Genomic DNA, 72,089 nt, shown 5'->3' on the forward strand with positions numbered 1-72,089 from the left:
ATCTTCAGTGAACGAAGGTTTCCATGTTACTATCATCTGATCTATAATGTTCTTGTTTATTGGAGCACATACAGGTCTTCCTGAGACCCATGTTGCTCCTGACCTGCCCTCCCTCATTTATGCCTCTGTGTTTCTTTATCTTCCCCTACCCTTTCCCCACACATATTTGCTACTCCACCAGTGATGCCAGCCTTGACATGTAATTTGTCCACGTCTTCAGCAAAGACCTTTGTGCCTTCTTCCTGACTGTCCTATGTATGGTGAGCTGGTTAGCAAAGACACTACATTCCCCTAACTCAAATCTCCTTTGAAGACTGAACTCTGTGAGGCCCATAAGAAACTAGAGTGGTGTGGCTGTAGGGTAATTTGGGATTGTGTATACATCATGTATATAAAGTGTGTGTTATCATTAAAACTTTGCGTGAAATGGACATGCCCAATGATCACCTGGTCACCTGATTTGTTGTTCCTGTTTTCCCTATCCTCTCTGCAGTCATTGGGCCCAATGCACAAACCTTATTGCCATGAGAAGTCTTAACTCAGAGGTTGAGTAGAGGTTGCAAGATCAGACCTAACAGAAATTATACCTGAATAACTGAAGGTAGAATATGGGGTCCAGTTTCCTTAGATCTGATTCTGATTTTTTTTGTTTGTTGCCAAAGTTCCTGACTTAAACTGGGGAGACTCACTTTTTTTCAATTTCTTTTCTTTAAGGATTTTGGTTGTTTAATCTAATTGATATTCCTGTGTCTTTAGAATCGGACAAAATAACTGTGCAAGTGCAATTCAGCCCTTGTGTTTGATTGTGCTTTACCAACACTGGTATTTCTGAGTGTATTGGAAATCATTTTCAGAACCCTCAGGATTGATGGGAAACAAATGAGCCAATGCGAGAGACAAAGGATTTAGCAAGTTCAATACAAATTATTACAGAAAGTTTAAAGTTTCATTGCAGTACAATGTCAGTGGTTTTTGCTTACTTTGGATAAATAAATTATTAGGATCAATTTGAAAGCAAAAGTTTACCTTTCTGGAATAACCTTCCTCAAAGGGCAAAATGCAACTCATACATAACGTGTGCTTTGGTTTATAGTAATTTCTCAGCTGGTGTTTAATTATTCTCTTAACAATGCTCTACTGTGTGATCTCTAAGGAATGGGAACAATGGGTGGGAATAATTTTTTTTTATTGACTTGTGTACCTGCTGGTTCTGTTCAGAAATAGCAGCACTCTAGTGTAGTGTACATTAAATCAGTACTGGTTGCATAAACTTATGAACCATTAATCTTGTAAAGAAGGAAACATTTTATATGCATACCACATATCTCGAGTACCTTCCCTGTAGTGGTCAGAGCATGAGTCTGCACATTTCACCCACACTTCTTTAAGTATTGTGGATGTGCTTTACCTCATTCCTTGGCTTTGTATTCAATAGGAAGAAAGGTATGTTTTGAAACACGTGGTAGCTAATGAATATTAAAATGAGCGAATGATCTTTCACATGTGTTAAGTTTGCCCTATGTTTATCTCAACAGCTATCATCTATTAAAATTACAACTTCCCTCGTCTATGCGATGACTTTAATATGTTGGCCAACACACATTAAAATAAACCTTTTTTTCTAGTGTAGACATTGTCTTGGAAGAGGAAGTACAGCCAAGACAATCTGAGTGTAATTGTAAATCCACAGTGTTCAACCAGCCTCACCAGTTTTATCGAGTCATTAAGCTTGGAAATCAAATTGAGCAGAAACTAATAGTCCTTAATTCTTCTCCTCACTATTGTAAATGAACAGAAACATGACAACTCTTGTAATGTTGTCTAAAGCTAATAAAAGTCAAAACTCCTTTCTAAACTTAGTTGAGGAATATCAGTAGTCTATTTTAAATATCAATTCTAAGTGCCCGCCTATGACAGAGAGATTTTAATAGTAGAGCTGGATGACAGACATAAATGCAAACAATGTACAATAGTAGTAATTGTATTTAGAAAGCTCTACATTTTCAGGTGCCCGGGACACTGTACAACATTCAACAATAAATAAATCATAGCAATGTTTTAAACACACAGAAATAATGATTGTGACAGGTACCAAGGAAGAATAATTTGTCCACCCTTATACGCTCCCATAGCATGATCGCTAGCTAACCTATATAATGGTGTACTCGGTAAAGGTGGGTGAAGGCAAAGCTAAAATATCTATTAGGAGGAGACTTACATAGAGTCCGGAATATCTTAAAGCTAAACTGTCTCTGTAGAGGAAGCTAGCTTGGTCTAGAAAGAATGTCCTCCCTGGCATCTGAGAGAAGAAAGAGAGAGAGAAAGCAGGAAAAGTTAAATTCTTCAGCTGTATGGCAGCAATTGAGGGTGGGGCATATCATGGGCTTCTTTAGAGCTAGGATGTATGTGTGGGGGGAATCAAGCAATCCAATGCTCCGGATTAATGTGTAGAGGGGATAAGGCAAATGCTGGTGATAACCACCCTGCGATAGGCAGTAGGTAGAGGTCTAGAGAGACAGCTGGGACAAGTATTCCTCTCCCTACACAAGTGCCTCTGTTGCTACAGGAAGGGGCAGGGGAAAAGATTGGAAAAAGAGGAAGGAGAGAGCACTGGGGTCAGTTTTATTGCCACTGGAAACTGGCCACCCAGGCTCAGACCTTCTGATGCTCTCTCTGCAGGTAAGGACCTCTGGGCACTTTTCTTCCTGTGACATAGGCACCTTGAAGTGCCATTGGGAAAAGAGTGGAAGCAGTAGCTGAGTCTGTCCAATATGCCCCTTCATCCCACTAGCATGAAACAAGATTAAAGGTTGTGTGATTTTAGGAAATCGTGGCTTGAACTGCATGGACAACAGACCCTAAGGCTTGGTCTAAACTACAGAGTTAGGCTGACATAGGGCAGCTTACGTCAATCTAATTATGCCAGTGTCCATCTGCAGCCTTGCTCCCGTTGATGTAAATGCCCTACTACACCGACATAATAACTCCACCTCCAAGGGAGGCGTTGGGCTTATGTTGGTGTAGCCATGGAGCCGTGAAATTGACAAGAAAGCACTTGCAGTTCAGGCTGCCACCCAGGGGTGGGTGGGAGTCTCCAGCTGGAGCCCAGCTGCCCCTGGACTCCCAGCTCCTTGCTTAGAGCTGGGCTGCCCCTGGGGTCCTGGCTTCCTGCTAAGCTGCTGCCCAGAGTCCTTGCTGGGAGCTGGGCTGCCCCTTCCCCCGGGCTCCCAGCCAACTGCCCTCTTGGCTCTCCTCTCCCTTCTGGGAGCTCCACTGCACTTAGGCTCAATATCTCAGTGGGAAGCAGGGAGCTGGAAGCCACGGAGGGACAGCCAGGCTCCTGGTGGGGAGCTACAAGCAGAGCTGAGAGCCTGGGCTCTTAGCCCCCCACGCCACCCCCGTAAGTCAGTGGAAGCACTCCTGATTAGCACATGCACCACTGACAGAAGGAGGGTAGTGTCGACCTGAACCACCGCAATAATTACTGCAGCGGCTAGGAGTCGGTCTAACATAGGTTGACTTAAGTTTGTAGTGTAGACATGCCCTTAGTCTGAAAAATACACGAACAGGTGGTCACTCAGACTTTATCACATAGCTTTTATTTTAGCAAATGTCAAATTACAATGTAATAATTTAGCTCCTAAGTGTTGTAGTGTGCTATCTTTGCAACAGAAATATTCTAAGGCCATGGCTAAATCCCTAGAGTTCATTTTGAGCTGACGCTAGACGATGTGGTGAACAGTCTCCCTACCCCCACCTACAAAATCCATTTGGGTAGTTTACCATAGGAAACACAAATAAGCTTTTGCAAATATTATTTTTTTCTTGTATTCGTATACCCGAGTAATAGCTTTAAATATGAAACATACTGATTAGTTTTTAATTGTATCTAAACATACCTGACTTCTATTACATTTAATGACTGATCTTCATAAAGTTGATGGAGTACATCTTCACCTTGGTTTCACAGCAGATAAAGAACGAGCACGTTAAACATTAAAAATGTTATTAGAAATGAGCTGCACTGAGAGCAGAATGCCTTTTATATTTTTGAGAAGGGGCTTCTCATACGGAAACTATTTAAAGAGAACACTGTTAGAGTTGGGGGAGCTATATTTCTGCTAGTTCCCCCACATTCCACCAGGAAGGTCTCTGTAACAGTGGCTACCAGAATGCATTTGTATACGAGACACTTAGCAGTTTGAAATCTATTTGCTGCCAATACCATTTCTTTCCTCCTTATGGTTTTGATTTCTAAGTTAGGAAGACTCATTTCAGTCAAACTATAGACTATTGGAAAGGCTTAGCAGCACATCACGTTACAGAGAATCCCTTGATAAATGAGGGACTGCAATCCTGATGGTTTATTTTGCCGACAAAGGCTGTGAACAGCAAGTGGCACAACATGATTCTATTCTTGTGTCAATTACTGTAGTGAAAATGGAAACCAGTGCTTCTGTAGCTTATGAGTACCCTTGAAATGGTCAAGAACTCCAAACTTATTAGACATTCTGCTCAGCACAGCTGGTTTAAGTACCCATACCATCTCTGAAAAACTGTTCTTTGGAGGCTAGTAATTTTCTTCCCACAGTGAAGGGGATGTTATACAGGGTTGTTTATTGTAAACTTTAATAGAATTGAAAGCCAAGGTATAGGCACCTTGTATCAGAGATGGCCTTCTGATGAAAGTCCACAGTATGTCTTATTATTGGAAGATCTGAATATAGTTTCCTGTGCTCAGTAAAGAATGTAACAAAGCAGAACCCTGCCAAAACACTGTCATATATTTCCTATTATTCACTAAAGAGATATCTCAGCTCTCCACTTAGAAAAGAATACACAAAATACAGAAAAAGACAGGCTATTCAACCCATCATTCTGATTGCCAAAACTAGTTCTATTCCCTTCCATTCAGACACAGTATGAACAATAAACGGAATTAATCCCCCAACATAGAGCTTTCTGCAGTCCATGCCAATAGGTGACACTTCTTATCAATACTCGGAAAGGCAGATAAACCGGTGTCTCAATTGTCTGAATAGTGGTCAGCCAGGGACCCTGTGTTATTGTGTTGTACAGACACATGAGTGACAATGGCTGGAGTGCCACTTTTTGGTTCTCTAGGTTGGCAAAGGCATGATAGAAGAACCACCTCATCTTACTCTGATACAACCCCTCTCCTCTAAGGAGTCCTTTGAGGTGAAGGAAGGTTGCCACAGGAGGAAGGTGGCCATAATAATGGAAAAGAAAAGTGGGTCATCTTTCTTAATTTTGCAGGAGGTGATAGTGCATACAAGACAGCATTAGCAGTTGTTGAGATCGCAAGGGGAAGCATGTTGTAGTTGTATCAAGGGGAGGGTTTTAGCTCTGGCTGAATGAACCCTTCAGGATCCAACATATCAGAATTTCTACTAAGCATTTATAGCATGCTTTTCATGCTATAAAGTTCTGGACAGATATTAACAAATTAACTTCTATTAGGTGAGTGTGGTATCATTTTCAGTGGGGAAAATGAAGCAGAAAAGCTGAGTTGCTCATGGCTGCAGAGGGAGACATTTTCAGATCTAGGACTGGAGCAGTTCTGGATTCAGAACTGAGTGACCTGGCTTGTGCCTATTTCTTTATGAAATGCAACATTGAATCCAAACACCAGCAGACTTTTTGGAGCAGAGTCAAACTTTGTGTCTTGGGGCCCATCAATAATGACAGCACAAAGTCAGGTCAGGGAATTCTTTTTGTGGGTCTCTAAAACTCCATTGGATGGTGAAATGCCCTTCTACCCTTTTATGGTTGAGGACTACTGCAATAACAAACCATTAGTGAACTTCATGGATTAGACACCTGAGTCAACTAATGTAGCCAGTGGCAAATGGAGAACTTCAAATAGTAATAATATAATTTTAGACTTAATCTTTGAGTCTATTGGAAGCCAGTGAAGATGTATTCCATTAGTGAGTTTTTGATGTTTAGCCCCACTGATATCTGTAACTTTATATGATAATTTCCCTTTCCTGATTCTGCAGTTTTCTATAATTGTACAGTTTTATCCTATTGTAAATGTTCTTTTTTATAGAGTGTCAAGCTATCAGGGAACAAGCTTAAAGAGTGGCAGGAGAGAAGGGAGGGAAATATGCATGAGTGAATATACCAGCTTTATATGATGATTGTATTTTAAGTAATTGCAATAGCTGTCAACACAAGTTTTATACAACTGTAAAGCTACCGTTTATTCCTGAGTGCTGGCAATTCAGGGAGTACTGCCTTGTATCTACTATATTGTGAGGTCATGTTTGGTTCTTCATGCACTTAGCAAGGTTCATAATTACAGTAAGGTTCTCTGTTTTGACTTCAGAGAGAGAGGAGGGCAGATGTAACTTGCATTAGAGTTAGTATGTGCTACTAGGAAAACCAGGCTCTTACACTGAAAAGCTTTACAGTTTCATACATGTCTCTCAGTTAAGATCTTATGTTTTCCCCACAAACAAAGAGCAACCATATACTTTCAGTCAGAATTATCTTGATTTTATATAAGAGACCAACAAAACAAAAAAGAATGAAAGTAAGGCCTTCAGGAGAGGCCACACAGTGCATCCTCTAAAGCAGGGATCTGCAACCTTTGGCACGTGGCCCGCCAGGGCCTGCGGTTCGCCACTCCAGGCCAATGGGGGCTGCGGGAAGCAGTGCGGGCCGAGGGATATGCTGGCCACCACTTCCCGCAGTCCCCATTGGCCTGGAGCGGCGAACCGTGGCCAGTGGGAGCTGCGAGCGACTGAACCTGCGGACACAGCATGTAAACAAATTGGCGCGGCCCACCAGGGGGCTTACCCTGACGGGCTGCATGCCAAAGGTTGCAGATCCCTGCTCTAGAGCCAGATTGCATCTGAACACAAAATGGCAGCTGCTTGTGCAGCAGGCAGATTCTGCTCCATTTAGAGATGAAGGCCTCAGAAAATAAATGACAAGAAATGAGTTACATGTACCACAGGGATGGACAAACTGATTTGGATAAAATATAAATGACCGTTGCCCAAAACTCTAATAATTTTAGATTTAGGTTTGGTTCACATTTAAAGAAAATAATTTCCTTTCTTGAGTTTCATTGGATTTGGGTTCAGATAAACTTCTGAGCTCTGGAGTTCTTAAATGTAGCATAAGGGGTGAAATCCTAACCCTACTGAAGACAATGGGATTTTTGCCATTGGGGCAAGATGGTATTCAGTTTTCTAAATCTTTCAAAGCTTAGCCATCACTGAGCTCAATTTTGCCCTTGTCCCAAAACTTTTCATACCTATTATATGAGATGGAGCTATAAGAAATTAATGTAGAAAGAAGGATGAACTCCAGATAAAGCTCATGGAATCCTAGTTTACAGGGTAGAAAAGTTTCAGAGTAGCAGCCGTGTTAGTCTGTATTCGCAAAAAGAAAAGGAGTACTTGTGGCACCTTAGAGACTAACAAATTTATTTGAGCATAAGCTTTTGTGAGCTACAGCTCACTTCATCGGATGCATGCACTGAATGCACTGAATGCACTGAAAAGGACATCCTGGGTTATTTAGTCCATCTACTTGCAGTACCGTGCAAGATTGTCCGCTATACTAATCTCAAAATTGTTTTAGCTGATACTGACTCTCAGCGTGCATTGGTACAAACAGTGCTAATATTCCGGCTAAACTGATTCTGCTGGTACTGACTGTGTTGGCAGGCCAGTTCTCTTACTATATATGTTAGACAGTGGCTCAAAAAGTATTTGCCTTATCCTGACAAAAAAGAACTACACATTTTTTTTTATTTTGTACTTAATTCTAATCCTCTTTTTTTTAAAAGATAATATTTTGCTCCTTCCCAATGTGGGTCACACATAGCTCTAAATCTTACAATCTCTAAGTGATTTTTGCTGGTTAACTTAACCCCCACACAACACCAGGCAATTCATTTCTACAGTCCCATATTTGGGAGCATTTAAAACATTTCATAACACCACAACCTTTTCTTTATTTTCTCCTTGTGTTTGACATTGCGGCATCTATTCCGCCTCTGTCTTTAATCTGTGTTTGGAAACATAGGGTATCAAAGAGCTCTTCATGCTGTAGATATTTATGAGATGAAACTCAGTGTCTGTCAAACATGCTAATGGGAAAAAAAACGTTAAAACAAGTTTAATGCATAAACATATTTCTGGAGGAAAAAACATATTTGGCTAACAGACAAACAACGTGTACATAGAATTTAATGCAGTAAGCATGACACGGCTTCAGTACAAATTAATTGGCTTGGAGAAGTGAAGTGGTCTGAGTAAAGAGCCATAAAAGGAATTGCAGTACATGAACCGGCCGGCAGTGCATCCTGAACAGCCATTTCTATTGGTTTGCATTTTTAATTCTACTTAGACTATTAGATATTTGTTACTTAGTTATTTAAAATAGCAAATGGAATTAATTTAGGCAACACATAGTTGCCCCATTATATCGTTTCCATTCTAGGGTTTATTTTCTGCGTGACAGTTACGATGCTCACTTCTAAAGACTTATACGAAATCTAGTTGATTACTGAGGGTTGCAATTCTGCCACTAAATGTATATGCATATATATCTATGCATAGCTGCATATTTGTATAGATAAAACAGAGCTAAGTTATACATGCAACACTATCATAAAATATGTATGTAATTGTTACTCAGTCCTTACTCAGCAAAGACCTGAAGATGAACTGACTCAGTATTAGCTATGCCTTTGGTACTGTATGTGGATACAATTTTATCTGCCCATAGAGGTAGAAAACACAACTTTTAGTCTACCTTGTAATCTAGTAAGAAAACAATGCACCAGTGCCTTCCTAAATAATCTGTCTAAGAGTTTGCTTCTGTCTTCGTCCAACAGTGAGTACAATGTGGTGATACAAAGCTTTGCTGGTATACATTACATAACATTAAAAGGGTCTAATTCTGCCTTTCTTATTCTGCATGATGCTTTACTGCAGTCCTGACAATTTCAGTGTGATTACTCCCAAACATCTAGATAGTAAAAGTACAATCAGAGTACTCTAAGGGGCAACACATAGTTGCAAAGCTGAGTCACAATTCACTCCCTGGTTCTATGGCAAAAGTAAGCGGATGCAGCTTACTTCCCCTTCTTCTATGCCAGCTCAGATTCACTGGCCTGTGCATCTGCGAAGGGAAGTGGAGTCAAAGTTCAAGTGGCAGCTGGTCTATGTACGCTGCTATCTGCCTTACCCCCAGCAAATACAGTGAAATAAAGGGCTTCTCATGCCCCTTCTTTCCCCTGAATAAGCGTACAGCAGGGGATGTGATCTAGTCCAGAGTAAGTGCTGCTCAGGATGAATAAAGTGATAGAATTGTCCCTAAAAAACAGTGACTGTTATCAAAAGAAAAGTGAATGGAACACTGTGTAATATGGCCAAAAAGCAGACCAGAAACTGGAGCAGCACCAGAATCTGCAACCTTTTCAGATGCATTTTCTTGTTTGAATCATGAAAAATTACAGCCCATCTTTAGTGCAAGATCTAAAGGGACTGGGAAAAGGTGGCTTAAAGCAAGTTTTGCACTTCTCCAAACCTGGAGGCAGCTGGGGGCCAGTTCAGCCCTTGATTTAAGTTATAGTAGCCTTAGGACCCATAAAGGCTCCATAGGGGGCTGTTATGCAATCCAGGGATAGTGGGAGCAAAAGGAATTTGATACTTTCCCTCCCACTTCTGACATGACTCCTATGCTGGCTTTACAAAAGGCAGGAATTCATTTATGCAAGGGGAATCCCGCACTGTCTTGTAGAGGACAGGATCTAACGGGGGTCAGGGATCTGGTCCTACATCTTCAAGTCTAGATGTTCAGACACAACTGCTTTACACAAGTCTTAGTGTTTGGTATCACAAAATTGAAGGGTCTTCAGAGGCTTCTGGGGTGTCAAAACGGGTTGGAGATTTCACTGAATCTGGACTTAAATTGTGTAATTGAAGATTAGGTGAAAATGACCTCCAAGGCCACTAGCTCCTGAGAAGCATTGTCAGAGAGACCATTCCTTAAGACAAGAGCCCTAGAACCACTTGGGCTCCATAACTCCACTCCTAAGAATGAATATATACAAAATTTAAAGGAGCACTGAACAAATGTTCAAAAGGGAAGGGTGTTAAATCATCGTAGCCTTTGGGCAATACTACAAATATGGATTAGAGTGATTTGATTTTCCTGTTTTACTCAGTATTCAGTACAAAGCCCAGAATTACTCTGACAATCTCTGCATTATGCTAATTCTCAGATCCCATACCATCTCTCTGGAAGCAAACACGAATATCTTACAAATAAAGCCAAAATATGTGTCTCAACCTGAGCTGACATACATGTTCCTGGCCTTATGAAAATGGAATCTACCAAAAGTAACATATGTTCTCTAAATACTAATTTCCTGTAGAAAGTGGTGTCATTCTCATGTTAATCCATTCAGAGTTAACGATCTGAATATTTCCATAACCTGTTCCCCTTTCCCCACACTTTCCCCTTGCCATTTTGATAGCTGTAGAAATGAGCATGATGGGCCTGATCCAAAGTCTACTGAAGCAACGTTTAGACTCCAATGGACTTCAGTGGGGGCAGGCCTATATTCTGAAAAGGAAAACACCAAATACTTCGTAAGAAAATCAGTGGCTCCACACTTATGGCAGTCAAGATCAACTCTAGCGCACACATGCAGCATCAGAAATAGAACTTGGGACCTTCCACTTAAAAAAAAATATAAGCCTTTCTCACTTCAGCTGAAAAGTCTCTGTTAGTGAGAGTCAAGTTGGGTGAGGCAATATTTTTCTTAGATAAAATTCTGGTGGTGAGGGAGACACACTTTTGAAGTTACACAGAGCGCTTCTTCAAGTCTGGGAAAGTTACTTAAAGTGTCACTTTCCAAACTTGCTCAATACAAGGTGGAACAGATCACTTATCGTGAGTAGTTAACAGATATTGTAAGAGACCATTCAAAGGGAAGTTGCCAACTAACTCCTCTGCACTCATAGAACAACAAAGTGGGGTGGAGGTTAATAGGGTGACTAGATAGCAAGTGTGAAAAATCAGGATGGGGGGGGGAGGGAGTAATAGGTGCTTATATAGGACAAAGCCCCAAATATCGGGACTGTCCCTGTAAAAGTGGGATATCTGGTCACCCTAGAAGTTAATGGTTGTTGAAATAAGCCATAAATCTGGTGTCTTTATTAAATCTTTTTTTTTTAGTGTCTAGCAAAGTTATGAAATTAAGCTCTCAGGCTCATCTTTTGAAGGTGTTGTGTAGGTTTCCTTTGAGGATCAGGACTGAGAGATCAGACATGGAGTGTTATGGTGTTTTTGTCTTTTATCATTTTTCTGTGCGAGTTCATTCGAGAGTGCCGTGAATATCTGGTTTCACCCAAATTGGGGTGCGGGAACTAGGGACGCTGGGGGTGCTGCAGCATATCCTGGCTTGAAGTAGTAATAACAACCAAATACATAGTTCCTGCTTTCAGCACCCCCACTATAAAAATTGTTCTAGCACCCCTGCCCAAATAATTGTTGTGGCATTTAGTGCACTGATGAGGTATACCACATGTTGTGAAAGTCACGCATAGGATTCAGGGATCCTGAAAGGTGTGTTGGGGACATATTGATCATTGTAGTAATAGAGATATGTGTGCAGGTTTTGCATCTGTTCTGGTAGGGTCTGGTGCTGCTTTGAGTTGGAGTGTCTTGGTCTGTGGGGAGGTTGGAGAGTTGTTTGAAGGTCATAAGGGGGGGATTCAGGAAAGATTTCTTTCAGGATGTTGTCCCCCACCAAGTATGGGTTGTAATTGTTTAATGATGCCCTATATGGGCTCCAATGTGGTGTAGGAGGTGACAAGAAGGGGTGTATGGTCACAGGGTTTTTTTTCCATATTGAAGTAAGTTCTCATTGGGTAAGCTCAAAAGCTAGTCTCTTTCACCAACAGAAGATAGGTCCAGTAAAAGATATTAGCTCACCCATCTTGTCCCTCTAATACCCTGGGATGAGCATTGCTACAACAACACTGCAAACAACTCTCTTAGCTCGAGTAATATTATGGCTTTTGAGCCAAATCTCTGAAAAAGGGAAGCTTGGAGCTGTTCAGCCAAAATGTGCATTTACGTATATAGTTAATATATTCTACAAATGGCTGATGAGGAATATAAATAGCCAGATGTATGCTAATTTCCGGCCTGCAGATAGTCCTAATAACAGCACAAATGCAAGTGTACAACTGTATGCATTTTTTGCACGGCATGCCTACTTAAAAAAAGTGTCACAAAAGTCTCAATATTACTATTGCTATTGGAGGCACTAGAGCTGTCATATGAGATTTTGGAAAAAAAGGAAGCTCAGAGTTGTTCTTCCCTCCCAATATGCTGAGCATCTTGTTCATTCCAGAGCATTCAGTCAAATGTTGGATTAACATTCAGAACTTTCAAAATCTGTTCCGGTTTATTATCGCAGCCGAGCACCAAATTTAGAGTTTGGATAAATTCATAATTTTTCTATTAATTTATGACATTTATTACAGTTTAAACTGCTAAGATGTATTTGAAAAGACATTTATTTTTATGGGAATTTAAAAAGAGACCCTATTTCATTGAAATGTGGCAGCAGAATGTAAGAACTGATTAGACATGTCTGCCATGTCGTTTAAGTATGAACTTGAAGAACTAAAGGACTCTAGGGGGGTAGGGGTGGGAGGTTTCGTCCTGGAGACATGATACAGACAATGTTGTTAATTAGAAATGAAGACTGTGTCCACTACTTGTTTGCCAGCTGGGTGCTTGCTGCTCATATTCAGCTCTCTACAATATCTTATATTGGAACCCATCTACCCTGAATTTCTGTTGTTCAGAAGGTTACACTGAATGCAACCTTTTTACCGTAGTGAATTTTTAGACCCAAATGCACTTAAATTCCACCCAAATCTGAGATCCTTTTATAAATTATTTACATCAGAAATTTCAATTCATGGTTTCAATGGAACTACTTGTGGAGCCAGGTACTACTTAATGTGAGTGTAGGAGGCAGATCTGAGTCCGCAGAATTTTATTATATTGTTAGATGGACCTCTAAAATGTCAAAATTGGGAATTTTCCTGTATTCACCATTCAGTGATAAACGAGTGTATTAAATTTCAAGATTCTACTACTTAATCAATTTAACTCTAATAAGAGAGACTGATGCCCTTTTGATAACCTTTAACGGAAAAGGTCAAAAGTCAGTGTTTGCATGTGAGGCTTTTCCCCTACTTGGAAGACTAAAAATGAATGGTTATATCAAATTTCAATACTCTAGCTCAGTGGGATCATAGATACCTAGTTGTTTCAGTCACCCTGTCATAAGCATGTGTATTTTTATATATAAAAAGCCACACAAACTCATTCCCATATTCTGTACATACTCATTTGAAAATAAGTTCATTTTTGTTAAAAATCATAAAACTAATTACACTGTCAACCAAAATATTGGAAGATTTCTCTTAAAGGTTTTGTCATGCTATTTAAGGAGGCAACAGTAGGATTTCAGAGAAAATCAGGTGGGAAATTGCATCCACATAATCAGAGTAAATCCTTCACTGCACAAAATCTTTTCTGCCAACAGTGGCAACACATTGCTGGAAATGAAATCTTTAGCAAAAGCTGGTATCATGTTGTCAGAATCTAGAGGACCTTTTGTGTCGTGACGGAAGACAAGAGTTCTTATTTTCACAGGTATCTTGAGAAATAAATATTTTGAAGCAGTCTGGGTTGTTGGGGTTGGGAGAGCCCAGAAGAGTGTTTTGTGTTAATATTATGCAAATCAACTCAAAAAAACCTAGGACAAATTGACTGAGGTTGTGAATTATTGAGACATGAAAGCATCACCAGGACACCAGGTTTTTGACGATTGTCCTGCAGTTTCATTGTTGAGCTGCTGAACATTTACTATCTCCTCCTCTGCTTCTCTGAATGGTTGATGGGATTGGATATTGTTATGTTTGGGGTAAAAACATATGCATGTGCTTAGTTTTAAATGGGGGAGTAGTCTCATTGAAATAACTGAATTGTTTTCCTAGTTTTTGCATTTTAAAATGTGAAAACTTTTGAATTTCAAGTTGGTTCTGAATTTTATTATAAATGTTTCATGCTCCTGTAGCCTAAACAAAGTTGAGTTAAAAACAAAAAAATACTGCAGCAAACCATCTTGCTATTGAAACACTGTAAAACCATGAGGAAGTTGTGATTTGGGTGGGCTAATGGTGGTCTGAGATATGAGAAAGCCGAAGTCAGCTTTCATTAGACGTCACAAATTATACAGCTGTTTTCTGAAGAATTAATATTCACATATTTCAGAGACCGAAATGGCTATTATTTCAGTGCAATGCTCTGAGGAGGGGTTCAGGAGTACAAATGTTGAGGAAAGTCCCTAAGGAATCATAATAAAGGCCTTAAAAATCACATTTTATTTTTTTAAATATCAAAAGTACAGTTCCAGCCATGGATCTTCAACTTTCTAGTAAAATTTGTCTCTTACCAGGTGCGTAATGAGATTTGGAAGGAACATCCTGGCCTCTTTGAATAGTAAGCTTGCACTGAGAATCCAAACAGCCGGTCCGTTTTTGGTCATATCTTTGGTGTTACTGAGCTGCCTCTGTTCTGATAACTTCCAGTGCAGTCCAGGATTTATCTTGTAGCTCTCAATGAAATTAGAACAAGTGTTACCATGCTTGGGCAACAAGGGGCCTAATCCCCCAGAAAAAGCCAAAAATATGCTCTACTAAAAGAATAGGCTCCATTTCTTTAGAAAGACAATGGTTCTGTTGCAGTCTGAACACTATGAAGTTTTCTTTCTATTGTAAAATAAAAATGGAAAGATTTCTGAAAGCTGTATCAGAACTGTAGGATTTATGCCCTAGAAGGTAGAACTTGGCCACAGTTCTGTCATTCTTTTTATTAGTTCAGTGTGCCTCCTCAGAATTCCCAGACATGATATTTGTTTGATTTATACAAGATTCTTGTAAAAATATTGCAATGTATGACTGCTTTATGGGTAGCTTTCATTTTAGTGCAGCACTGAATATATAAGACATAAAAGCAGTGGCAGATTAGCCACTGGGCAAATGGGGCTGTGCCCAGGGGCCCTGCGCCCTGACCCACTCTGGCCACCTGGTGCTCCTGCTGGGGAGCAGGCTCAGGGTCTGGTGGCTTTTCCTGCTCCACCCATTCTGTGCTCCTGCTGGGGAGTGGGGTCAGGGCGCTGGGATTTGCCCCACTCCATCCACCTGGTGCTCCTGCTGGGACGCAGGGAAGCCCCTGCGCGCTGAGCCCACTCCTCGGCAGGCACGCTGGGGTAGGGGGGAAGGGGAGAAGCAGGAAGGGACTGCAGGCAGATGGGCTGGGGCGGGGCCGCCACTTGCTCTGGCCCAGGGCCCCGCAAAACCATAATTGGCCTCTGCATCCAAAGCTATGAAAATACAACATCTTACCTCCAAAGTGATTTACTTGTTGTTCCATCACTGGAATTTAAAATCTTTATTCCTTAATTCAGCTCCTGTCACAGCATGTGCCCGTATTGCTAGAGTTGTGTGTTTCCAATTTTCTTGCTTTGTCTGTTGGTTCAGAACCTGCAAAATGACCCCACATTCCTTCAAGGCCTACAGAAAAGGAACCTCTAAAAATGTTTTCTGACGAGCAGCAGCAATTTTTGGTGGTGATTTTTTGCATTATGTTGCCTGATAGTGAAGTTAGTGCCTTGAGATAGTGTCGCAATGATTTTCATATGATATGTGCTCCGTTTTCAAGTGAGATGTTTTTGCTAAATGTCAGCAGTGCAAACTGGCCTGTGATCTGAGAGTCAAGCTGGATTTTTTCCTTCTTTTGCATCTTCACCAGTAACAAAGGGTCTTCCCTCAGTAAACCCATTACTTTTGAAGGGGTCGGACAGCTGTAATAGTTTCAGGTTTAGTAAACAAATGTGATTATTTCATTATGTCAAGAAGGAATAGAATCCAGCTCACTCTCTCAGCTCTGCTGACAAACAAAACAAGGAAACAAAAAATGAAAAAAAAGCATAGACTGTAAAGTTAGCAGATCTGACTGAATACAGAGAAACAAATCTGTTGAGTAAGGAGCCATTTTTACATAGTCACTTTTCAGAGTGAACTGCACTGAAAATAAATGGAAAACAAAGTTTCCATAGGACATGATGTAAATCAAAAGCGACACATTAATATGCTTGTATATGATAACTAGGTCCCCATAACAGGAAAGATAATATGCCATGACTCTAAAATATGCCATGACTTCTATCGAAAAGTTTCTTTACAGTATCCAACATTAATCATGGCTGGCTGTAGGCTGCCACTCTGCCTCATTAGAATGGGTCTGTCATAAATATAAAGGGAAGGGTAAACCCCTTTGAAATCCCTCCTGGCCAGGGGAAAGCTCCTCTCACCTGTAAAGGGTTAAGAAGCTAAAGGTAACCTCGCTGGCACCTGACCAAAATGACCAATGAGGAGACAAGATACTTTCAAAAGCTGGGAGGAGGGAGAGAAACAAAGGGTCTGTGTCTGTCTGTATGCTGCTCTTTGCCAGGGACAGAACAGGAATGGAGTCTTAGAACTTTTAGTAAGTAATCTAGCTAGGTATGTGTTAGATTATGATTTCTTTAAATGGCTGAGAAAAGAATTGTGCTGAATAGAATAACTATTTCTGTCTGTGTATCTTTTTTGTAACTTAAGGTTTTGCCTAGAGGGGTTCTCTATGTTTTGGAATCTAATTACCCTGTAAGATATCTACCATCCTGATTTTACAGGGGGGATTTCTTTATTTCTATTTACTTCTATTTTTTATTAAAAGTCTTCTTGTAAAAACTGAATGCTTTTTCATTGTTCTCAGATCCAAGGGTTTGGGTCTGTGGTCACCTATGCAAATTGGTGAGGCTTTTTATCCAACATTTCCCAGGAAAGGGGGGGTGCAAGTGTTGGGAGGATTGTTCATTGCCCTTAAGATCCAAGGGTCTGGGTCTGTAGTCACCTAGGCAAATTGGTGAGGCTTTTTACCAAACCTTGTCCAGGAAGTGGGGTGCAAGGTTTTGGGAAGTATTTTGGGGGGAAGGACGCGTCCAAACAGCTCTTCCCCAGTAACCAGTATTAGTTTGGTGGTGGTAGCGGCCAGTCCAAGGATAACGGGTGTAATATTTTGTACCTTGGGGAAGTTTTGACCTAAGCTGGTAAAGATAAGCTTAGGAGGTTTTTCATGCAGGTCCCCACATCTGTACCCTAGAGTTCAGAGTGGGGGAGGAACCTTGACAGGGTCAGTGATGATTTTATACCATGTTCCACAATCTGTGGGCTGGGCTACAAGATGTTGTGTTTTTGTTATTCCCACCACAGGATAATCTGATGCTACAGAACAATGGGCCAGTGAATCTAATTTCTGTGCAACAGCTGAGTGATGTATTTGATAGCAAGCACAACAGAAAGCACAGATGTCCCATCCCATAATCATGACAGGTTGTGATTAACTGCTGAGATGTTAGCGGATAGTGAGTATCAAAAGAGCTTCACCTCATTCCATTTGAAGTAGCAAAATAAGTGTCTTGGAATTCGGGCCATATATGACATATTCATGTCATTTTATCAATAGTCTAGCAAATATATAAGGACAATGAAGCTCTTCCATTCCTAATAGTTTGAGCCCCAGTCCCAAAAATCAGTTTGAAATAATTCACATCCCTAGCAACAACAGGACTACCTTAGAATAATAATAAAGAAAAGTCTTAAAAAAATAAAGTGAATTGGCTGAGAGAGTGGCCTTTATTAACTAATTTTTATTCACTGGGGTGAATTTTCAGCACTATGTGCTGTGGATTAGTTGTGCAACTCCAATATTGTATTTAAGGGATTTGCATTTTAATTCACTGCACATAGCAGTAAACATTTTACACCTTTGCATTTTGCTGAAAATGACAAATGTCAGGCTCCAACATGCTGATGTACTTTAATGTTGAATCCAAAAGCGATGAGTCTAACACCACATCTCTGTCATAACATGAAATCCCTTAGCTATGAACCACAGAAATCCTCAGATGTAAGCAGTTACAGGGAGAGTGGCATGGATTTAGTACAAAATTCTTCTGGTTCGAGCCCTGGCACCTTCTGGAATTATGGGTGATAAACATTCATTAGCTTGATGGGCTTCTTTTTACGAGCAAACATTTTAATCCTCATTTTCGCACCTACACTTCATTTACATGTACACATCTGAATAGTAGCAACTCTAATGACCAGACAGTGGATTTGAATCAGGAAGCTAAAGATACAGCTGCTGAGATTTGTGGTCTCAGCTCAGTTTGCAGATGCAGAATTGCTCGAGCAGATAGCAAGGTCAGGCTTTTGCTTAGCTGCAAAAATACTTCTCGTGGCAAAGGGTTTGTCCTTCCAACTTGAGGCAAGTTGTGTAGTTGTGAGCAAGGCAGCTTTGGCAGCACTGAGCCAGCTCTTAGATATAGAGTTCTTGGTATGCTCATCATGTTAAAAAGTAATCTCTACTCTGAGACACTTTAGTGTGAAAATATTAGGTCACTATGGAAGATCTCCTTACCCAGAAATTCAGTGTGTTACATTTGGGTACGGGTATGTTCAACTGTGAACTTCTTTTTTTTACACTGGAGTTGAAACAGTGAATTCGGATAATTTTTGATGAGGTTTCATTGCTTCTGAGAGCTGCCTGAAAGCCCCTAGGGAGCTGCCTCTGAGCAGCCCAGAGCAATATGTGATGAGAATTGCACAGACCTCTCCAGAACAAATTATTTCACTTATGAAATCATCAGTGTTTAACTCCTGTCTTTTTGAATAATAAATTACGTGCTCACAAACTAGGAGGTCATCTTTATGCAAGAAATTGTTTACATATATATGCAAGCTCTGGTGTGTGTGCAGGGGGTGGGAGGCTAGTAAACAATCCAGAGCTTTCCGTCATCAGGTTACACTTGCCAGTAGCATTGTGGGATATAGAATAGTCATGATGTACAACATCTGCCTGTACTACCTTAGGCATTAATTGCTTCATTATTTGTACGAGGAAGTCATGGACTTCATGAAAAAATTGATTCTGATTCATCAACAATACTATTAAACTGTCAATGAGTATAGCAACCACCAAGGAAAACGCCATTAAAGCTTCATTAACGAGGTCCACAAGACTCAAGTTAACATTTCCTCCATGCTTCCAGGGAGTTCTACCCAGAAAGTGATCCAAAGCTGGGTGCTAAGAAGCATCTGCACTTTGTGAATTGTTCAAACTGCAAAAAAAGCAATAACCCTTAGTCACTCAGCAATTTTGGCAGTATATCTCAGGGAGTAAAAAAGTCCACACTATCATTTTCATCTCTTGACTTTTACTCATCCACTTACTTTTGGTGAACATAGATGGCTGTGATGATAGGTTCTAAGTGATGACATAGTAGAGTGGTGGATCTTTTAAAATAAACACAGTGTCATAACATTTCAGCAGTTCACTCTGATAAATATTTTCCCATAGAAAAATAGTGAGGCAATTTGTAAAGGAAACTTTTTACTATCATTATATTTTCAATCACTAAAAAGATTTGTGGCATTTACAAGTGCCAGCATGGCAAAAGAAAGCTAGTCCCAGTTTATCTTCTTGTAGAAATATCTAAAAGCCACTGAAAAGAGTAAGTCATTATAATTTTCTTTCCATATATACAGCTCAAAATGCTAATACTACTGAGTTTCACTTTGTGAGTAATAGACAGTTCTATTCTGTACAGCATGGTAGTTGATTTCAAGAGTATACAGTCATACAGAGGTGCTATTTGAAAAAAAATTGAGAAAATATATCCAGAAGGCATGTTGAGTTCCTTCAGGCTCATTTAAAAAATCCTATCTGTAGAAAAAAATGATAAAACAAGAAAACAAATAGCTACTTGCTAGTAGATAATTTTACCTTTTCATAAGCTCCATCCAAACTTTATCTAGCACTGTGTTGATACTAGGCAAATTATATTGCCATAAAGATTTGTTTGGGGTTTTTAAATGCTTTGGACTAGATTCTCTGATGCAGTGCAGCTTCTGTTTCCTGCACTGCAAGCGTAAGTTGGTCCTAAACCCAGTGTAACCTGCTGTGCCACTTCCCAGGGATACCCAGGGTTGTGCAACACCTCACTACCTACCTGTCCTCAGTGTGAGAAAGCCTTGTCTGTGCCTGCTGTGGATCAGTTCCCTGAAACCACTAGCCTCAGGCAACACAAACACTTCCCTCTAGGCCTACACAGGCCCCGCTTTCTCTCTCTACAGTTTAGCACCAACCGTCAAATCCTCTAAGCATCCCCCTGGAGTGTCCAGCCCCTATTCCACTGGACACTCAGAGTATTCACAGATACACTGCTTCCAAAGAAACAGTACACTCCAGCTTACCAGTCACACCTCACTCAGATCACTGCTCTGCTTGATACACAGCACTTAGATATGTCTATAATGAAAACAAGCAAAAGTTTATTCAACAAAGAGCAAGCAGAGATTCAACTGATATCAAGCAGAAGTGTTAGAAACAAAGGGTTACATACAAAATAGAATCATAATATGCATTCTAGAACCTAGACTTACTTAACTAGATACCAGATACTTTCATGTTGTATAGAGCAATGCTCACACAAAATCCTTCCAGCATTTTATAGCCATGCGTGGCTGTGATCCTCTGTGTTTTACAAGAAACATGTTGTTAGCTTGACTTCTCAGTGAAGGATCCAGGGCATACCTCTGCACCCACAGCTATACTCCAACAATCCATTGTCTTTACATCTAAACAGGATCCCCCCTCCTGCTGTTTGTTTCTTCCTGTAATTTTCCTCTCTTGAGGATTCCTTTCTCAATCTCTTGATTAGCGTTTGGCTCAATATGCAAACAGACATCCATTGTGAGACATACAGTGCCCAATACACACAACCAGACAGATAAGCATCTGTTACCTTCTGCTGGAAAGGAATCTGTGCGAGGCATGTCAACTCCTGGTTACCTGCCTGAAGAACGTAACTTTCAGTAGAGACACAACTATTATCTGTATGCACATTTCACAGTCATTATGATGATCAGTAGGCTACTGGCTCTTGGTAGAGACCTCACATGCCAACTTTTAGTGAATTATTATGTATATATCTGACCTGGGGGATCCCTGTAAAACTCTAGGCACCTTCTGTGCCCTCTGCCAGTTGGCCCAAGAGGTTTCTGCCCTCACACCAGCCCCGAAGAGATCATCCTCGTGTGAGAATGTATGTCCAATGGCAAAGAGACACCAAAGGACTCTTACACCACTCTGCTTTTTGCTGGTAGTGTAGCAGAGAGAAGGGGGCATGGATATGCCTCTCCAAGCTCTTGCTAATTTTTAGCCTTTTGAGGTTGTTTGGAGCTGACCTATGTTAATATCTTGTAAGTAGAAACTGTGGCATTGGGCCCACCATAATTCTGATTGTACAGACAAAATGACACGTCTTATCCAATAAGTGGGATCTCCATTTCTGGGAGTGAAACCATAAGGAAAAGGTAGGGGATTGTAAAATAAATACAAAGGTCTGTTCTGTCCCCAAGAACATCCATGCAACCCCACTGAACTCATTGAATATTCATGGGGGCAAGTGTGGGTAGAATTTAGCCCAAATAGTCTAGCTCTAGATGATGGTGCCACATAGCAGGTACTTCTGAAGGTCTCCAGATAGAGTCACATGTTTTATTCCATCTAACAAATATTCCTGTCACTCATATCTAAAAACCTCTGTCTGATTACATAGAGATAAATCCAAAGCTTGCCTTAAATTCAATGGGCCTGATTTGCTTCTCACTTATGATGTGTATACCAGCTTACAACAGTGTAGCTGAGTGGAGAATTGGGTCCAGTATCCTCTCCTCAATAATGCTTCTCCTAGTCAGAGATGACCCCCTTCCATTCTTTTCCACCTCTTGTAAGGTGATTTTTTAATATTACTATTGTTACCAGTTTAATATAAACCAATAAATAGGGTGTGGCCAATGAAAACAGTTTGGTAACCCTGCCAATGAAATTCAGATATTCTTTTTGCAGTCCCTATACCCTCATTCTTTGTGATTTTCTAGATGTGGCTCTGTAAGCAGTATGTCATTGGCTTTATTGTAGATACATTTCCTTTTGCCTTAACCTGAGTGCCAAATAACAGCTAAATCTCATGTGCTATAGTTGTGGAATGTACTCGACAGACCCAACAAAAGGAAAAACACATAACAAAGAAGGTTGGACTTTTCCCCAGCTCTTGTCAATTCCATAATTCTCATGTTTTCGAAAAACAATCCATGACTTTTCGCATTTTGTGACTTTTGCACATGAGTCAGTGTTGGCGTGTGAGGGAAAGCCCAGGCAATTACTGATGAGAGAGGCGGAAATAAGCTTCACCGGGAACTGTAAAGCAAAATCCCACCCTTCATGGTTGGCTAAAAGAAATCATCAGTTCAGTAATGGCAAAAACAAAAGACCAGAGCACTGGATTCTGAGATTCAAATTCACACTAATTACAAGCAAGTGCCCTTTGGTATGCATGGTGGTACACCTGCTTACACTAGCTCTAAACCTGGACCTGTGAGCTGTAACTGTCCATCTCTCTTCCCTTCTGTCTCTCATTACTCATTGTAAATAAAGAAAAAACCCTTAGAAACTAGATTTTCAAAGCTGTTAAAATTGTGTTGATTCCAAAGTTCATATCTGACATTTTTACTACAGATTTTTTTTTTTAAATCTGTGATAAATCTTAACATTGCTTCAGAAAATGCAAATATCATAGAGAAGTGGAAAAGATCAGCAATGTTGGAGAATAAGATATGTACATGTAGGAGTAAAAAGCTAGGTCACTTAAATATATTTCTTTTTCTATGAAAAACTTCAGGAAACTATTAGGGGCACAAGAAGTGAGTGAAAGAAGCCATGAGGAGCTGTAGTCTGGATAAGAAGAGATGAAGACTGGACACGACAGCAGAAGCCATAGTAAGTAAACATTTTTATTTGTACAAAGTGCAGGCTTAAAAATAATTACAGCTGAGAAAATAGTGTAAAACTATTAAATTGAGACTTGCACTGATTAAGGTGAATGGTGACAAAATGGAAGGCTGGTAAAGTCAATAAATAATCTCAGCAGATATTCATAGTATTGTTCTATGGGATGCTTACCACAATAGTTTTTTCCATGTTCTCCAGGGCAAAGGCCTGGCAGTTAAGCAAATTAAAGAGGTGATGATGCCCTGTGAAATCAACACGGAGCATGTGCATGTGATTAACAGCTGCAGTGATGGAATGATTGGTGAAAGTGTGACATAAAATGGAGATCAGTGGATTCAAACCAGGCATATGGCAGACATATGAAACAGAGCGTTGCATATGACCCTGGGATGGGGGGATACACAGCAGCTCTCTCAAGACCCAAGGTTAGAGTCCTGCCACTAAAATAATGAACCAAGCAACAGAGGCAAAGCCAATTAATTCATGTGAATGTGATGAGAGCTAAATGTGAAGTCTTCTAACAGTCAATGAATATGGCTTGCGTGTCTCTCTTTCCCTCTGTCGGGAAAGAATGAACACAGTTATTTAAATCTGATGTCTGAGTTTATAGCTAACTACAATGCTCTTTACTGTGTAAAAGAGGACAGGAAAAGGTTTTAAATAAATAAGTTTATTTCCTGCTGTCTCCCTATATATTCCATCCTTGTGACTCCCTCAGTCAAGACCTCAGTGATTTCTTCCAGCACTCTGATTTATCAAGATGAAGGCATTCAATAAAAAAAACACATACAGTACCTGTGACATGAGTAGCCAATCACACAGTCTAAACAGATAATTCCAAATACTGAATACACAGATATTGATTGGAGTAAAGGTACCTTGAAGAATACAGAGCCTACAATATATTTGTATATCTATCCATTGAATAATTTTGAACAACAAATGAGGCCCCCCATCTTGCAGTTGCATCAGCACCCTTTGACCCATGTTGTCAGTGAGGCTCTGCATGGGTACAGGAATCCAGTGATTGCAGAATCATGTCTTGAATTTGTAGAGATCATAACCTTATTGAACACAATTTGTGAACAGAAAAGCAAGCTCCATTCAAAGGACAAGTTGTTCACTACGAGCAATTCAGTCAGCTCTAGAAATAATTAAAACTTCAAAAGAAAAAACCTTAAATAAACTGTCACATTAAATGTACAGTTGGGACCCAGTCCTGATCATATTTAAATCAGTGGGAGTTTTGTTATCAACTTTAATGAGATCTGGAAGCAGAACTGGTCTATATTACCTATTGGAAATGTTAGTGAGCTTCATTTGTTGCATCTGTCTTCCTCCATAAAGTACTGAGTTTATAGGTACAGTATCTTTGGAATAATAGGGGAGCTTTATTAGATAGTTTCTTAATTCTATGGTACATTATATTTTGTCTGCTGAGCAAAGATGGTATTTTTACCGTAACTCCTTTATTTCTAGTCAGTCAGCATAATCTTTACACTTCAGTCAAGTTTTATTATTTTATCAAAATGCTCACCTTGTGTTAGTTGTTGCTAATGAAAAAAATAATAAACAAAGGTTTACAAATGGAAAATCCTGATTAACAGTAGAATGATTGATCATTTAGGGCCAAAGTTTGCTGTTTTTACCCTACTAAAACTCCCATTGCTGTCATCCTGTGAAGGATATAGAATCTTTTACTGACAACTAGCCATAGAATGTTCAAGATGTCCATTGCTCAACCACTGACAAGTCCATCCTCATGACTAAAGGGCTTTAGGTTTCATTAAGGTTTCATACTTCATTTGTACATTCAAGATCTGGACTAGCCCTTATTTTTTCCCCCAAAATGTAAATCTGATCCCCAGTTGTCATCATAACTGACCCCAGTGCCGTGCAGAACTGAGAGTGGTATGCTACACCAGTCCTCCCTCGATGCCTGGTTGTGTGTCATGAGCTCAGAAGCAAGGGTGGTACATTTGTTTGGCAGTGTGCTCTACAGATTCTAGTCCCTGATGGGTCCCTCTAAACACCTACACATTTTAAATAATAGGATTATTTTATTAGGGCTGCCAGAAACTAAAGGTGCAAACACTCTAGGCACACTTTGTTATATTTAAAGAGCCAGCAGGTCCATTATAGTATTTACCTGACAATGAGTATATGCTTTTCCGGCTTAAGAACATAAGAATGGCCACACTGGGTCAGACCAAAGGTCCATCCAGCCTACCAAAAATGGCCAATGCCAGGTGCCCCAGAGAGAGTGAACCTAACAGGTAATGATCAAATGATCTCTCTCCTGTCATCCATCTCCACCCTCTGACAAACAGAGGCTAGCGACACCATTCCTTACCCATTAATGGACTTAACCTCCATGAATTTATCCAGTTCTCTTTTAAACCCTGTTACAGTCCTAGCCTTCACAATCTCCTCAGGCAAGGAGTTCCACAGGTTGCCTGTGCAATAAGTGGAGAAGAACTTCCTTTTATTTGTTTTAGGTTTTAGGCTTGCTTATGGGGTGGAAATTTGGTTTCTATTTTTAATTTAAATCAGCACTAGAAAAGTACTATTAGAATATGGGATCCTTTCTGTGGTGGGGAAAGAAGTGGGACCAAAGAGAGTAAGAAAAGAAAGCTGGAAAAAAATCACTGCTGTTTCAATTTCAAATGCATTAGGTGGTTTCCCTTTGCTTAATTTGTGTGTATCAGACTTTGGTCTCTGCTTTTATGGGAGGTGTTTTTGCCCGATAAAGAATACCAGTCTGTTGTTGATTGACATGCTGCTGCAGGTATCCAATGAACTGAACAATGTCAGTGAACTGATGTGCGCTAGGCATGAATATTTGGTGGAAATTATTTAACAAATTTAATCAAAAGGTGAAATCATTATAAACTTAAAAAATGTGAATGTGAAAAGGCAGTCAGGAATATTTAAGTATTTTTAGAAAATGTTTTCAGAACTGGTGAAGGCTACATAGCTCTAGAGAACTGAAAGGAAAGAAGATGGATGATAGTTCAAATGGAAGAAAGAAAAAAAGTCTGAAGTTTAAAGCATTGTTAAAAAAACGTAATTCCTATAAATTTTGGATAACTTGACTTGTAGCTTGGGTCCATGGGTAAATGAAACAGACTCATTGTTTCACTGAAAGTCAGATTTATGTTTCATACCTTAAAATGGAAGTGTTGCAATTATTCTTTTTAAATTGTAAATAACCATTGAAATAAAAGTAATCTGAACCTGATCAAGACAGATTTTGACCAAAAATCTTGATTTAGGCAAGCCAGCAACCAATACAGAACTATAATATGTCATAGCCACTGGAACAATGCTTTCATTATTGACATCAGTTGAAGAGGAGAATGCTTATTTAGTCAAGATTTCTTTCATGCAAATCAAAATAATGAGGGAAGAGGTATATAGCTGGGGTAACAGATTAGGTTACATTAGTTTTTCACCTCTGGAGGTCAGGGTTCAAACCCTGACTTAAGACACTGGTCAAAAATGGATTTGGTTGTCTGATGTGTATTCTCATTTATTTGTAGCATAAAATCACAGTATGCAATTTGGCATGGTCATTAGTGAAGAATAATAGAATTTACAAATGTTAGTTCCTGGTCTTGCAAACACTTATAGGTTCACTGTGATCACTGAGTCTGACTTGCATAACACAGGCCTTAGAACTTCCCTAAATAATTCTAGTTTGTATTAGAGCATTTTTTTTTCTGAAAAACATCCAATCTTGATTTAAAAATTGGCAGGGATGGAGAACCTACCACAACATTTACTAAATTATTCCAGTGATTAATTACCTTCACTATTTAAAAAAAATTATGCCTTATTTCCAGTCTGCATATGCTTAACTTTAAGTATGTGAGTAGTCCCTTTAACGTCAGTGTAACTGCTTGTGTGCTTAATGTTAAGCACATGTATGTTTGCAGGACTGGGACTTAAGCCTTTCTCATCATAAGATTATCTGAGAGTGATTGTGATTTCCTAAAATGTATTTATTGTTTAAATGTATTTAATTAATCATGTAAATGCCTTTTAGTGTTTGAGGAATAAATAGGCTGCATGAATCAAATAGAGTATATTTTGTGTTTAAATTTATAAAACCTTTGTGGAATATTTCCATTTTTTGGGTTGGGGAAAATCATAGCCACACACTTACCCCACCAGATTTGTGTATCATGGAATCTGAACCAAGATCCAGGTTCAAATGTTCAGGCTGGCCACTGTCTCTATAGTCAGCTGAACCAAAGTCTAGGATTATACCTGAAATTTCAGGAATATAAAATTTGGATCTGGATCCAGATCTGAATGTTGTAGTTTAGATCCATTTTATTTGGAAGCAAATATAAATAACTAATCTTCATTTTCCATTCTACTTCTACATTAACTTTAGTTCTTTATATCATCTTTGAATCATGGACCCTATATTTTAAACAAAAATCTCTAAAGCATCATGCAGTGTTATGATACTATATAAGAATTAGTGTTTAATGTAGAATAGTGGCTAGTACATATAAAGCTTACAGCTTTTAAAGTTCAGGGATATACAATACACTATACACCGTACTGCTCAGTGCAGAAGATAGCGAGGTTGAGATAGTTTGAAAAGAGGAAGAGCCAATTTGTAACAGTAAGAGATTTCATAATAAAGATAAGTGCAGTAGATAAATGGTTGTTTTGTACAGGATTAAGAATATGAAGCATAAATGGTTCTCTTAAGGCGCATGGGTGTAGAAGATGGAAGTTATTGCATTACTAGAGTCACCGTGAGGAGCACATTGCAGTCATCCATGTAGGACAGATGAGGATGATAAAAACTCAGAGGATTTGAGTAAGCTACAATAAGTGTTTAATTCTAAAACATAAGAGCTATAGTGGATGTAATTTGGTGTAAACTATGATAATTGGTATATGTATTCATTTGGGATTACAAAGCAGTATAAAGAATAATATTTGAAGTCCAATGACTAGGATGCTTTTGCAGTAGGAAAAAAAAAAGATGTGCTCTATAACTAGAGAGAGAAGACTATTCGGTCACTCAACATGAAACCTTTGAGTAGCAGTGAGAACAAAAGGGTATGAAAACTACATTGACATTAAGGCTTCTCCACAGTATGTAGCTTCAAGTTAAAAAGAAAGGAAGGCTATGTGCAGCTATTAAATTCTTGTTTGAAAAGTACTACATTATGTCCTGCTATTTCAGCAAGTTCTGCGTGATGGACAAAGGAAGCGATAGGGATGGAAGGCTGGGGATCCCATTTAGATAGGAAGATTTCTGGATCTTTCCTTGATCATTCATCATAAATCTCTGTAACATGAGTTTCTTCTGAAATCAGTAGCAGATTAGCCACTGGGCCAATGGGGCCTATGCTCAGGAGCCCCAGACAATTTGGGGGCCCATGGAAAAATGGGTGCCCCCACCCCCTGACCCACTCTGCCTGCCTGAGCTCCTGCGGGGAGCTGGGTTAGGGTGTGGGGGTTTGCCCCGTTCCGCCCACACAGCACTCCTGCCAGGGAGCGGGGGAAGCCCCTGCGCCCCGACTCCACTCCCTGGCAGGAGTGCTGGGTGGACGGGGGAAGCTCCCATGCCCAGACCCAGCTCCCCAGAAGAAGGGTGGGGGGACTGCAGGTGGAAGGGATGGGGGGGCACTTGCTCTGGCCCAGGGTCCCACAAACCCCTAATCTGCCTCTGTCTGATTTTGATTCCTTTATCAGACCTCTTATGATATCACACCAAATCCTTTCTCTGTTGCATTTTCCTCTAGTCTAATGTATTTTAGCTATTGGCATAAATCCCCCCTACTCTTTTGTGTACATGGTTAGGTTGGTTAGTTTTCATGGTGTTGCTTAGACAGCACAGAGGCCATTGACTGTGTTATGTGTCTCCATGATGTTCTGTCCTGACCCAAATGTGGCACTTTACAGGGTAGAATGCCTGTGAGGGGGAGGTGTCTATGACCCTGTCCTGCCATTGTGTTTTACGTGTCTCTGTGTGTGTGTTTTCTATCCTGCTTTCAGTGGGTCAAAGTTGAAGACTATTGTTGCAGAGAAGTTGATAGGCATTCAGAGCAGATGACCATGCTACCTTAGAGAGCATTAGGAGACCATATGAGATAGTGAGACCTGTTTAATTAGAAAGCAGATCTCCTCACTTGACTTGAATTTGTACACATGAGGCTTAAATACTTGTAATTTGTCTGCTATGTCCACCCGCTTTACTCCTGTTATCTCTTCAAAACCTAATGACTTTCTCACCAGCCCCTCCTGGACAATACAAGCTCATATAAAGTCAGCCATTTCATTAATAGAAAATGAAATGCAGAAATCTTGTTATCCGAAATGAGGTTTTCCAAACACTTCAGTCCAAACACACACTGGTTTAGATAAAACAATAAAAAAAAAAAACCCAACGAGTTTATTAAATACAGAAAGATAGATTTTAAGTGATTAAATGTAATGAGGCCTAAAAGTCAGAATAGATTATAAGAAATAAAAGGTAATAAAAGGCAAACTAATACCTCACTTAACAAGTTAAGTGAATTCAAAGCAAAGGTTTCTCTTACCACATGCTTTTGCAGTCTAACTGGCTGGAGTCCTTTCAGCCAGGACCCCTCCCCCAGTTCAGTGTTAATTTACTTGTCCTTCAGGTGTTGATGCCGACAACATACCTCCATATCTCAATGTCTGTACTTTGACCCATTAAATTTTTATCCCCAATCAGGTAGATTGCAGATTATGTGTTCCTTACGCCACCCGTTCCTAAACCGAATTTCGCACCCCTTGATAATCTGTACCTTACTCCCTGATAACCAGAAACTTCTATGCTTAAACTCTGTACCGTTTTCTTTTTACTTCAACATTATCTTAATAAAATTATTAAATATAATATAGGCCTCTGTTCCTCATTTTTAAGCTTTTCCTTTTCCTTGAGAATCATCTCCAGCTGGGATTCAGGAGACAAAGTCTGGGGAGACGGGAACTTCCAGCTGCTTCTTTGCCAAGATGTAAAGTTCTTGCTCACACCCTTTTTCCTGCCAAGAATGGCTGCTTAACCAGGTGATAGTTCATTTGATATTGTGGCTGAGGTGTCAATTTGCCTTTTGTCACTGAGGAACTGGTTTGTGCCTGCTTTTCTAAACTTGGAATATGGCTCAGTAATTTTATACAGTAAAATCTTATAACTTTACATACAATGTTGTCACACATATTTTACCAGGACAATAATGATCAGCAAATTAAGTGTGTTCAAATGTTATCTCACAAGGCATACTTTGTACAAAATTTATTTTAGTCTTGTAAAAAGGGTGAACAAAGGAGTACAGACTGTCACAGAGGTATCATTTGAAAACTAATAACTCACTGCTCAATATCATGGTGAAATGTATGTAGCAACATTGTGTGTAAAGTTATGAAATGTATGATAAAAGCACATGTTCAAACTCATGTAGTCCCAATTAGGTAAAAGTGGTCAGGCAAGCCTGCTTTAAACAAAGGGATGTGTTTACCTTAATGTGCATATAAGCTGTAAACAGACGGACAGTGAGAGGGGGAAGAAAGATGACAAAGAAAACCTGAATTTCAGCATACACAGGGCAAAAGAAACAGCATAATACCTTTTCCCCATGAGACTCCATGTCTCCTTGCTCTCAGCTGACAACCCCCCTTTATCTAGCGGTCATTCTCAAGAAAATGCATTTCAAAGGGTGACTGGACTATAAAACTGATGGTCAAGAACCCCCCAAGTTATTGCTCTCTGTCCATCTCTCTTTTCATCCAAGAAGACAAAAGAAACAGCTGTTGGACTTTGGGAGCAGAGCCTGGACTGAGGGTTTGGTCAGCAATGTACTGAAAACGTGTTAAGTGACTTCAGCTTGAACCAAATCTAGTTTAAGTTTAATGCTTAGGAAGCATTTTTCCTTGCAACCATATCTGACTTTAATGCCTTAATACTTGTACTCACTTAAAACCTATCTTGTTATAGTTCAATACACCTGTGTTATTCTTTAATCAAAACTAATCCAGTGTTGTGATATACTGGGTTGTGTAATAACACCGTTTAAAAGGAGCAAGTTGTTGTTCCTTACAGAGACAACAAATCTTTGGTTTCAGGGTAACAGCCATGTTAGTCTGTATTCGCAAAAAGAAAAGGAGTACATGTGGCACCTTAGAGACTAACCAATTTATTTGAGCATGAGCTTTCATGAGCTACAGCTCACTTCATCGGATGCATACCGTGGAAACTGCAGCAGACTTTATATACACACAGAGATCATGAAACAATACCTCCTCCCACCCCACTGTCCTGCTGATAATAGCTTATCTAAAGTGATCATCAAGTTGGGCCATTTCCAGCACAAATCCAGGTTTTCTCACCCTCCCCCCCACAAACTCACTTCCTGCTGGTAATAGCCCATCCAAAGTGACAACTCTCTACACAATGTGCATGATAATCAAGGTGGGCCATTTCCTGCACAAATCCAGGTTCTCTCACCCCCTCACCCACCTCCAAAAAACACACACACAAACTCACTATCCTGCTGGATAATCACTAACCTTGATTATCATGCACATTGTGTAGAGAGTTGTCACTTTGGATGGGCTATTACCCGCAGGAGAGTGAGTTTGTGTGTGGGGGGGTGGAGGGTGAGAAAACCTGGATTTGTGCTGGAAATGGCCCAACTTGATGATCACTTTAGATAAGCTATTACCAGCAGGACAGTGGGGTGGGAGGAGGTATTGTTTCATGATCTCTGTGTGTATATAAAGTCTGCTGCAGTTTCCAAGTAATGCATCCGATGAAGTGAGCTGTAGCTCACGAAAGCTCATGCTCAAATAAATTGGTTAGTCTCTAAGGTGCCACAAGTACTCCTTTTCTTTTTAACAAATCTTTGTTATCTGAACTGTGCAGGAGAGGGCTGGATAGTACAGAACACACCTTTTTGGGGCGTGTAAGGGAACTCAGGTGGGGCTCGTCCCTCGGCAGGGTGGTGGGGCACCACACCGCCTCGCTACACTCTCGGCTGGGTTGGGGAATACCCAGTCTATGGCCCAGACCTTCAGGGTGGATCCTGCAAGCAGTTCGGTATAAGACCAGGCCCTGGGTCAGGGCGGGGCAGCAAGGAAACAGTCAGGGGGGTCAGGACCTTAGGCAGGGGCTGAGCAAATAACTCAGTATAGGCCCAGGCCCGGGCTTTAGCAACCAGGGGGAGGGGGAGACTGCCACCCGCGAGGTGGGTGGCGGGGGGGATGCAGGCCCACCCACTCCACTGCGTCCCAGCCCGGGGCCCTAGCAGGGGTCGAAGACCCGCTGCTGGGTCAGTGGGGATCCTGGCCGCAACACACTGACACGGGCTCTGGCAGTGCTGCAGCCAGACTGGGGTCGGCTGCCCCCGGGCTACTTCCAGACTCCCCCTCTTAGGGTACCTGGGTCAGGGTGGTGTCCTCGGAGGGTTCCAGCACCATGGGCTCCTCTGGGTTGCCGGCAAGGGGTAGACTCGGCAGCTCCTCTGGGTAGCTGGCGAGGGGCAGGCTCGGCCAGTCCGGCTAGTCCTCGAGTCGGCCGCGGCTTGCTGGGGTCTCCCAAGCCGGAGCCAGGCCACGGGCGTCGAGCCTCTCCGGCTGCTGTTGCCCAACTGAGCTCCAGGATTGGGCTTTTCTACTTCCTGTCTTGCGCCTTGACCTCTGGGGGCCGGGCGCAGGATCCATTGGCTCCGCCCACTTCGGGGTCTGGAGGGGTTCATCCCTCGGCGGGGTGGCAGAGCAGCACACCGCCTCACTACAGGGACAAAATTTGGGACTGGGATTGTGTTGGGGTCACCTTGTATGTGATAACCAAGGCGTCTGGAAGGCAGAGTGTGACTGGAGTAGGCTGGCAGGCTGCAGCTATGAACGGACACGCACGGTGTGACCTGCATGCACCAAGGCTGTTTGAGTGACCCAGGTGGGAGCTACAGCAGCAAGGAATTGTGAAGCACCCAGGGCAGGAGTGACACAACCCCTCGCTGGCCTGGATTGTACCCCAGAATGTCATACTCCCACACTGGTGAGGTAGCCTCTCCCATATCATGTTAGATATGTTTGCAGTGGTGTATTTGTGTTGTTCCCAGGATATGAGAGAGACGAGATAGGTGAAGTAATATCTTTTACTGGACCAACTTCTGTGAAGCTCGAAAGCTTGTCCCATCCACCAACAGAAGTTGGTCCAATTAAAGATATTACTTCACCTCCCTTCTCTCTCAAGTCTTATATTTGAAGCCAGAAAATCATTTTAGCTCTTGGCAACACTGTAGCTGGCCTATAGGCAGCTCAGTGATATTACATTTCCTGGAAATGTCTCATCTCCTCAGCACCAGATCCTGACAGTGGATTGTTGCATGGCTGTGGTGAGCAAAAGGGGTTGGGGGGGGGGGATAGAGGAAATACCAAGTTCTAAGAGTGAATACAATAGAGTAAATAAGTGTGGCAGAGAGAGTGATGGGGGGGATAGAGCAATGGAGGCACGAGGAAACTAGATTAACAAGGGCCACAGAGAGAGAGAGAGAGAGAGAGCGAGAGAGAGAAATGAGTAAAAGGGAAAAGAAGACTAAAGCTCAGACACTGAAATGCCATGGCAGGGAAGTTGGTACAAATCCTTACACAGATCAGATAGACAATAAAGTGGTTCAATGGATAAATTGCAAGACAAAGGTTTAGGTTCTTTGCCAGTTCTGGCACTGACTTGCCCATAACCCTGGGCAAATCATTTAGCCCAACATTTTACAAATTTTGGTGCCTAATGTCTGGTACTTTATTTATAAAGAAAGGAAGGTAAACAAGAAGGGACACTATTTGCTTCTGTTTAGGCAGAGAAGGAGGAGTGGATATCCTTTTCTCTCCACAATTTAACAAAACCCTCCTATACCCCTACCAAACCAAAGCCTTGTGCATGTCCTGCACCCCACCTCCACCAGGACAGATTTTCCTTCTATATTTTGAAAATCTGATCATCCTAAGAAAAGGTAAATTTAAGAGGAATGTCAGGAGTAAGATCTGTTAGATGTGGAACTATCTCAAAAAGGAACTGGAGGAAGTCCAATTGTTTGGGACATTTACTAATAGATTGCAATAGAACACTAGAAAGATTTTAAGGAATAATCCTGCACCAGTAGGGGGATGAACACGATGAGCCAATTAGTCTTCTGCAGCTTCCTGATAACTCTACTCTCTGATTAAGTGTTCTAGTGATTTCATATTTTACTCGCTTTGAGGATTGTAGACAAGTGGTTAGAACAAGGGTCTAGGATCCAGGACTTCAAGACTTCATTCCAGGGCTTTTCACTGATTTTCTCTATGATTCAGAGATTCCAAGGCCAAAAGGGACCATTTCGATCATTTAATCTGACCTCCTGGATAACACAGGACATAGAACTTCCCCAGAGTAATTCCTCGAGCTTTGGGCACCTCTCCTAACTTCACTGGTCTCATTTTACTCATATGTAAGAGGCATCTAGTGCATACATTAGATGGAGAGTTGTAATAAGAATGTGTTAATGTTTGTAAAGCACCTTTTGACCCTCAGACAAAAAGGTACTATATAGGTTCAAATGTTATTATGTGAAATTAACGAATATTTGAAAAAAAATTCCTTAAAAAAAAGGGTGCTGAGCTCTGCACATGACTAAAACCAACACAGTTGTTAGTCATACATAGTGTCAGCCTTCTTCAGGAGGCTTGCTTTTTTCCTAATTAGGGCTTTTATTTTTTTTATCATAGCTCTTGTTATATTTCTATCCAAACAATTAATCAGAGACGTAAGCAATCAGGAGGCAAAACCTGTTCTCATATTAGCTATTCATAGTGTGTTCCCAGCATTTTAAATGATTACCTACCATTCTCACATGTAATTATTTAAAGTGCTGGAACTTTATAAGTTCAGAGCTAACCCTATAGTACAGTCTAAAACATTAATAATATTTCCAGGTATGATGCATTATGGGGGAGACTCTAATCCATCCCAAAATGAATTTGATTAATTCATTAGTGAGATGAAGAAAAATAATTGCATCAAACTATATTTTTAAACATCAAAATCAGCTATAACCTTATTCTCTATATTTTGTTTCCTGTTTGAAGGGATTAGAAAGGAGATGTGTTTTTAAAACAGATGGTAGTTACAATGACCAGAGATTTAAGATTTACTTCAGCTGGTTATGTCCAAAAGAATATTGTTCTACAAGTTTAGTGAATTTTGAGATGGCCGCACTTTCTCATGATTAAGGGTGTTTTATGCATATGGCATAAATGCCATTTTTCTGGATTAGTCTAGTGGTCTTTTGATGCTTCATAGCAAAACTGTAATAAGCAAAAGAGCTGATTGAAGAACAGTTTAAACTGGAATATTTATGGATGACTCAGACAGCTGTCTTTGAAGAAAAACTGAAAACACAGTAGCTTAAAATGAGTTACATACATTCACTAACCTGCAAGAAGGTAGGTTAGAGGGATAGTCAACGTTTGTTTGTTCATGTTTACAGGATATACAAAAGACAAAATGCATAGTAATACTGATAAAAATACTGTAAGCAGCCTCTCTTTTTCTCTTCACAACTAGGCTATTCAGATTGAAAATGGACAAGTGGGATTTGCATTATGGGAACATTTCCCCCCTTGAACTAAGAAAAGCTCAGTGCACATCTCAATCTACTGCTAATCCCCGAACTATAAGTAGCAATTTAGTTCCAATTAAAGCAGAAATATAGGAAGGGCATCAAGAGAAGGTCACACAGAAAGGTAGTTTACATGAATTAATCAGAAACATAATAATACTTTCCACATGAAAAGGGCCTTAAAGGATCTCAAAGTGCTTTACAAACATAGCAGTATTTAGCCCTGTAACACTACTGTGAGGCAAATATCTATAATGGGGTAAAATTTTCCACTGATTTGCCATAAAAGTTAAGGTCCTAAGTTAATTTAGAAAAAGGCTCCTAAATCAGATTGGGTGCTTTTGAGAATTTTGCCCATCATCCCTATTTTATAGAGGAAGATATATACAGAGGAGGAGTACTTGTGGCACCTTACAGAGAAGGATTGATTCTGATCTCACACCAGCATAATGCCATTAACTTCAATAGACATAAAACCCAAATGTGGGAGGTGCTTAGTACTCTCAACTCCTATTACGTTCAATGGGAGTTGAAGGCACTTTGTATCTCCAGCAATTTTCAGGATCGGGCCCTTTAGTGCTAATTTTCACTTGTGTGAGATCAGAATCAGGCTTAGAGATGTTACTTGTCTAAGGTGACATGGCAAGTCAAGGTCACAGCCAAGAATAGAACCGAGGCCTTTTGAAGCCCAGGCCTGTGCCTTATGCACAAGATTATTCTCCTTCCATCACAGAGCAATGAAATCCAAACTTTTGAAGAGGCTTTATATTTAGAGTGTTAATGCCTCTGAGCAGCAAAGTTGGCCAAAAAAGAGAAACAAAAATGGAGAGAGAAATGTATGCCAGGAAGGGTCATGCTCTGTTTGAAGGGAGAAACAAACAAGAAGACACAGATACCGACTTTCCAATGTGCAGTGTGGTGCTCAACCCCCAGCTCTGCCCCAGGTCCTGCCCTCATTCCACCCTTTCTCCCAGGCCCCACCCCTGCCTGCCTGCCTCTTCCCACCCTGCTTCCCCCCCCTCCTCCTGCCCCTGTTCCACCCCCACCCTGCCTCTTCCCCATCCCGTTTCGCCCCCACCCTGAGCGCGTTGCATCCTTGCTCCTCCTCCCTACCCCCCCCGCTGAGCCTCCCACCAGTTGGCAAGAGATGCTGTGGGGAGGGGGAGGTTCTGATAGGGGGGCTGCTGGTGGGTGCTCAGCTCCCACCATTTTTTCCCCATGGATGCTTCGGGGCTGGAGTCAGCGCCTATGTATGAGGACAAGAGATTACTAATCTCTTTTTAAATGCTTCAAACACAGCACAGAAGGAAGAATTAAGAAAAGATTTCAGCGGACTACTGCTACAAATAAAATAATCAGGTGTTACATGTACTAATATATTTAGTGAAGTAAATGTGAGTCCATGTTTTCAAAGCACAGGTCCTAAGTTGTACCCGCAAATATATCTTGCACTTACATACAAACTGTACAATCAGAATCTAGAGTTAAAAGTGCAAAGTCAGTCACTGTGTATGCAGACTGGTGTTTGCATGTCCAAGTACCCAATGTGTGACTGTGATCTTTGGCTGTAACCAAGAAATGCACAGCTTAGCTCAGGAGAGGTGTGAATGCAAAAATCTTGGGCTGTGGGTCTAGAATGATACCAACAGATCGAGGGGACCAATATGGCCGCTGAGGCTCTCTGTTGTGCAGAGGAAGCCCCTTGTGGTGGCCATTGAGGTGAGGGTGGCATAGGATCTGGAGTGTCAGCTCTACCTAAAAGTATTTCTTCTGGAGGAATCCTCCCCTACTAGTTTACAATAGCATTAGTGCTACTTTGTGCTGTTAGGATGGCACCAAGCAGTTTCAATACAAGGGAAGAGTTGGGCAAGTACTTAGACTCTTTATTTGTAGATAAGCTACTTAATACAATTCCTGTCGTTCCTTTTATTTTTGCCTTAGTGAAACATCAGACCAAACATGCTGCAGTCTGTCAGATTTAATGGAAAATAGACTCCTCTTGTAAGCCAAATTTGCATCCATAAAAAAAATTATGGCCAATAGATCAACTTTCCATTGGGTAGCCTTTTGATCAGACTTAAAGTGTACAATGTTGTGATTACATAAACCCATATTATATTTATATTCCCCACTCTTTCAGGAATATTACACATATTGACAGAAATCTATTCAGTATATATCTTCTTTGGATGCTTAAGCCCTCGTACAATCCACCACCTTTGTCTAGTGCTATGACGGAATATGTGGCTTGCCAGCAGCTTGTTCCCCATCCTGGAACAATTTGCTCAAAAGGAGCAAGGAGGTGTGGAGAGTAGATGATTCATGGCTCTTCTGACCCCACCATGAGCCAGCAGTAGAGCTGGCCAGTCTCATGGGGCTCATAGGAAGGAATATGCTATACTACTACCCTTTACAACAGGCTGTGATTTAATGCCAGTATCCCACATTAGAACAAAGAGTATTACTTTTCCCATCTTACCCTTCTTTGGGGAGATGGAGATCACCAATACATTTTAAGTTCAACATCTTAGCCAATAGATGGTGCCAGCAATTGCTGTATTCACTTCGATACCGTATGGCGCTGACATTTGAAAAAGTGATGTTTTATGACAGCCGCAAGAATTATTTCTCTATGTGAATCTATATTCTGTCAAAGAATTTACATTAGGTCTAGTTGAAGTGCTGTCATTTTCATTTAGAATTAAGTTCCTCAGCAGCAGTCAGCTCCTCTACAAAGGGTCTCACCTCGTCAACAACAATTTCATACAAGTGTGAGATTGGGTGAGTTGCTGTTGAAACAAAAAGCTACTTGTTACATTCAGCGAGGGTCAACTACAGAAAACTGCTGCTGGAAATTTAAAAAACAAGGTTCCAGCTCTAGCAAAAATGGTGCTTGCAAGAAGTAAGTGCAAACCCTTAAGGATGTCCACAACATGAGTTGGCTCATGCACTTTGCTTGCAAGATGTCCGGTAATAAAGCCATTCAATACTCACCTTGATCTTGAATAGAACAGGAGCACAAATGAGGTGATACAAGCAAAGAAAAACTAGGGGAAGGAATTTGCTGCTCATCAAGTTTCCCATGAATATGGACTTTAATTGCAATGTGGTCAGGAAGCCTAAAAATCTCATCACTTTCAAATCTATTAACTGTAAAACAGGAATACTGATCCCCATTGACTGAGAGAGAGTGCCTTATTTAGTACTATGGTACTTGAAAAGTGTCTGCTTGGGTCTAAGGTGAAACTATCCCACTCATATCCACGCTACACCTGGGGTCTCAGTGCCACAACAGTCTGCTCCTTGCTTACATACATGGAGCAAAGCAATTTTGTGTGTGCTCCCCAGAGGAACTCAAGACTGAGAAGAAGCCATGGTATGGAACAAGCATAGATCTGGGGCGGGGAGGAATGAGTGAAATGGTGGTTTAAAATGGACATTTTTTAGACAGCCAGTCTTGATTTTCCCCATGAATTTTCAGACAATATGAAATTTCCCCCCCTCTGTTCTGTCATCAATATATGCAATGCTAACATTATTGCTATATCTATTACAGTCATGCCTAGAGGGTTTGTATGCTATACAAACTCATTGTAAAGGTCTTTTTGTGCACACAAGAGCTTACAGGTTAAGCAGGCAAGACAGACAGAGGTGGTATTATTATTACCATTTTACAGATGGGGCTCTGAATCACAGACAGATTAAGTGGTCATACAGGAAACACGAGAATCAAGAACTAAACCAAGTTTTCCTGAACTCCAGACCACTGCCTTAACCACATGTCATCCTTCCTCTTCCAACTCAGGGGATTCAAAATTCTTTAATCTTAACATCCTTAACTGATTATCATTCATTGCCTTAAATCATGTCCCCTTCTCATTGCTGAGCTAGCCAGACCTTCAGCTGGCCAGAACATTTTTGTTAACTATTTCTTCAATGAAAACCTGAAAAAAAATGCCCTACCTTGCAGAGTTGTTGTGACCACTTCAGAATTAATTGGTCTGCTTTTTCAAGATTCTTAGCACCGATCAGTTCTCTCTGAAGGAAGTAGGAGCTGCTGGGTGCTCAGCACTAAATCTGGCTTCTTATTTAAGTGCGGACTGAGGCTCCTAACTTTAGGCATCCAGCCTTGGTCAACAATTATATAGGCTTCCTGAAACATTCTAAAGAATATAGTAGATTATTATATCCCTACTTAAGAATTCTATGAGATGGTTCAAACAACCTACAGAAAGAAAACAATTTTGTGTTTAATCTGATTGATGTTTAGTCTAGTTCCTATAGGACTCTATTACATTTTTAGAGAATTTTTTGGTTTTATCCGCATGAAATATGATAGGACTTTTCCATAAGGGTATAGGACTGCCGAGAGTTTTACAATTGTTGTCTTTCCTTTAACTGAGGAAAATCCAATAGATTTCCTTGTGTAATAAGGCCACCTACATTTATTATGTTATGTGACTGGAAAGCTTACTTTTGCCAGAGCAAAACTTCGGGTTCTGGGTGAAAAATAGAGAGAATGCTGAGATGGCACTGAATCTTAAGAACAGCTCACAATGAAAATGGTGTTTCTCCTCAGTGGAATAGGGAGTATGGAGCAGGGAATATCAGATAAAGCACAATAGGGAGCAACAATGAAAATGTACAAGGGTATGTCAAAGCTTAGAATGTTTGAAACCATACAACAATGCCTCTGGTGTCATAACAGCAGTAACAGAGACTGGGGGTGAAATCCTAGCCCCACTGAAGAAATGCAAAATTCCTGTTGAAGTCAATTTCACCCTCAGCATACTTCTACATTTGATCTTGGAGGTCCCAGCTCATGTAGACATACCTGCATTAACTCTGCTTGAGCTAATGCACTAAAAATAGCAGTGTAGACAGGGTGGGCATGAGGAGCAGGAGGCCAGGGTCTGAGTGGTATGTGCTTGGCTGGCTACCCAAACTGCTACCCATGCTACCCCAGCTACACTGCTATTTATAGCATGGGAGCTCTGCTTGAGCTAGCACAGGTACATCTACGTGAGCTGGAAATCATACCTTCCAGTTCAAATGTAGATGTACCCCGAAGCATCTTCCTTCATGATTCCCAAGGGATTTATATGGATTAATTGGAGTTTTGATTTAAGGAATTTAACACAGAATGGCAGTCTTGTTCAGAGGATTGAGTGAATTGATTGGGAGCCGGGAATTCCTGAGTTCTAAGAGTTGCTCTGCCTTTGGCAAGCCTTGAAAGTCTTTGCACATAATACTTGCAGGTCTCACAGAAGCAATGCGGGGATTAATTAAAGATGTAAAGTACTTTAAAGAAACAGATTTAGCTATATGGGTGATAAGTGTTAACATGAATATGAAACGGTGAAATATACCCTACTCCTAAAATGGCTTTATTTACTTTGGAAATTACCCTCTCCAAGTCCTGCAGGTATTGTGTGATGTGGAATACATGAAATCAGTCACTTACAGATGTAAGCAGAGTCAGGATGAGCTCCACCCTGACATCCGGTGGTGAGTTGTGGCAAGTTGTGGAAAAGAACTTCAGGGGCTGATCTCATTTGCATAGGCAAACCCCCCCGCCTAGCATGAGCCCATAGCTACCCAAATGGTCACTTTGGCTGCTGTAGGATCCCCAGTTTCTCTGTTATTGGGGCAGGAAGAATAAATTGTTATTATCCTGATTATGTGAATCAAGGACAGTGGAACTGTACTTGGCCTTGTGTTATGCTGGAGGGACTCACCATCAACTAAGCAGCACTCTCTAGGCAAGGGACATGGGTTCCAAAACTCAGTGAATTGAAAGAGGTTGGGGACAGATATTAATACTCAGTGGTATGGGCTTACTGGTGAGAACCTTACATGGTAATTGCACTTCCTCCTCTCTCCACTGTAGAATATCAGAGCTAATTTTGATTCCATTAGGAGTCTAGTTACAGGCTGCTGAGCTGAATTTATTTTGGGCCAATGGTATACCAGCACTGAGACTCCCCTACTACAAGCTGAAATCACAAAAGAGCTAAGCTTACTAAGAGCTGAAATCATTGAGTGTTGTGTTAAGTAGTGGGGACCGTGCAGATATATTGCAGAGCAGTTGCGGGACGACTGGAGTAGCTCATGGGATGGTGAGCAGAGCAGTTTGCGGGGGATGGCTGGCAGAGCAGAGCGGTTGGTGGAGCGGAGCAGTTTGTGGGACAGCTGGAGCAGCTCATGGGGTGGCTAGCAGAGCAGAGCGATTCGTGGAACGTCTGGTGGAACGGAGTGGAGCCCTGTGGAGAGGTGGGGCAATTGGCTTTGGACCACGTAAGGTGCCCTTTAACCCCCCCCCCACCGCCAATCCCAACCCAGGTTGGGAGGTAAAACTCTGCAGATAAACTTTCGAACTCTGGGGCTGCACTGACCAGGGACAGAGGCTTTTGGGTTGTTGGACTTTTGGGACTTTGGATGATTTTGGGTTGCTGGACTCAAGAACCAAAGGGAAAGGACACGCCCCAATTTGCTTGGGGTGGGTTTTTTGCTCATGGGTTGTGTTATGAATCCTGTTGGTGGTGTTTCCCCAACATAATGCCACATTCTTTCTCTCTGTTATTAAAAGGCTTTTGCTACACTCAGACTCGGTACTTGCGAGAGGGGAAGTATTGCCTCTTAGAGGTGCCTAGCGGGGGTGGTGTATTTTTGTCCCAGGTCACTGGGTGGGGGCTCAAGCCGGTTTTGCATTGTGTTATTGGAATGGAACCCCTAGATACTGAACCTGTCCCTTGTTGCTGCCACCTCTGATGGGCAGAAGGGTTACACGGACAAGAAAATACCATCAGTGTTCAGCTTTCATCTGAACAGAAACATTTCTAGTCCTGAGAAAGAGTCACTTACAGTTTATGGTTTCAGAGTAACAGCCGTGTTAGTCTGTATTCGCAAAAAGAAAAGGAGGACTTGTGGCACCTTAGAGACCAACCAATTTATTTGAGCATAAGCTTTCGTGAGCTACAGCTCACTTCATCGGATGCATACTGTGGAAACTGCAGAAGACATTATATATACAGAGACCATGAAACAATACCTCCTCCCACCCCACTCTCCTGCTGGTAATAGCTTATCTAAAGTGATCACTCTCCTTACAATGTGTATGATAATCAAATTGGGCCATTTCCAGCACAAATCCAGGTTTTCTCACCCCCCCCCCCCTTTTCCAAAAACCACACACACAAACTCACTCTCCTGCTGGTAATAGCTTATCCAAAGTGACCACTCTCCCTACAATGTGCATGATAATCAAGGTGGGCCATTTCCAGCACAAATCCAGGTTTTCTCACCCCCCCCTCCCCACAAACTCACTCTCCTGCTGGTAATAGCTCATCCAAACTGACCACTCTCCTTACAATGTGTATGATAATCAAGGTGGGCCATTTCCAGCATAAATCCAAGTTTAACCAGAATGTCGGGGGGGGGGGGGTAGGAAAAAACAAGGGGAAATAGGCTACCTTGCATAATGACTTAGCCGCTCCCAGTCTCTATTTAAGCCTAAATTAATAGTATCCAATTTGCAAATGAATTCCAATTCAGCAGTTTCTCGCTGGAGTGTGGATTTGAAGTGTTTTTGTTGTAAGATAGCGACCTTCATGTCTATAATTGCGTGACCAGAGAGATTGAAGTGTTCTCCGACTGGTTTATGAAGTTTATAATTCTTGACATCTGATTTGTGTCCATTTATTCTTTTACGTAGAGACTGTCCAGTTTGACCAATGTACATGGCAGAGGGGCATTGCTGGCACATGATGGCATATATCACATTGGTGGATGTGCAGGCGAACGAGCCTCTGATAGTGTGGCTGATGTTATTAGGCCCTGTGATGGTGTCCCCTGAATAGATATGTGGGCACAGTTGGCAACGGGCTTTGTTGCAAGGATAGGTTCCTGGGTTAGTGGTTCTGTTGTGTGGTATGTGGTTGTTGGGGAGTATTTGCTTCAGGTTGGGGGACTGTCTGTAGGCAAGGACTGGCCTGTCTCCCAAGATTTGTGAGAGTGTTGGGTCATCCTTCAGGATAGGTTGTAGATCCTTAATAATGCGTTGGAGGGGTTTTAGTTGGGGGCTGAAGGTGACGGCTAGTGGCGTTCTGTTATTTTCTTTGTTAGGCCTGTCCTGTAGTAGGTGACTTCTGGGAACTCTTCTGGCTCTATCAATCTGTTTCTTCACTTCCGCAGGTGGGTATTGTAGTTGTAAGAATGCTTGATAGAGATCTTGTAGGTGTTTCTTGTAGTTTCTAAGGTGCCACAAGTACTTCTTTTCTTTTTACAATTTATGGGTTTCTTTTGCCCTGAACTCCTTCTCTTCCATTATTAATCCATTTTATTGAGCACACATAACAGGAAACATGGTAGGGAAAAAAGATTCGCAATAGAGAGAGACACTGAACTGGTCATTGCTTAGGCACATCATATCTGGTTGCATCAGCTATGGCACAATGCATTACATTCTGGAAACATGACATAAATAAGGTAATCAAGCATGAGGACATCATACATATGATGCATCAGTCAAATAAATTAAGAAATATGGCTATTGTATTTTTCCAAATTAGGTCTAGCCTTTACAAAGTTTAAAAGAAAGAATTGATAAGGAAATGTATGTCATCACCAAAAGAATTGGTGGGGATATTGGTACCAGTGAAGAAATGCTCCTTTCCTACACCCATAAGTAGCAGTGATTATTTAGGTATTTGCCTTTAATTCCTAACATCTTTAATGAATAGGTACTTTGAGTTAGAGATCAGGTTGGAACTTTGTTGTTACGGGTCATGTGAACTATGGTAGACTGTTTTTTTTCCCCTTTAAGTGAAAGATTTGGTCTTGGGAAGCCATTGTCCACCAGATCATTTTGCTAGGGATTTCAAAGGTTTTCCTTACATCTTTGAAACATGAAGCAAGGATCATGTGTTAGAAATAGTCATATCCCATACAATCATATTCATGCAGTTCTAAGAGGCAGATAACCCACTTTTGTCCTGTCTGACTTGCTGCTGTTGTTAGCCTTTAATGAAATGTATATACAAGGGTGAAAAACTAAAAGGAAAGGTGGAAACAAAGAATCCCGCGGGGAATAGTCTCTGTTCAGAATAATTACTTCAACTGCAATTAGGCCACCAATTGGAGAAACATGTAGTGAACCCCTCAAGAGGATTGAGAGAACCCTGCCCCTCTGGATAATCCCCCCCCCCCCGCATTATGCCATTCCAGACTGGCTTCAGCCCTGCAGGGAACTCTCTGTCGGGGTTGGTTATGCTTAAATGGGGAAGGAGGAGACAGGGTGGAGCACGGCCAGTGGGGCCCTCCCATACATGCTCTGTTAAAAAAAAAAAAAAAAAAAAGCAAGCATCTTTTTCACCAGAAAGTGCAATAATTTCATGTAAGTGTGTATGTAGGAATATATGTAGTTTCCCTAACCATAAAAGCCCTACTCGTTCCATTAATGGAAAATAAATGGAGAATTGCTGTGGGATTTGGCACAGGAAATGGGCTGAGGCTTATGTTTGTACATAGAATGGAGTTTTGTCTTGGCACCTGTTTTAGAAGCTGATATTTAAGGAAGAAACAATACACAGAAAAACATCATTCTTCCAGCCAGACACACTGCAAAACCCATCTCTTCAGCCAGTCTTCTTGGGAGGAAAGGATGCAAAGAGAGCAGGGGTTTTTGAGATGATGGAGGCTTGTACTGTCAGTCCTATTTGGGGATGGGGGAGGAGTTGATGGTTTTATTTTGCTTGTACTAGAATTTGTATTTTTGATCTATGACAGGAGCAGTTTGAGATCTAGATAGGTATTTTTGAGTGAACATATTGCACGCTTCAAAATATAAATAATTAATTTTCCTGTCCCTTGCTATGTCCTATTATTCTATGGCTGATTTTGAATTCTTTCTTAAATGATCCAGCAATTATTTTTTTGTACCTCAGCAACCTTATTTGGCAAGGCTATTCCATTTAATTTTAATTCTCTGCATGAAAAGGTGCTCGGTGACATCTGCTCTGGATTTGGTTTTGTTTAATTAAAATTAAATGTTTTTTTTGTCAGGCTGAAAATAACAACTTGAGCTGACCTCATCTGCACTATTCGACATTTTAAACACTTTAATTACATCCCTTTCTGTCATCATGTTGTTTTCTAGATAATGTAGCTTCAACTCTTACAGCCTCTCCTCCTAGTTTATATATATTTAATCTGAGGATCCAAGTTGTAAACCTTCTGTATCTTTTTAAGTGCTGCAACATCTTGTTTTATAATGAGATTATGAGAACAGAGTTCAGTAAGTGCAGTTTCCATACACTTGGTAATAGGTCTCCAAGCATTCTGTAGACTCCCATATGTGATGTTTTTTTCATTCCCTCAGACTCCTAAGCCATTTCTACATAGGAAACGTGTTCCTATAGCAGCATTGGTGCAAACTCCAAGTGTAAACAAGGAAAGCTGCAGTAAGATCCCCCAACGCAAGCTTCAGCTTTCCTTATTTACACTTGTGGTTAGTAAAGGTGCAGTTACATGCAGTGTCTGGCTCCTGATTCCTTGCATCAGATCAAATTGACAATATAAACAGGCCTTTGAGAGTCTTTGGAAATGTACTGTTTTATGGAAAGCCTTGTTTTTACCCCAGTAATCACCACTAATGGAAAAATACTGAAAAAGTACAGAGTACTGTTAATCTTTGTGTGTAGTGGAGCTGTTTGGAAAATGTTATGTATTTTATCAGAACAAAACCATTTTAATTTTTTTTTGTAGAATTTTTCTGGCTTTCCTTTGAAAAACCAGAAACTGAAATGCTTCTGATTCTCTGAATAAAAACCAAAACAACTTTCCCAAACACATACAAACACAACCAAACCAAACCAAAATATGTTTTTTGTTTTTTAAAAGAATGACCAGTTTTCATGTGTAGTCTGAGTTGGTTTTGTTTTATTTGCAGGACAGAGGCTGAATCTGTAGGTAGCTAGTAGGAGATAATATGAAAATTATGCTAATGCCAATTCCTTGTATTTGAACAATACTTCACAGAGTGGATAAAAAATTCTTGTTATGTTTTGACAGTTCCTAGCACAGGGGTTCTCAAACTGAGGGTCCTGATCCTCCAGGGCATCATGAGGTTATTACCTGGGTGGTCTTGAACTGTCAGCCTCCATCCCCAAACCCTGCTTCGCCTCCAGCATTTGAAATAGTGTTAAATATAAAAAAGTGTTTTTAATTTATAAGAGGGTTTGCACTCAGAGGCTTGCTGTGTGAAAGGGGTCACCATATTAAAAGTTGGAGAACCCCTAGCAGTTCTAGTAGTATCTTCCTTCATTATATGTTGAGACAGTCTCTTCCAAACCATTAGTGCCTATCAAAACAGAAAAACTTTTTAACTTCCTCCACTGTTTGACTTACTTTCTAGTAAGTCTCTTAGGGGCTCATCCTCATCTTCTCAGTGTTTTTGTGGGAACTGCCCACGTTTTGAGTGAGGGTGGTTGGGTGCTACAGTTTCAAAGGCAGCAACAGAGCGATCTACATCCATGTCTAATATGCATGATCCTTCATCAAGTACTAGTACTATAGATGAAGTGTCAGTGTCTGGGGAACCTTCTTGGTGATCTGATTCATTAATTGCAGCTGCTGTAAAATGAATTTACAATACAGTTCCCTAACTTGTGAAGTTCAGGAGGGGCTCTCTGTTCAATATTTTTATGTGCATAATGAAACTAGAGACCTAACTAATAGCAAAGGGTGATAAGAACTTATTTTTGAACAGCAGAAGTTATAACCCCATCAGCAGATTATTTAGGACCTTTTTTACTTATACAATATCATGATGCCCATACCTTCCTACCTGCTACTTAGTGATTGCTGATAGAGGATATTTATATTCTGATGCATAGGGTAAGAGTGGAGTCATTGTGAATCGTTCTCTGAAAATATCCATGCAAAGTGCAGTGGCAGTCAAGAAAACAAAAACAATGTTGGAAATCATTAAGAAAGGGATAGATAATACAGAAACATCATATTGCCTCTATATAAATCTATGGTACGCCTATATTTTGAATATTGTGTGCAGATGTGGTCACCAAATCTCAGAAAAAATATATTGGAATTGGAAAAGGTTCAGAAAAGGGCAACAAAAATGGTTAAAGGTATGGAACGGCTTCCTATGAGGAGAGATTAATAAGACTGAGACTTTTCAGCTTGGAAAAGAGATGACGGGTGGGGGCGGGGGGATAGGATAGACGTCTATAAAATCGTGACGGGTGTGGAGAAAGTAAATAAGGAAGTGTTATTTACTCCTCGTAACACAAGAACTAGGGGTCACCCAATGAAATTAATAGGCAGCAAACAAACAAAACAAAGTATTTCTTCACACAACACACAGTCAACCTGTGGAACTCTTTGCCAGAGGATGTTGTGAAGGCCAAGACTATAACAGGGTTCAAAAAAGAACTAGATAAATTCATGGAGAATAGGTCCATCAATGGCTCTTAGCCAGGCTGGGCAGGGATGGTGTCTCTAGCCTCTGTTTGCCAGAAGCTGGGAATGGGCAACTTGATGATTACCTGTTCTGTTCATTCCCTAAGGGGCTCCTGGCATTAGCCACTATTGGAAGACAGGGTACTGGGCAAGATGGATCTTTGGTCTGACCCAGTATGGCTGCTTTTATGAGTGTACATTTAATATCTGGAGATATGCTAATAATTAGATAGTGAGACAAAACATTGCTTACACCACTACCCTTGGCATCCAAGAAATAATATAAATTGTATTAAAACATGGCCAGATATTACCACACACGTACAGTAAATGGTGTGCTCCCAATAATAAAGGTCTTAACTGGCTATGTAGACAAAGTACCAAAAATATATAATAAATACAGTTTAACTGTTTCTTTAAAATGCAACACAATGTAACTTAAAAATTGAAAAATTTCACTCAAATATATTTTCAAATTTCAACATAAAACAATTATAAAGACTGCTTCTTCAGCGTAGCTGTCCTTCTCCTGGCTCCTTCCTACAGACTATAATCAAGCTGGCTTAATAGGAAAAGGAATAAATAAACTAAGAATACTCATTTCTGCAGACACACTTGTCAGCTGTATGCAGTTCCTCGTAAGTGTTTGGAAAGAGGCATTTAGTGGATATGCTTGTCTGCAGAAATTAATTTATTTTGTTTTCATACTGAGTAGGATTGAATGGATTTAAACAAGGTTTTAGTTATAGTTTGTTATTTGGCAAAGAAAATGCTTTTGTACAATGATTGCAAATAATCGTATAAAATAAACTATATTTCAAATGTGCTGTCAAGGAACAAAAACTCTTTTCCTAGTTACAAACTCCCAAGATTACTTTATTTATCCATTTTCCCCCTCCACTGGAATTAAATACTTGTGAAAGATGCCAGATTGACAGCCTTGGAAACAAAACACATTGCATGAACAGCAACAGCGCAAACTACTTGCCCCCACTGATGTGCCCCATCTATGAACTGGAGTGACCGCTTCCAAGGAGTGACCATTTCTTTCACTGACCATAACCAACCAATCCTGGACTTCTTTTCTGAGACTGACAACCAGTATGTCAATGATAGGGCAGTTTTTGTGATGTGAACACATGTCCACTGAGAACTGAACTGTTAAGATCAAACTCATTGCTCTAATATTTCTTTTTTTTTTCAATTTCTAAATGTTTTTTAAAAATTATAATAATTACAAAATATCTGCTCTACAATAGAAAAGTACTTCTGGTCACCAAACATTAAAATGAAATACAGGCAAGGATAAAATATCAAGATATTGATAGAAAGACCCTTTGCAGCACATGAAAACTTTTAATCATGGGATTATATCTAACTTCACTACAGGGACATTCTTCTCTCCCAAATATAATGAAAAATAAGACCATTTTTCTAATAAACTCTTCTATGATATAAGAAGCTGCAGAAGGGATAATACAAGTTAGGTGTGTTATATTCTATGGAACAATGATGATATACACCAGCTTATGATCTGGCCCTTTGGGTTCTAGCCCTTCCTTGAGATATACAGTTACAACTCCCATTGATGTTAATTAAAGTGATATGTCAGAATACAACAGTCCTCTTCGTGATGTACCAAGGTACAATTCAGACTAATGAGCAACTGTGTTACCCTTGCCCTGCAACCTTGGGTGCCTTACAATGCCTTGCTGAAGGAGTTCCCACCTGGGCTGCTCACAAGCAGCCTTTCAGCATGCAAGCCAAGCCCTGAGTGTTTTTCTGTAACTGCAGCCTGCCAGCCATAGTTGAGTTACGCTCTGGCCTTCCCCAGCCTTGGTTATACTGCAGGGGGACTCCAATGCACCTCAGAAATGTATGTCCTGGAGTGCCCAACCCTCTCCTGGCAGTTCAAAATAATTTAAGTCTGTTATTTCTTAAAGGGGATAATATGCCAGTTTATTATCTCAAATAGTTATTCAGACACTTCAATTTAAACCTACTGGATTAGATAAGAGTAAAACAAGTTTATTAACTACAGAAAGATAGATTTTAAGTGAGTACAAGTAATGATGCATAAAAATCAGAGATGGTTACAAGAAAAATAAAGATAAGACATTTACTAATACCTAACTTAAACTATATCAGATTCAAGCAAAGTTTATCACATGCTTTCAGCAGCCTTACTGACCAAACCCTGTAGGTCAGGACCCCCTGACCCAAGGATAGAAACTGCTTCTTTTATTGCTTTAGGTGCAGTCAATGTGAGGGGCAGGGAGAGAGAGGGGTATCTTGCGGTGTTTGTCCCTCCTTTTTATAGTTTCAGTCCCCCTCTTGAAAAACATTTCCAGCTGTGCACTAGGAGACAAAGAGTCTATGTGGTTGGCTGGCTTTTTCTCACCTCTTTTGAGCTTTCTTTGTTTCCCTTACTGCTTGATGACTGTTTAGTGCTTGAATCCAAATTAAGTAGAACACACATTCGTTTATTTATTGCCAACCTCAGTTGGGGCAGGGCTGTGAGGTTTGCAACATGTGTTAATAACATGCCACAGGGAAATCTTATCACTTTACATACCATGTTACTGCACATATTTTATCAGGACAATACTGACCAGCAAATTATGAGTTTTCAAGTGACACCTTACAAGGCACACTTTGTACAAAGATTACAACAATAGTGTGTAGGGCATGAATACAGGGGTGTATTCTGTCACACTTCTCTATCCAATATGTACTGGTCGGGATAGCTAAGTTTGCTTTGGATCCTTAGGGCCCTTTCCTGCAAGATGCTGAGCACTCAACTTTCATTCAAGTCAATGGGACTTGGTGGCACCTTTCAGAATCAGACCCTTACCTATCTGTACTAGTCATTATTGAAAAGATGAAAGACTGCTATATCAAGCCTGTCAGTGTACACACACGTCATTTAAATTCACTTGTTTCACTGACTGTTTTAAAATCAGCGTTTTGTTTTGTGTACAACACTAGTGGTCTCCTCCCTGTCAGATTCGGGCTGTTAGTCAATGAAAATCACCCTCCAATAGGTTTATGATGGGTTTTACTGTATGGGCCTTATTTTCATGAAATAATGAGGATCCTCATTTCCAGCTGATGTCAGTGGGAGCTGCAGGTCACATCTCAGAAAAATCAGGCCCTGTATGTGTATGGAAAAGAAACTAGACCATTATGTTCTGGAAGTCTGGGAAATTCATCTTTCTCTGGAAATCTGTGAACGCTACATGATTTAGATCTATGAAAACTATTTCTCCTTTTTTTTCCTTTTTACAATATCCATAGCTTCTGCTCCATATGCACGTTGCTCAGCCATCACTATCACTGTAGTAGATGTGAAATTTTTCATAGCTCAATGAAAAACCATTAGAAAAATCAATCCCAGTTCAAAAGACCCTGTAAAGTTCTATTTTAATCAGTCAGGACACATGGCTGCTTTTACTGAAAAGACACAATTTGGAATGATGTTGTTTTGATTGTTCTGCATTGTTGATGTTGCAAATAGGTATGTCAGCATTCGAAAGATGGTCCTTGAGGCACTCCATTTTTTTAATAACAAGCAAAATTCTCATTAATGGACAATCTTACAATGCAATAACATTCATTTTTTGGACTATTAAGCATATAGAGTGTTTATATTTCCAGCAAAAGAATGAACTAATGGAAAATAACATTCTGTCACGCACTGGTGCCACAGCATCGCAACACAACGTATCTCACGCTGATTACAATTCAGCCTTTCAACAGAATTATACATGATCAAAGCTTTTGGAGTCAGAACTATGTGACTTAAATGATTGAAAATAGTATTAATGTTTAAGTTCTTCTTTCAAATCACAGCTAATTTCTTGTTAATGATGTGGTAAACCAGAAAAACAACTGTTGGTCTATCCACCTGCCTAATTACATATGGATGTATTCAGAATACTACCATTGTGCAATATGGGACAATCTCAGATTTTAGCCCTAGGTTTAAATTATGAGCAGGATTAACCACATCTAAGTTAAAAGTTAAAAAGTTATACAACTTAAAAAGAGAAAACGTTCTTTTTCTCCCCTTTTGGTGCCTAAGCAGTAGATTTAGTGCTAGTTCATAAGGAGACAGGATGAAGTTCTTTAAAGTAAAGTTGTGTTCAGATATAAGACAGCATCTCCAGGCTTCTCATTCCCACTGTGAGTTGGGGTATGAGCTCTTCTGGGGTTTGTGAGACTTTTGCTACCCTCGGACCATGACCTCCTTCAAAGACTCCCTGTTCAGAATGTCTGCAATGCAATGTAAACTATTTGTCGATCACCATCAGCTCATCTGAAACTGTGTAATGTATTTTACTTAGGACACTTTAAAATATTACATAAATGATTTTAAGTCACTAAAATCAGTCCTGGATTTTTTAATCTCTTGATACAATGCCAGTTTCAAATCAGATTTCCCCCCACTGTTTCTGCTTATTATTGTTTTATTCTTTAACAACATTTAGTTAGGGGTTATTTTAATAAAAGGACAATATTGAACCTCATAAATCAATGTTTCTGGATTCTAAAAAAAGGACTCCAGCAATTTTTTGCTACAAAAATCATTGCCAGGACATGTAGCCTTCCCTAGTTGTCATTACCCACCCCCTGGGCTACTGAGCCATTAAGCAATCTCACTTTCTCTGACATTTTTAAAATTCAACTCTTCCACCTCCAGACAACCTCCTCAAGCTCTTTACAAGCTGGTGATATGCATATGACATTGCTTTTGATCATTTTCATTCTAAAGGGAAGTCTCTAGGAAGAATGCTAGATAAAAATTGCTAGCTTCTGGGATGTATTTGATGACACTGTCACTAGGGTTTGAAACAAAAGAGTGTTGTGGGGTGCCTGGCCCTAATTACATGACCTGCGTGAGGGTTCTGAAGGCAAATATCCCTGTCGCATTCAGACTCTCTTCACTCCAGTGGCTATTAGTACCCACTATTACAATCACGGTGATAACTTTTTCTTAACATAGCAAACATTATTAATCAACTTGCCATTGTCTAACCTTTTACCTTTGAGCTGAAACTCAAGAAGCAGAAATCTCAAACTCCCTATGTCCCCTGTACATCAGCATGGCCCTGAATTTGCTGCCAGAGTAATTTGCAGGAACATTTGGATCTTTTAAGGGCATCACTAAGATTTTGCAAAAAGAAAAGGAGTACTTGTGGCACCTTAGAGACTAACCAATTTATTTGAGCATGAGCTTTCGTGAGCTACAGCTCACTTCATACATCTGATGAAGTGAGCTGTAGCTCACGAAAGCTCATGCTCAAATAAATTGGTTAGTCTCTAAGATGCCACAAGTACTCCTTTTCTTTTTGCGAATACAGACTAACACGGCTGTTCCTCTGAAACTAAGATTTTGGAAGCTGGAAGACAGCTCCTCAAAGATCATTTTATATAAAGACGAACTATCCCACCATATTGCTGGAAAATTCTGAGACTTCAGTCCTCAAGTGGTGCTTGTATGTTACATAATAAAATGTTTCCTTCTTTATACTATTTGAAAGCTGTATTTGGGGAACAGTGCTTATTTCATGAAAAAGTTGTTCACCTTGGATGAAATTCACCCATTGGCAGAGAACCCATCCAAGGTCCTTTATGCTGATGAATCTTGGGAGGGTTGGGTACCAGCAGGCATACATGGGTGTGGAGTAGGTGTAGGAACTCTATGCTCTAGGAAGGGGAGCATTGTAGTTTGTCTGGAGAAGGAGCTACTGGAGTTGCATTTATATGGATCTAGTCACTGGGATTCCCTGATAAAGGTATTTGTGAAGGACGTTTGTGTCTGTTTTAGCCAATAGGCTATAAGAGCAGTCCTGGAGGGGTTGTACTATAATGTATGAAATCCAACTAGTTCCTCATATTAAGGCTATTTTGATTTTTTTTTAGTGTCTGTTCCAATGTTACATTATTTAACATTGCTTTCTTAGGGATAGCTGTCAGCCTATTCCTTCTTACACTCCCTGAAGGTAAACACTGACAAACTCAAATAACAGGACCAGTACTTCCCTTCTGGCTTGCACCAAGAAGGCAGGCCACAGATCCCATTCATAGATTGTTGTAGTCCAAAACACCTCCAGTGACTCCCCTCAGTAAACATAAGCTAAAATACAAGCAGAAAGGTCATAGCATTTGTCCATTCAAAGGTCTGCATCATCACCATGAATGTATATAATTGGGGGGTTTACCTGCAGAGTGGTGTGAAATTTCTTCACAGTACATGAAGCATAGTGGAGATAGCTCAGCATATGAAGGCTGTTAACCACCTAGAATAATTCCATAGTCCAAGATTTTGTGGATACTATGGTGGAAGTGAAGAAACATTTTTCACATCCCTCACAGCTGCAGCATAAGACTTTAAAAATGCTCTGTGTTGCAATCAGTCTGACTCAGCATGACGCTTCTTCTGCCACCAGCACTAGCTATCTCGTTTCTTGTTGTATCTGTTTAGGTCATCTGTTAAACGAAAACTGTGGGAGAGTATGTCTAAGGGACACTGTGTTGTTGGTTGGGAACAAAAATTCATTGTAAAATGTTACCAAACCATCTGTTGAATGATCTGTTGGGTTTATCCGAGAGTAGGTGGAGGTGAATTTCAGCCATTCAGTGTTCACTGTTTGTGGACTGTTTAAACTAACATTATGTCTTCACTTCTGACCCTACAGATTAAGAAATCTTCAGTAAAACCAGTTCAGCCAACTGACTTTCTTTACTGTCACAAAATCTGCATATGTGGCTTATCACAATTGGCAGACACGGTTTAAGAGAGGCTTAGCACTGAATTTAACTGGAAATTTGCCTTAAGTTATGTTAATAAGAAATCACATAGTGGAACTATATAACAACCTTCACTTAATTAAAGAGCCAAACCATACTCAGGGAAATCTGAAAAACAAACCAACTGTTTTAGTAATTTTCATAAAATAATTATTTAATTTTCCTAAATGATAGATTAAACTGGTTCACAGATTGCATGTGTCACTTGCAAAAAAAGTTGTATAAATAATTAACAGTTATATTTTGGTGACAGAGATGATGTGAAGAGAATGGTTCTTTTTTTTCAAATCTGAGAGATGAGCACAGCAGTAGAGTCCTGAGAAGCAGATAAAGTTATGGTACATAAAGTTACTTCCAATATGGACCTAAGACCTATCTTTAAAAATCTATCGTTTGCTGATTACAGAGGTTTAGCAGCTTTTAGATGAGAAATTATACCCTTGTTGTTATGGAATAAATGGAAAAGTTCTGAAAATTAACACGTCAAATGTTGTTGGTTGTGTTCAAGACAAACCGTGTGCAGAGCATTTTTTGTATCCTTCTTTTGCTTTTAAACTTCTTTTTTCCCCGAATGAAATTATTGTGAAAAGTGTTGAAATGATAGCCCTGAAAACTGAAGCTCTGTACAACAGCTGTAGCACTTAGGCAAAATAAATTTCCATACAGATGTACCTCAACCCATATACAGAAGGACCATCTCTAGGAATGAGAAGAGGGATTGGTTTCCATGCCCATTGTCTTTAGCATCTCTGTTGAGGCTGCCAACAAAGTTGCTTTTGGGGTTCAGTCTTGCAAATGGTATTGTGATTTGGACACATGGGGTGAAATCCTACCTCCACTGAAGTCAACAGAACTTTTGCCACTGACTTCAGTGCAGCAAGGATTTCAACTGTGTTCACTGGATCTAGGCCTTTACTTGGTCAGTAGAGTTATGTACCATACCCGGCTAGTCAGGAAACTATAGATCTGTTTACAATACAATAAAATGGTAGATTGACATTGATATTAATCAATGTATATTATACACCTCTACCCCGATATAACACAAATTCGGATATAACGCAGTAAAGCAGCGCTCCGGGGGATGGCGGGGTGAGGGTGGGGCTGCATACTCCGGTGGATCAAAGCAAGTTGGATATAATACAGTTTCACCTGTAACGCAGTGAGATTTTTTGGCTCCCGAGGACAGCGTTATATCAGAGTAGAGGTGTACAAAGAAATTTGTCTGTTACTGGAGTCAAATATAAGTGTGAAAGAGTGGTGAATCAAGCCCTAAAGCCTGAAGAAACATTAGTCTGTCTACCATGCCCTTTTATAAACACTCATGTAGTTTTATTTTGAAATTTCCCTCATGGGCTAGCATCACAATATGCATACCTCCTTTTCTTGGTGGTGCAAAGAACCCCATAATGTTGTTCAGTATATGCCAGTATAGTACAAACAATGTAACATAGGACACCCAGTCTAAAATAGCAGGCAACAATATTGAGCAGTCTCAATTTTCAGTTCATTTTACACTGACAGTGTTTCTTAAGATAAGAGATTACAGGTTCAACATGTTTTATCTCTTCCTTCATTTTGCTTTCAGTGGTATATTACTTTATTGAATTGATATAATATTGGGCAGTCCATTTATACTGTGTGTTAGAATTATTTTTTTAAAACATGTGGCAAGTTGCCGGCACTACTTTGATGGGTCTCGCACTTTCTCTTCTTGGGGAGGGTTCAGGGCACCGTTTCTCACCCCTGAACTGGAGTATTAATTGCCCCACTAGTGTCCTAGAGGAGGGGAGTGGAGATGGAGGAACCCGGCCCCACCCTCTACACTGGGTCCTAGCCCAGGGGCCCTAGGGATAGCGGTAAACCTCTTGAACTAGCAGTTCCTTCCCCTGGGCTACTTCCCTCTCCTGCCCTGCAGCTTGTGGGGCTTCCTACCCTCCCTCTGCATAAACCAGGTGTCCCTTTACCTAGGGTCTTGGTCTTCTTAGCCCACCGCAGCACTTCTCCAAACTGCTCTCTGCTTCAACTCCTCCCCTTGTCTGATTGGAGCAGGGGGGGTTTATCAGGTGACTATCTTCAGGTGCTCTAATTGGCTTCAGGTGCTTTAATTAATCTATAGCAAACTTTGTTCCCTCTACAGGGAATAAAGTTCCCTTCTAACACGCTCTGGCCACTGCCCTCTGGCCATGCTGTATCACAAATGAAATTCGTATATATCTTGCAGATGACACGGGGGAACAATCTATTTAATGAGAAAATAATTTTTTTTGTGCTTACTGGGAACTAGATTGTTTTGACGGATTAATATAGCATTGTCTTTTTTCTTCTGAGTCCACAGTTTAAGTTTAGCCTGTAAATTCCAATAAAATCAGTTATTATATCACTAATTACTTTTGTCTATAGCACATAATTTAGCACAGTGGTAGGCACTGCTTAGGAAAGGCATAACATTGAACTGGTATGGAAATTTGTCCCAAGTTGTGTTAATCACACACTGCAATTGTGCGATGACGTTCCCTTCATTAGAAAGCTACTACTATACTCAGGCAATTTCATAGAATCATAGAATAACAGAGTTGGAAGGGACCTCTGGAGGCCATCTAGTCCAACCCCCTGCCCAGAGCAGGACCAATTCCAACTAAATCATCCCAGCCAGGGCTTTGTCAAGCCTGACCTTAAAAACTTCTAAGGAAGGGGATTCCACCACCTCCCTAGATAACGCATTCCAGTGTTTCACCACCCTCCTAGTGAAAAAGTTTTTCCTAATATCCAACCTAAACCTCCCCCACTGCAACTTGAGACCATTACTCCTTGTCCTGTCATCTGCTATCACTGAGAATAGTCTAGATCCATCCTCTTTGGATCCACCTTTCAGGTAGTTAAAAGCAGCTATCAAATCCCCCCTCATTCTTCTCTTCTGTAGACTAAACAATCCCAGTTCCCTCAGCCTCTCCTCATAACTCATGTGTTCCAGTCTCCTAATCATTTTTGTTGCCCTTCGCTGGACTCTCTCCAATTTCTTCACATCCTTCTTGTAGTGTGGGGCCCAAAACTGGACACAGTACTCCAGATGAGGCCTCACCAATGTCGAATAGAGGGGAATGATCACGTCCCTCGATCTGCTGGCAATGCCCCTACTTATACACCCCAAAATGCCATTGACCTTCTTGGCAACAAGGGCACACTGTTGACTCATATCCAGCTTCTTGTCCACTGTCACCCCTAGGTCCTTCTCTGCAGAACTGCTGCCTAGCCACTTGGTCCCTAGTCTGTAGCGGTGCATTGGATTCTTCCGTAATAAGTGCAGGACTCTGCACTTGTCCTTGTTGAATCTCATCAGATTTCTTTTGGCCCAATCCTCTAATTTGTCTAGGTCCCTCTGTATCCTATCCCTACCCTCCAGCGTATCTACCACTCCTCCCAGTTTAGTGTCATCCGCAAACTTGCTGAGGGTGCAATCCACACCATCCTCCAGATCATTAATGAAGATATTCAACAAAACCGGCCCCAGGACCGACCCTTGGGGCACTCCGCTAGATACTGGCTGCCAACTAGACATGGAGCCATTGATCACTAAAGAAAGAAATGATTTGAAAGAAATGATCCTTCATCATGCTCCCATTCAACAATTGTGCACATTTTCCCCAATTTACAACATTGCTAAGGTCTGTGTGTAAAGAGAAACTTTCCATTTCCAATCCTTGATCAAACAACAAGCGGTAAGAATATAGTCAGACATTTTGTGGAGTGAAAAATGCAAATACAAGCTCAGCGGCATATGAACCCCCCAGTCTCTTTGTATTAAATTCTGTTCACTAGCATGATATAATTGAGCAGGGAAAACGAGTAGTAAGGAAATGACAATTATTGTGGCATTTTAGCCACTCCCAATAATGAGCAGAGTATAAGTTTACCTGAGCAGGAGGGTAGTGAATCAGCCATAAGGAAATCTCTTGGCTGTGCTTGATCTTGAGGAAGTCCTACTGGACTTGTTATTGTCCAGACAGGGTTTATCCTAATGCTGATGACTTGACAGGTTAAGGATCCCAGTGGCAAGGAGAAGTATTAAAAAGGCATTCTGGAATGCTATGCAGCTTGGAAAAACAGAGGAGGAAATCTGTTCCTCTCATAAAAAGAACATGAGTACTTGTGGCACCTTAGAGACTAACGATTCAGATTGGGATGCTATGATGGTTGACATGTTAAAAACTCCTTTTTGCCAGGGAAACATTACACATTACATTTACAGAGCAATTTTGACATAACTAGTTTACACATACTATGACAACTTTACCTAGATACTGCAGCTAAGAATCAGGGTAGTTGATTTTTTTGACCCAGACATGACTACTTTGCAGCTTAAGCAGAGCCCTGCCCTCCAGTTTTACAGCGTGATTTCCCTTGGATAAGGTTTCCATACATGGTAAATAAAATCGCTGGTGCATCTTGGACTCAGAACCTCCTTTACTCATATTTTGCATGGGTGGACTATTCATGGCACAAAGATCTTGCTTAGTCCTTCACTCTCCCTTTCTTTAAACCCACACCCCATGGTACCTATGGTTTATCATCCCAGGCTAATGGGGAACATTTCTGGAAGAGACCCTAGTTAAAATACTGGCAGGGCATTGCTGCTGTGCACACAGGGCAGCTAACCTTTATTGGTTCTTACATTGTTAGCCAAATATGGCTGGAATCCCTTTCTCTTGACTATCACCTTTATTGTTTTCTTTCCACATTCCATCTTATTCTTTCTTTGTTTTCTATCATAAATGAGGCACAGTAAGTGGCTCACAGAAAATTTAAAAATTGACACTTCCATTAGTAGTTCTTCACTGAAAGTATATTAAAAGATAAAAGATAAGTATATTAAGTTCTGCTTTGAAAGAGGCCTCTTTGGGTTCCAGTACAACTTCAACAAGTACAATACGTTGGTAATCGTCATACTTCTGCTGGTCGTACTGAGTGAAGGGTTCTTAAGAGTTGCAAGAGCTAAGAGGAGAATTTTTCAAGAGTAAAACACTGATTTTTTTCTGGGCTTATCACATGTCACACAACAAAATTTAAAAAAAAATTATTCTATTGAAAACTGAATGTTAGTTAAAATCTGAAAAAACTATCATTTATTCAGCTAAACTGAGGTTGATCTATCAAGAGGTTAAATTCCCATTTCCAGGACTATTCCTCTACTTCAGCTTGAGTGCAGGGGTCGTGGAAGAATTTTTATAGTGGCAGTACTGAGAGCCGTTGAACAAAATTGTAAACCCTGTGTATCATGGAATCCACTTCAAGTCCGGGGGTGGGGTAGCACGCCTAGTTCCAGCATCTATGGCTTGAGGTATTTAACTGTTTGGGGATGCTACTTTATGGCTTGATAAAGGAGGCTTAGTGGGTTGCTCAGTTAATTTGAAGGTATCTTTTTTCATGTCACTTTTATCTACCATAGTGTATTGCTATTGGTTGGCAGGATGGGTGGTAGGATTAGTTTAGTGTTTAATCTCTGTGGATTTTTTCCCCTCCCTTTTTTCTGCTTGTTGGAGTGATGTGGTCTAGCAGAGTCAGATTCTTAGCTGGGGTTAATCAGTGAAACTGTGCCGATTTGTACAAGTTGAGGACCTGGTCCATTGCCTTACTCTTCTGTTTAAACCTCAGTAAAATCCTGAAGGATGTAAACAGTTCTGACCTTTAGAGAATTTTGCATAGTGTGTTATTGGCAAGTAGTGGAGGAAGCTGCCAGAATGTGCCCTATGGCAGCATCTTACTCTTTCCTTCACTAATAAGCAGTTAGATCTATGAAACATCATTTTGGACAAAAACTTGAAGTCTTTGTTTCATGGATTGTTGATATGGTAAATGTGAAATCTTAGAGGCCAATACAATGACTGAAAAAACATGCTTGATGTCTTAAAACTCATAGAGTCATAGAGTTTAAGGCCAGAAGGGACCATAAGATCATCTAGTCTGGCCTCCTGTATATCACAGGCCATTAAATTTCACCCAGCCCTATAATTTGTGATTGGCTAAAACAGGGGCAGGAAACTTTTTGGCCTGAGGGCCACATCAGGTTTCCAAAATTGTATGGAGGGCCAGTTAGGGGAGGCTGTGTCTCCCCAAACAGACAAGCGTGGCCCGGCCCCCGCCTCCTATCCGACCCCCCCGCTTCTCGCCCCCTGACGGCTCCCCCAGGACTCCTGCCCCATCCACTACCCCCTGCTTCCTGTCCCCTGACCACCCTCAGACCCCCAACCGCCCCCTGCCGTCCCATCCAACCCCCCCTCATTACTAACTCCCCCCCCCGGGACCCCTGCTCCATCCAACCCTCCTGTTCCCTGCCCTCTGACTGCCCTGACCCCTATCCACATCCCCGACCCCGACCACACCCCCGAACTCCCCTGCCCTCTATCCACTCCCCCCCCCCCCCGGCCGCACTGCCTGGAGCACCGGCGTTTGATGGCGCTCAAGCTGCGCCACCCAGAGCACCAGGTCAGGCCATGGCTCTGCAACTGCGTTGCTCAGCTGCCCACAGTGTTGCGTCGGCGGCGCGTTGCGCTGAGGCTGCGGGGGAGGGGGAACAGCGGGGGAGGAGCCAGGGGCGAGCCTCCTGGGCTAGGAGCTCAGGGGACAGGTAGGAGGGTCCCGTGGGCCGGATGTGGCCCGCGGGCCATAGTTTGCCCACCTCTGGGCTAAAGTGTATCTTCAGGAAAGAAATATCGTTTTGATTTGAAGACCTCAGAACATGGGGACTCCACCACTTATCTTTGTAGTTTATTCCAATAGCTAAATAACCTTCAATCTGTGTCTATTTTCTAATATGAATTCAACTCCATCTTCCATAGTGTTTGTCACACTCATTAAAGGAAAGGCAGCTTTATGTAGAAAGTGGGAATCTAGATAACCACGTTAAATACAATAATGTAAAAATGTATGTCTTGCAAGAGGGCTCTGTGGAACCAGACAGTCAAATGGATTTAAGACTTGGCTGAGTTACTTTATGGGACTTCAGAATGATGAGAAAACAACAACTAAATGTTTTATTGGACTAGCAAGCCTACACAATTCTGGACCTCTCCAGGCAGATCCAGTTAAGAAGGCATGAACTGGGCATCTTCAAAGTAGATGCATGTATTGCAGCTACAACTGCTGCCTTCTATTTTAACATACAGATACTTGTTTAGGTAGGAAATAAACATTTTTTTGTTGAGAGTATAAAAAATGAAATTTTGATTCCATATTAACTACTCCTAAGAGGCCAGATGAAGAAAAACTAAAAGTTCACTTTTGATGGAAAAATTGGTTATAATTAAGTGGACAGAAAAGAAGGAACCCTGACTCCATTTTTTCTCCAGTTCATGTACTTTTTCTCTTAGATTTGACTAATCATTAAGGGCCTACTTCTCCCACTTTTACTTACATAAAGTAGTACTGGCCTGCTGACTAAATGAGAGCTTTGTGGAAATATATCTATATCAAAGACAATTACAGATAAACAACAAATAAATATCTGCTGATATCAAACAGTGCAACATTACTATATGTCTACAATTAATTTCTCATGTCATTTCAAGAATTACAAAAAGGGAAATTTGTCAATATGTAGAACTGCTAAATGAATGCCAAATTCTGCTGGCTTGGTAGAGGAGTAGTCCAACTGGAGTCAATAAACTACTCTCCTGAATAAAGTCAGCAGGGTTTGATCTGTAATTACTAATTTGGGAATAACGTTAAGAAATCTGAAACAGATCTTTTTAAGAGAGGACTTGGCCAGAAAAAATAATTGTATCCAGCCCTTTCTGGTTTCTGGTAACTTCAGGGTTACGCCTGTACATATGAGCATATGAAATCAGAATCAGGCCTAGCGAATATAGCTTTCTTCCAAAGAATTGAAATGGACTAAAGCTAGTTGACCTTTCTTTTTCAGTCTTTTTTTTTTTCTGAGTCACACTATAGTAGTTGGTTATCAAGATATTTTGATGAATTATAAAACCTTCTCTAGGTCCTTTAGGTCATTTTCAGAGGTCTTTCTTTTAAACTAAGGAGCCCCATAAGCTGCCCAGTGGTCAGCCCATGTGCACATTTTCTTTTTTTCCTTCTTTTTTTACAGAAATGTGTGGTAAAAGGCTTAAGTCTCTCAATAATGGATCACAGAGGTGATGGCATATGAGAGCAGAGTTCTACACATGCCAACTTTTAAATAAAAAGTTCTATTTAGCAGATTCAGACAACCATCACCACAGGGGAAACATCCACTACACTTCTAAAGATAATGAAGAATTTGTGAAGGACATCCTCAAATATTCTTTAACCTTCTATGTAGCTGAAGTCCTTTCTTTTTCTTTCCTTTCACTCTGATCTGCTGATTTTTCTGTGACCAGCTGCTGCAGTCTTTCTAATTGTTGCGTCTTAGCTGATCTGCAGCAGGGGTAGTGGTGTGACTTAGAAAACTAAAATGAACAGCATATTCTTGCAACTTTGGAGCAATGGACAACTAGGTCACAGGAAACTATGTCAATTAGCAGATTTTATATATGCTCCACATGGTTTCCCATGTTTCAGAAAAATGAATTCAAACAGGAATAGGTGCGGAGAAGGGCTACTAGGATGATCAGAAGAATGGAGCACCTACCTTAGGTGAGGAGACTTAAAGAGCTTGGCTTGTTTAGCCTAATAAAATGAAGGGTGAGGGGAGATATGATTGCTCTCTCATAAATACGTCAGAGGGATAAACACCAGGGCAGGAGAGGAATTATTTTAAGTTAAGGATCAATGTTCCACAAGAACAAATGGACATAAACTGGCCATCAATACGTTTAGGCTTGAAATCAGATGAAGATTTATAACCATCAGAGGAGTGACGTACTGGAACAGCCTTCAAAGGTGACTAGTGGGGACAAAAAAACCCTAACTTGTTTCAAGACTGAGCTTGATAAGTGTACAGAGGGGATGGTATGCTGAGGTTGCTTACAACAGCGTAGGGCCCATCTGTGACTGCTGTTAGCAAATATCTCCAGTGGCAGGAGATGGGACACTAGAAGGGGAGGGCTCTGAGTTACTACAGAGAATTCTTTCACAGGTGTCTGGCTGGTGGGTCTCACCGACATGGTCAGGGTCTAACAGATTACCAAATTTGGAGTCTAGAAGGAATTTCCCCCCAGGTCAGACTGACAGAGACCCTGGGGGTTTTTTGGCTTTCTTTTGCAGCATGGAGCACAGATCACTCACTGGTTTGACTTGGTAGATTCTCTGTAACTTGAAGTCTTTAAATCAAGATATGAGGATTTCAGTGACTCAGCTAGAGTTTATGGGCCTATTACAGGAGCAAGTGGGTGAAGTACTGTGGCCTTCAATGTGCCGGGGGTCAGACTAAATGATCAGGATGGTCCCTTCTGGCCTTAGTCTATGATTCAGTGTTCCACACAAAGGCCATGAGAATTATAATGCTGAAACAAACTGTTTGTTTAACTGTCTGGGGCAGGAGCTCTCTGTTTGTTCTGTTTTTCTACAGGGTTTAGCACAATAGGGTCCTGCTCCAGACTGGGTCTCCTAGGTACTACAGTAGTATCAATAATCATCACATTTCTGGTGCATGCTAAGGAGCTCCGCAGGTGTTATGACTCCGAGGGTGGACAGTTTCTAAAGAGTATGCAGTAGCACAGATAGCACTTGGTTCTGATGTCACACGTTTCATACTGCTGGTTATTAGAACAACTCCTTTTTGATAGCAGGAGCAATTTTTCCTTCACATCTCTTATAGCAAAACAGAATATATGGAGAAATTGGAAGTCTGCCTCTTTGTTGTTTATACCTGGGTGGGACAGCGGTATGAAAGACTTCGCAAAACTGAGAGGTAAATGCTCCTGAATATTTTCACCAGGTAGAAGCACCTGAACACATGGATAGTGAGTGTTCCCCACAATGTGATTAGCCTTTTTACAATGCTTCTGTGTATTCATGGCAGTGTCAGCTCCTCTTTAGTGGCTCACTTCAGATCAGCAAAAATGTATGACTGCCGCTAATAAAAAGGCAGATCCCACTAACCCTCAGCATACTATTGCTCTGGGATGTGCCTGAAAAGGAAAAAAACATGGAGTAAGTGCCACTATGGCATTGATGGTAAAACTTACATTCTAGGGCAAAAGAAGAGACTTCCCCCTTCATTTACAGGGCTTAGGCTCTCTGAAGTTCCCATTCGCCAGATGGGTACCCTGATCATAGCACACAGCTCCTTCTAACTCAAAAATGTCCTGTTCTGCTCCCTGCCCAGACTCCAGAACCACCCCCAGCTGCATCACTGATGCCTGATACCACTAGAAAAGGGGTTGGGTGCTTTAGAAGAGTATCAGTCAACCACTGTTTTCTTCCACCATCTCTCTTGTGTGGATCCTCCTACCTAGCTTTAGTAACTTCTGCTCTCCATACTGCTCAGCAGCTGCTCGTCTCTAGTTAATGAGTATGTATCTGTATAATTAATTGTAATGTTAACTATGAATTTGTAATATTTCTACTGCTTTGGGGTTTGGTTTTTTTTAGAAACTCTTATGTAGGGTTTTCCCCTATGTAACTGATAGACATTCACACCCTTAAGTTCAGCATAACAGAGTTTTTGCCTTTAGTTATCTCTACATTTTAAAAATATTTCAAGAACTGCTTTTTGGCAGGTGCCCTAAACTGGGCAAGGATGCATCCTACACATCCCCTGGCAACTTCCCTCCCCCATCCTACTCTCTGTTGCTTCCTACCTCTCACTTTTCAGACAGTACATCCCTACATTTACAAGACCCTAAACTGTAGGTAGGTCCTGGAAGGTACTCCTTGAGCTATTGCCTGTTGGTTGGGTTTAAAAGAAGAAGTTATAAATACAGCTGTTTAATATGTGAGTGTCTCCAAAAACCCAGGATAATAAATCACCACTTTTCTGGATGCAGCCTCCTCTCTTGGAAAGTGATTTCATTAAGAACATGTGCCAGTGGTAAGAAATATATATTAAGGATGAGGGGAGGGGGCACAGAAGAAGCAAGAGAGAAAGATAAATGTCAAAGATATTTTGTTTTTTTCCCTCTCTGTGGCCTTGATCCTTGAAAAATCCATGTGTTTAACTTTAAACATGTGAGAGTACTGCCAGTTCAGTTCACGAGCTAATAAAAAAACACTTCCAGTCAGATTAGACATGGAGGCCAAAATCCAACTAAGAATCAGTTTAAAGCTAACATTCTGTCTTTAAGCTGCCTGTGAAAATAAAAAAAAACAGCAGATTGTGCTGATTTATGGAAGAAGTGACTATTTTAGTTTTGATTTTATTACTGTGTACTACAACTTTACCATAATTTTAAAAATTAAATGTTTATTGAAAAATGTAAAAATAATCATACATAACATATCTCTATGCCTGCATTTCATGGGAAGAATGTCATTCTGCTTCATGGTCAGAGATAATACAGCAATATACTGTACATACTATATGATACATGCAAACTAAGTGAATCTGTCCTGTTCTCCATCCCTTATTCATGCACATCTGCCATTGTGGCAGTTACACAGTTTGGGAGAGAACAGATACTCAGGCCTGATTTTGACCTCATTTACACCCAGGTAAAACAGGACTAACACCACTGAAGTCAGTTAAATGATATCAGAATCAGGACTTCTATGTTTGCATGCTGAAAAGCCTTAAGAAAAATTTCTTAATGAGTCTTAGAAATAAAACTTCATTTGTCAACATCTCAAACACATTACAAACTAGCTTCTATGTTAAAAAAGCAAATAAATAAATTAATAAAAATAAAACCAAACCCTCTAGAATTACAGAATGTAAGGAAGTATCTGAAATTGAAATACTCTGTAATTTCACTGGCATTTTAAACATTTTAAAATGCACACACTATAGGATACTTTTTCTCCTGCTAGTTCAAAGAACACTAGGTCCACACAACCATTTAGCATGCTGCAGATTCACAGCACAGCTCCCCATGCACTAAATCACTCTATAGAAAAGCCCTGGGTGACTTGCCCAAGGTTACACAGGAAGTCTGTGGTGGAATAGAGAATAGAACCTAGATCCCCCAAATCTCAGTCTAGCACCCTAATCAACAGACCATCCTTCCTCTGGTAGTTCAGCCATTTCTTGTATTAATGAGTTTCTGAACCTAATAATACATTGTGTGAAAAAGCATGTCCATTTATCAGCTTTGAATTTCCCAACTTTTATATTTATTGTCTCCTTGTTCTTGTGTTATGAGACAGGGAGAAGAGTTTTGTATACCATTCATTATTTTATATACTTTTATCATGTCTCATCTTAGTCAGATCTGTTAGGTAAACAATCCCAATATTTTCCAACATCTCTTCAAATGAGGTTTTCTAGCACCTTGATCATTTTTTTTTTTTTTTGCTCTTGCCTGAATCCCCTCTCGTTCCACAGTATACATTTTGAGGACGGGTGAGCCGTCCAGCACAGTGTATGACAGATGAGGCCACACCATTGATTTATATAAAAAGGATTACAATATTCTCCATCTCATTCCTTATTCAACCTGTCATGGAGTTCACTCATTGTTAGGACACATCCTTGTGGCTATGACTGGGGAAATCAGGTCTTGTCTGGCACCTCCTTCTGTAATTTGTTTGCCTTACGGCCTTTTTCTCTGCAACTCAGGGTCCTTCCTCTCTTTGTGACTGAGTCCTCTGGCTAGGTCATGATATAGTATCCTCTTTTGAGGTGTCAAAGTCCCTCCCAACCAGATAATCTGTTAGCATTTCCAACAGCCCTTTGCAGTTTCCTAGTGGCTAGTAAGGAAACCTGGGCCCACCCACTGCTCTGAGTTGCAGCACGGAGACCCAACACTCATCCGCCAAGCTGTGCACAGTCTCTATCTTCTGCCTTACTGCTCTTTCCCTGGGCTGCTTCCAACTCTGACTTCCATAGGCTGTCTTCTCCACCCTCTTGGATAGACACTTCCCTCAAGGCCAGGATCCCAGGGCTTCTTTCTCAGATTCCCTTCCCTTCTCAAGCCCAGAGGATGACCGCTAGCTTTCACACTGTAGCTCCTTTCTGCTGCAAGCGTCCTGGCTTTATACCTTAGCCAGCTTCCTCCCCAGCTGGGCTTTATCAGCCACTAGTCATCTTCAGTCAAGCCAGCCTCTCCACTAGGTGTGGCCCATAAGGTTAATTGGCACTTTAAACACTTCAGGGCTGGTATGCAGTGAACACCCCTTCACACAACCTAATATTCCATTCACTTTTTTGACTGCAGCTGCACAGTGAGATCTTCACTGAATTGTCTATGATGCCTAGGTCCCTTTCTTGAGTTATTACAGTTAATTTAGACCCCTGTAAAATGTACAGAATCCTATAAATTGTAAGAAATAGCCTAGAAAAATTGGACATGCTGGTCATAGGAATTGGCTTGTTCAGTTCATAATTGGATCTTTTTAACATACCTGCTCTTCCTGTTTGTATGCATAACTGCATTTAGTTCCCAAACAATTGATTAAGCAGATGTTAGAAAACACTGATTTAGAAGGTTTCAGAGTGGCAGCCGTGTTATTCTGTATTTGCAAAAAGAACAGGAGTACTTGTGGCACCTGAGAGACTAACAAATTTATTTGAGCATAAGCTCACTTAATCGGATGCTGTAGCTCACGAAAGCTTATGCTCAAATAAATTTGTTAGTCTCTCAGGTGCCACAAGTACTCCTTTTCTTTTTACTGATATAGAAAATAATGTAAGTATGAAGCTAATTGTAACTGGAATATTTGCAAACATTTAATAAAATTGGAGGAGATTAATCATATAGAAGAAAAATCACCTTCCCAGAAAACACACAGAAGCATGAACAGCTAATTATCACTGTAGATTCCTTATTATTAAAAATGAAACTGACTGAGTCACCTTGAATAGGAGAATATTGACTGTAGTGGAACAGCAGAAGACAGAAAATAGAGAACATTTCAAAAAGATTAATTCCTAGCAGAAAGGCCATTATCTTCAAAGAATGGCCTTTATACTTACTGCAAGGCTAAGAGAAAGTGCACTCCAGAAAATGATACCAGATAGCAAGAACTACATTGTTGCACTGAAAACTGACAGTATTTGCAGCTAAAAAAAAAATGCAACTTTCCATAAAAGCATCTTTCTATCTATGGTAAGTTTTGTGTATTGAAATTCTTAGTGAACACACACACACATATATATAATATAAAACATGCACACGTTAGTGTAATATACTACATATAATACATTCTCTACCCCGGAAAAGCCCTGTTCTTACAAAATGTGCTATCAACAACTCTGAACTCCATGAAAATTCCAAACAGTGAAGTACAACACAGAGCTGACGAACACCATTTTTTGTATCCCATCCCTTTTGCAAATCTTTGGGCTGCTTTGCACCAGTCTATGGCTTATGCCAGCTGCCATTAACATCAGGGATAGAGGAGAGGCAGTTTGTGTTTCTCCTGTTCAGGAGCTTGAAAGACCTACTTTAATCCATAAGGACTTTGTGGGAGCTAAGTAAATCAGGGGTGCAGGTTCACCCTAGGCATGCCTGCTCCACCCCTGAACTGTCCCGCTGCGTCTAGGGCTGCTGTGGAGATGACACAGAACTGGTGGAGCTGGCTTGTGCCTGGTGTAAGAGCTTCCTACACCGCAGGCTGCCTGCGTTGTGGGCCCTTTGCACCACCACTGTTGACATAAAGGGGGCTGTAGCACAAAATGAATCAGCCTGATATTGACACCACTAAGCAATATTCTCCTGCTAAACCTAAAATTGCCATTGCTCTTCTGTGTAACTTCTCTTTCCTTTTAAAAATCTGCTTATCCCTTTGCATAAAGCATTGCTTCTGCTGGACATTACCCTTCTCTTTCTTCATCTCCTACCTTTTCTTTTGATAAACCCTGAGAGTCTCCCGCTCTGGGTAAGGCAGTAAGGCTAGAATAAAGGGAGGAATGTTTGCTCCTCCAAGCTGCAGGGGAAACATAATGATAATGCTTATATGCTCAGACATTTGTTAATTGATCCTCAGAGTACCACGTGGAAATTCACTTGGATCAGTTAAGCTTTGGTAAAGTTGAGGATGTGTGTGCATGTGTGAGAACAGAAATCAGGCTTTTAAAGGAAAGCTCGCTTCAACCTTAGTTATGGGGAGCCAAACGTCTCTCAGTAATAGCCTTGGCTCATAAAGTTATTAAAATATCTAATTATATTTACTCTTGTTTTGCTGCACCTTTTAATAATGTTGAAATGACCAGTTTGCATGGATGGTATTCTAACCCCATAAAATCCTTTAACCTTATCCTTTACATTTCAGAACCTCATAGAGCTAGGCTGTGTCATTTAGGCACAGCCCACAGTAAAGAATGGAGTGGAGCTGCATCATTCAGGGTGACAACCGGTGGCCATCTTCCACTGGGAGACATTTTTTTTTCTGACCTTGCAGGAGCACAGAGGCTACGAGACAGCTGCTACATCCCTTTGTGAGCTGCTGCTCCTCTGGCAAATGTGTAGGGAGCTAAGAGCTATGGTCCTGCTTCCTCCCTGTCCTCTTCGGGGAGCCATGCACCCTCAGGGGAATAGGGAGGTAGCAGCCCTTGCACTGCCATGGACAAAATGACTGAACTTCAGCCTGGCCCTTGCATAGGGCTGTACAAAGGCAGTGAGAATCTCCTTATGCCCTCCATCACTGGGCACCTACTTAAAGGCCAGGTAGGCAGAAACTGGTCCACAGAAATGAATGCAAGAATATGTCGTTCAAAGGACTGTCTGCGGTTCTATTTGTCAGGACAACAAACTCTCTGCTTATAGACTCTTGGCCAGTTTGGGACCAGATTGTGCGTGACCCTTATTCTGGTTTCCATTAGTGGTGGGAGGAGGGTACAAAGCCTTCCCTCCCCTTACATGGATTGAGTGTATTGCTACAAGGTAGTACCCCTTTAAATACTCAAAGACCATATTCAGACAGCCTTGTAAGCAATTTAGGAGGTTCTTACGGTGCTCTTCATCACTAGCTCCTGTGACCAATATCATTCAAGTAACACTGATTGTCAGAAATACCCTGTAACACATAGTTCATGGCTTGCTGCCAAGTAATAGATATTGATGCTATTATGGCCACTAGCCTATTATACTGAATACATCCTTATATATGTTAATCATGAGGTGGTGCTTCTCATTGTTTTCAGTTTCCATTTGCAAGCATGGGCTAGGCTGGTCTTGCTTACCACTGGCTAATGGGGAAAAAAAGTGTATTCTCTACACTAGGTAAATCAACATGCAATATTATGTTAATGGTAACCTTGAAATCACCATAGACAGAGACAACCCCATTGTTTTTCATTACTGGCAATAGAGTGATGCTCCTCCATTCGCTCCAGCTAACCTTGGATATAATTCCAGTGTCCTGTAAGTGCGGAAGATACTGTATGAGCTTTGCAAAATTTAGGAATTGCTCCCTCTTCAAGCACAATTTTTGCTTTCATATATTTTCAGGTGCTGCTACCATCCTGAAAGACAAACAGCAGTCTTGTCCTAAAGTTCAAGTCATTTCTTTTTTGGGCTGGAATTCATAATTTGTTTTGAAGCCTACAGATGTTCTATGCTTTGCCAGTCCAGATGAATCTCTCTTAGCCATTTTCTGCCAAATGAAGCAGGACCCCTTTGCTTCATAACATAGAGATTGAACAGATGCTGTTTACAGTTACTTCACCTTCATCGTAATAACACCTGGGGGAGTGACGATTTACCTTGTGTATGCTTTTGTAAGTGCTGAGGCTTTCTGCAAGTTCACCTCGTTTATGTAGTCTCTGATAATCCTGCTGCAAAATGAAAGAAACAGCAGACCCTGTATCAAGCTTCATTTTAACTCTTACTCCTACCATGCTTTTACAGTTCCTTCATATTTATATTTGTTTTGTAATAATGAAAAGACACAACAAAGGGCCAAGGAGAATTGCAGGCCCTGAACTCTGATGAGAGCTTCATCCACACTCCCTCAAAGGAGATGGGAAATGGTGAAGGGGAAATAGGGACTTGGTCCAACCCCTCACTCCACATTGAGTATGCCTATACTGCAGTGGTTCCCAAACTTGTTCTGCCGCTTATGCAGGGAAAGCCCCTG

This window comes from Caretta caretta, chromosome 11 (assembly GCF_965140235.1).
Source record: "Caretta caretta isolate rCarCar2 chromosome 11, rCarCar1.hap1, whole genome shotgun sequence".
Taxonomy (NCBI): Eukaryota; Metazoa; Chordata; order Testudines; family Cheloniidae; genus Caretta; species Caretta caretta.